At 45.3% G+C, this 72,089-nt stretch overlaps 1 protein-coding gene across 1 annotated transcript; it reads right to left on the reverse strand.

Annotated features, from left to right (window-relative positions):
* Window positions 1-915: 915 nt before the first annotated feature.
* LOC144148044 (cytochrome P450 4V2-like) lies at window positions 916-41,555 on the reverse strand. Its single transcript, XM_077679644.1, has 11 exons — window positions 41,019-41,555; window positions 25,363-25,472; window positions 24,499-24,587; window positions 18,847-19,046; window positions 17,172-17,241; window positions 15,057-15,183; window positions 12,262-12,447; window positions 10,586-10,759; window positions 6,309-6,375; window positions 3,185-3,364; window positions 916-1,620 (listed from the first exon to the last, which is right to left on the reverse strand). The coding sequence occupies exons 1-11, from the start codon at window positions 41,275-41,277 to the stop codon at window positions 1,451-1,453; spliced, it is 1,632 nt and encodes a 543-aa protein (XP_077535770.1). The 5' UTR covers window positions 41,278-41,555; the 3' UTR covers window positions 916-1,450.
* Between the last annotated feature and the right edge of the window lie 30,534 nt (window positions 41,556-72,089).

Raw genomic sequence — 72,089 nt, forward strand, 5'->3', positions numbered from 1 at the left:
ATCACCTGGCCAAACCTCGTACATAGGTAAAATGCTTACATTTGCCTCCAGCGTCCTGTGCAACCTACAACCTTTCCTTTCTAAAAGACCTTGTTTAAGATGATGGCGGGAATGCTGGGTTGATAATCGAAAAAAATGCCGACACGTATCTACAGTTCGCATCACTGGGAAGGGAGGCTGGCGAGCTTCAGCAATTACCAGAGGACTTGACGATGGTCTGGGAACACCCAAACAAACGCGCAAACTCCTAGCCAGCAACCTTTGAAGTCTTTCTTCAGCGGTGTTGGAAAGCCCGTGCAGAATTGGCGCTGAATACGCAATTCTTTGCCTAATTAATGCAGAGCGAACCTGTAGTAGTGATGATGTACGTCCACCCCATGATGTGCCCGTAAGCCTACGAAGAATATTAATAATTGCATTGACATTTCCTTCAAGCATCTTGATGTGTGCAGCCCAGGAAAGTTGCCGATCTAATGTTACACCCAGAAAGCGATGTTCTTTTACGGTTTTAATAGGTTGACCTTCAAGGGAGAGAATGAAAGTTTTTAGTTGCTTCCTCGTGAAAGGCAACACGGCTGTTTTTGTATACGATAACGTCATCCCACACTCTTTTAGGAAGTTTCGCACACTAGTTAAACCTTCCTGTACGATGGACTGAAGGACGATGGATTGGGACCCGACGCCCATATGCAGACATCGTCGGCGTAAATGGAATGCTGCAAGCCTGGTGGCAATCTGCGTGGTAAGTTGACCATGACACAATTAAATAGGAAAGGACTGACGACACTACCCTGTGGTACTCCCTGAGAAGGAACGTGCTCGGAAGTACGACCGTTAGATGTTTCCATGACACAAACGATGCGCACATCTTGTGGAGCAGTGATGCGAAGCGGATATATCTATTTCTCCTCGACCCATATATTTTTCCTCGACCATGTATTTCTCGACCATCCTCGACCATCTATTTCTCCTCGACCCATATATATTTCTCCTCGACAGTATCCATCATTCGCTGGAATGTCGCGGGTGCTGAGCAAAGGCCGAATGGGAGCACTTTAAATTCATACAGTCCGTCAGGTGTAACGAACGCCGTTTTTTCCCGGTATCGCGTAAAATGATTGAGGCAACCGCACAAAACTCCATTAGGTACAGTTATAGCGACACAAAATAGAGCCAACTAAGAAAGAACACGAGATAAGCGCGGAAATGTGTTCCATAGCTATGTACAACTAGACCAACGGGCAATGTCTTCGGACAATCGACGGAATCAGGCACAACATCAGAAACAGTTTTTATGCACTAAATTATGTAAGCTAATCCCAGTAAACAGACTTGTAGTAACCCCGCGGCACCGAAAACAAGCAGCTTTTATGACGGATATTGTTCTTTATCTCCAACCCTCCATTTACTTGTAAAAGAAGGGTCTATCCTCTTGGGATAGGGACGACATTCACTCGGATTCAGCGCGTTTTCTGAACCAAACACTAAGTCCTCCTCTTGCTTTAAGAACAACTTCGAAGGCTTTATCCACCTCTTCAAGTGGCTGCGTGGCCTCCACGGTGTACTTGGACATGAGCTTGCCGAGCAGAATCTTTGCTTCCGCTACCACAAATTTCTGTCCTGTTAAAAAAAGTTTGGAAACCATATTTTAGTCTTGTCCATGGCAGCAGTGAAGCCCTGTTATTCCATGGTAAAGCAAGGCAAGTTCACGGCAGAGGAAAAACAGAGTGATCCTTCCCGAAGTTTAGGAAGATAACTATTCTGCCTGCCCCTTACAGATGAGTGCACGAAAACAATAAAAATAGACAAACATGGTCCCGGTTTTTCAAATACATTCAAGTAATATTTGAAATTCAGTTCAATTTCCGTTCAAATATTTTAGAGCTATGCTCGCTGTTTCTTATATTGCCAAACGCGTGCACTGAAGCTGCAAATACATTAATAGTTTTAGCCGCCTGTTGATATTCTCAGCTATTTTGATTAAAAATACTAAAAAGAAGCATATATATAGTTTTGATTCCTGAGTGTAGGCTTGCCGAGTGTAGGCTTGAAGTACCAGTATTATTATAAGAAGTATAAATATTATACTGGTCATCGGAACAAAAAAATGTACTACACATAGTTGCATTGAAGAGGCGCCTATTATTAGTAAAAGAAATTTTGGTAAGTGAGAAAAAATGACAGAATCGGCACATGGAGATAACCATACGGTGGTACTCCACACGACGACAAGAATTGAAGTACTCAGAAAAAAGGCTCATGTCCGCATCCAACAACAAAAAGGCAAACACTTTCGTAGTCTCACTTTACTGCTGGACTAAGAGTAAGAGAAGATGCAAATATATATATATATATATATATATATATATATATATATATATATATATATATATATATATATATATATATATATATATATATATATATATATATATATATCCGTAAAAGCTCGTTAATTCGGATCTCACGGGACCTGGAAAAATGTCCGAATGCTCAATTAATGAATGCATAGGAAAAACAACATCAAATCACGTTGGATAAGCATACCTTTAGTTGCTGAAGTACTTTGTAATAGTCGTCTGCTTTTTCGCGCAAATTCCGGCTGACATTACAATTTTTCTTAACTCTTCCAAGTGGCCAACAGGACACAAACTGTCGGAACTGCTCAGGAAAACGTCCTCGAATATCAAAAGCGCCTCACTGACTTCTCGTGAGGTGCGATGATGTCGCGGCTGCACCTCCTGGCATGACTCTTCGTCAGAATGGTGGTTGATGATGATAGCGATGCCTCTCAGGTTTCTGTTTCACTCCAGTGGTTCCAGTGCTGCTAATTTACCACACCTTTGTGGAGCGGCAGCCGTCAGTATTTGTCCGAATTAAGCTGTGCGGGGCCGAATTCTGACGAAATAACGAAGGTTTGATCTCATAGAACAACATGCGCTTTAGCCGGGACCAATAGAGCCATCCGAATTACCCGAATTTCCGAATTAACGGGTGTCGAATTAACGAGCTTTTATTTATATATATGTGTGTGTGAACGCTATATACTGCTGTCGAGCAGAGACAGTGTTCGTAAATATATTCACACCATGTTTCTTCCATCGCGCGTTCATTCTAGCACCTTATAATTGTCTGCCAACTGCTTTCAACAATTTATTTCCATTACAGTTCCGAAGTTACTTACCTAAACATACCCTAACTCCAGCAGAAAAGGGAATGAAGCTGAAGGGGTGCATGTTACGGGAATTCTCCGGCAGAAAGCGCTCTGGAATAAACTCTTTAGGATCAGGGTAGTGCTTTTTATTCCTGTGCAGAGCGTATATGTTGATCATGCACGTCGTGCCAGCCGGAACAGTGCAGCCGTCTGGAAAGTAGACAGTTGGTGAATTTGTAATTTCATTGGTACACATGAAGGGAATGAACCCGACACACTTGTTTTCAATTAGAGGCATTTAAGTGCTATGAAAATATTAGAATGAAATGATCTTAAATTTAAACTACCTTTCGCCTGCAGCATCTCCAAGAAGTTATGAATAAATGGTGGGAAATGGGTCGGCACTCACGCGCAACATATAACAATTAGAACGTCACCTAAAACAATAAATACCATGGCAGTTTCTTTATATGGCTAAAAAAAATTTCAGCCTCTTTAAATAATTGATGCTTGTATTTGCACGTTTCCTGATTGTATGCATGAAATGAAATGTTTTACTGGTTTCTGAGCACTGGACGAAACCTTATTTATCAAGGCACATCAAGCAACGACTACACTTCCGGAAACATTCAATTCCAGGCACGATGACGGTAAGGGGGGCGAAGATAGTTCTGCCCAGCAATAATTCTACGTACACTATTTTGCTGCAGTAAGCTCCGAAAAAAAAAAAAACCGAAAGGCACCTTTGATGAAGGAACAAATCCCTATTGCGCTTCAAAACTGCGTGCACATTTACCTCTTTAGCAGGCCCGAGTGGGCGGGATGGAGTCTGGAGAATAGGTTGGAGTGCCTAGGCCGAGACAGCGTCATCAAGGAGCGCAACACCCGGTACTCCGGCTGACTTAAAAAGTTGCCCTGGAACACTTCGTACCACCACTCGAAATTGAACGTGTTACGTTGGGCACGCGCCGCAAAAAGGCAAAACGCAAAGAGAGAGAGAGAGAGAGAGAGAGAGAGAGAGAGAGAGAGAGAGAGAGAGAGAGAGAGAGAGAGAGAGAGAGAGAGAGAGAGAGAGAAATACGTTCTTCATTTGAGACCTAAATACGTTCTTCATTTGAGTTGCAGGCACAAGACACCGCAGAGAGAGGCCTTCAGCGGGGTGATCGCCGTAGAGTTAGTGGCGAAGCGCGTGGGAGGAGGCGGTAATGGTGACAAGATGGTGAACCAATGTCTGTGTGTCCCTCGATAACTTCGCCGTCATGGGAGGAACAGAGCGCTCATGCTGTTCGGTGCGGTCTTCTCTCTCCTTACGAAGGCGAAGGAGTATCTGTCTCCGTCTCAGTTGTGCGAGTGCTTTTCTGACGGTGACATCGGGCGGGCTCGCATTATTGATTGGCAATGCTATCAGTGTGGTTGGTTGTCTAGCCGCAGATCGCGCCTCGCTGTGAGCTCACTCATTGCCCTCAATACCCGAGTGTGGGGGTACCCAAGAGATGGGCGCGGTAATGTTAAGGTGAGAGTGTCAAAAGGCGAAGAAAAGCGCACTCATCAGACATCTCGCCCACAGAATTAGTTTTGGCCTCCGCTTCTGTGAAGGAATCGTGGTAGCAGCAATAATAGTGACTCTACAAGAAGTAGCTGCTGCACAAGCAGCTGCTGGGGGGTAATGCCGACGTTGTGGACTATAGTCAACGTGGGCAGAATATTTGTCGACGAACCCATGTGAAAGAACAGCTTCGTGCGCTCATCTCCTAAGGTTATGCTTAGGGATCCTGTGCCGCTGCTAAGTCTTCGGTGGGGCGGAGAGTAGGGTACGTATTACATGGTTCATGCTCATTAACGGTTCCGCCATCATGCTAACCCGAGATTACCACCAGCACAAAATGCGAGCACACGCTATAGCTCTGGTATGTTGAATCATGAGGATGTTTTTCCCAGGTCGACTTCTGAGGTTGAGCAAAATGGCTCGTCCCAGGAAAAGGAAACATCTGCACCCAGGGAAGGTTCTAAGAAAGGGAGATGGAGCAGAGTCATAGAGTTGATGGATAGAACAACAGCAGCTCTAGGGACGAGGAGAAAAATATAAACTCCCTCCTCTACCAGGAACACAGCGGCACGTGAAGCCTGTCCAACCCTGTGAAATCGTAAACCAATTCCTTGTGAAATCCCTATAAGCCAAATGCCCAACCCCAGCTTGACCATCCCCTTCAGCGGCCCATGGTGGTCGTTTTGCCGGGCATTTCAATTGCCCAATCGGACGATTAGGTCGCCGAGCACGCCCACGTTCACGGGCCCGCTCCCGTTGTCGTCTTTTCGGGGCTGCCTGCCCTGAGGTGGAGAGGAGCAAGTGCAGCCTACCCATGGCGTCGCTTGCTTTGAACTTTTGCGTACGCAACCAAAAGCATCACCGACGGCGACACGAGTCATGCAATAAAAGATTCGATTGCAAATAGAGAGTTTTGGCATAGCGGCTCGCTTACCCTGGGGTAGCGGCACGGGGGGGGGGGGCAGGGTACCGGGACGCAGCAAGGGATGCGCACGCACGCACGGCCAGGCGGGCCGCCCGGCACCGGAACGAATGCCCGGATGCCCAGTCGGGTCCCGGTACCTACCGCCGCTAGCGTATCGTACGCTAGCCACTATGCTAAAATTGTAATATCACCACAAGAGTCGTAGGGCACTTCAGGGAAAGCGCGGTGGCGGCACTGGCGGTGACACCGGTAGGGCGTTCTGGAAACGGCGGCCGTATGCTCACAAAGCGCGTGTGCGTGCTATAGTATGCATCTGGCGCGGGTACACCCTAATTATTTGTTGTAATGGATGATGACGAACCCGGCCGTAGTCGTAGGCGGGGAAGGCAGAGAAAAGACACCACAGTGGACGCTCAACAGCAGATCAACAGATTGTCAAACCAGGTTTTCGACTTCACATTCTAAGAAAGTTCTAAGCATCCCCGGTAATTTTTTCTCGAGCAAGCTTTGAATGAGGTATGTGCATATGTGAGCAACAATGGAACTCCTACCGTGTGTCGCCTATCGTTTAAATTCTCTTGGATGACGATTGCATGCAAAAATGAGCAAGAAAGCCCCTACTCCGCTGAAGGTTTGCGCCTCAAAGCAAGGTGCTCTGGATGGCCGAGTTACTCATGACTCACCAAACACGAGGTCTTCATCAAGCTCCCGGCCAATCAGGGGAAACGGTGGACATAGACGGAAGGACTCCTGCAGATGCCCCGTTGAAAAAAAAATACTTTGTGTTATTATCTTTGCAATGTTAGCGACAAGAATGACGTCTGCGCTCCAATGTAAAGGGACGATAATGCACTCAGATCCGAAGCAGTAAAAATTGGGCATCCAAAATCTCGAAAACTTTTGTCATAATGCATGGTAATCCCTTAGCGGAACTGAAAGCATTTGATACATGCCGTTTCTTAAGTTGTGGAGTTAATGAAAAAGAGGCAATGTATAACATGCGAACGGTCTCTATATTTTTTTTTCTCAGAGTAGTAGCATGGGATCAAAAATGTCGGATGCTGTAGTTCTTTTAAAATGGCCAGAGTTACTTTTGACATCATGGATGCTGAGGACATACGCATAAACTACGACAGGAAGAGTTACGAGAGGAAGAGTTAAACACTGCTGTAAACGTTGGTGTCTGCGCTGTAATCTTTTGTTATGTATAAGCAGCATGGCCAGCTGTTTCTTAGTTACAAGTTATTCATAAAGTAAATTCATAGTCTGCGAGCGGCTGTGCGTCCTTATATATAATGGCAAATGTACACTCTAATGCATGTTGACACTTGTTGGGAGCATGCCAAACAAAAAACGGTATTTTTTTACAAACCTACACCATATAGGGCTCTTCAACTAATCATTGTATCGTGTCAGAAGCTGTTGCGCAAACGCTTGCGATTTTTAAAGAAGGTAACGAGGTAATAAGAAGGATGGTTAGTTTCTTCAGGTGTTATTCAATATTTCGGATCAGATAACAAGAAAGGCTCCGGCGTAGCGCCTGATATGCTTGGGAAGTACTAGTGCCTGCTGCCTGGGAACCGGGATGACGGCGAGATGGGTGTAGGTTTTTTCAGGGTTAGTGTAACTGAGACTGGGGAAAATTAGGCTGTGTTTCTGTGACGGGAACGATATTGACGCAAGTCCCTTGATCTGAGTGGGAGTCATGCACTTGTCGATAACTGGGAGTACAACGTCCATGGTCAATATCTAAGTGCTGATACAGGCTGTGTAAACAAATATTGGGCACGGAGGTAGTCGACCAACATTCCATGATTATTGCTGCACAAAATCTCACTTTACTTCAATTTGCTTTAACCGCCGTTGCAGAACGGCAGATGTTGAAAAAAGTGTGTCATCAAGGGCTTTCACCTTTGTACATTCTTGTTCCGTAACCCACGAATGCATGAAGAAATCCGCGTATGTAAGAGAGGAGACATACCTTTTGCGAGCCCAGAGCGTTAACGAATGGATGGTCATCTGGCTATCTCACTCAACGTGGTTCGGGGGGTCCGACCCTTTCTCTTCCCTAACTCCAGTGGGGGAACATGATTTTTCATACGTGCCCAATGTGCCTGAACACTCCTAGAGAATCTGCCGTTTGAAGAACCGTTTGTGAACGAATGCGTGGGCGAGTGACTGATTTATGAGTGCGCATGATGCGCCAGCATGCTGCTACTTCGCTTTCTAGTTGATCTTAACAGTCATTTTTCTTTGGGCGATATTGGTTTTTGTTCGGGCATTTATAGAGGTTACTAGGGTCTATAGAGAGGCGGCTGGGGCGATTTGTTGCGCTTGTGTGTTTGTCCAATTTTCGCCTTTCGCTCTACCGTCGGAACTTCCAAGGAAAACGACCGGTTAATTCATCTTTCGAAGGACTTGGTAAGAACAGCTAACATGACTGAATGCGATGAATTTTAAATGCAGAGCATTTCAGTAACTCACGATGTCACCCGCGTTGACGTCCGTAGTCCGCACCGTCGTTGTCCCTACTATATAAAAAAAATAGCATCTGGCGCCCAGTTTCGATCCCTCGACCCTGCGGGCGGAACGCAATGTAAATGGTGCTCTACCCACTGCGCCACAAAGCCGACACAGAATGGGACGCTATGAACGCACCTTATATCGTTTACTCATTCAAATTACTGCTGACGAGCGTTCTCTCGTCAGCAGTTCCCACAAGTGCAACAACATTAACGTAACGCAAACTACTTAACGGCGTGCGCCCCCGGAAATGCTCTGCATTTGATCGTGTCCCTCGCGAGGGGGATTTTTCACTGCGTCTTCTCTCGGTCGCGGGACCCATGGCGCCATCTGGCGGAGGCGCGGCACAACTTGTAGCACTTTGAAAAGATGCTGTGCCAGCCAGCTGTGTGTGTGCGTGCCGCACTTGTACAAATGGCGAGTGCATTGGCTGTCCACAGAGCAAAGCATTCGTGCAATTAAGCCGTTGCAGTCAGTCAGTATTGCCTCTCGGCGCACCGCGTGACTGTGGGCCTGTAGGCTTTCCTTCTCCGTGTGTCCGGGGCGCCCACTGATTAGTTGTCTTTGGTTCGCTTGTTTTATCAGTGCCCGCTTGCTTATGTAACCAGCCGCTGTTGATGCTGAAGCAACAATTATGAGCGTGCAGCCGTTTTATCGTGGGGTATGTGGCCTCTTCGCGCAGGAGTTGGACGACTTTGTAGTCAGGAACTAAGCGGCACAAGCGTTCGGCTCTCCCAGCGAAGGAGCCCCGAAGAAGGGGAAGACCCCCACGCGCCTATGCAAAGGCTGATTTTTTGTGCAAATCACGCTATATAAGTGATCGCTGATATCAGTTTCCTCGGCTCCTTTCCACCGGAGTTAGGTTATGTCTTGAAGTAAATACGGCAGCCACTTCGGGGTTGGGGGTCTGAGGGAAACGAGGAATTGAGATATGTTTTTGCTGCACGACGCTGCTCGACGTACAAACAAAGACACCAGCAGGGGTGCCCTGGATGCCGCGGACGGGGAGAGCTAGCGGGTGTGCTTTTCTGCGAATGCGTCCGGTTGGCGGAAGTTTCTCACCGCTGCTGAGATTTGAGAATCTTTTTTAAATACAGCCGGAAATCTGTAGCTCTTGTAAAATTCAGTCCATTTATTAAGTAGCTATCCACACTGCAACGGGGAATAACGGCATTTCCAAAAATGTAACAAAACGACGTAATTATCCTTTTCTAGCTGTCACAGATGCCATTATGTACTAATTGCGCAGTTTTTTGGTAGATTTCATAAGGCTATTTCTCACCCTTCCCTTCGTGTTTTTGGATGCCGCCATCTTCACATGTCTAGACCATCGATTCCGAGATGTTCGTCGTGAGCTAGACATCCTGCTACTGGGCGGCTTTTTCACGCACTTCCGGCCGAGATGAGTCGTCTGCACAGCATCGGCTCGCCGGCTGATCTGCCAGCGGAGTGCCGAAGTGCTTGGACATTTTACGACCAACAAAACAAGTGTAACCAAACACTTAATCGTTTGTATTGAATGCAACACGGCCATACCATGACATGGATATTGTCTTACCTGAGTACGTTCCATAAAGAAAGCGTTGAAGCCCCGTAGCACTGCTTTCGTGCAATCGCAGAGAACGCCCTGAGCCGAATGCCCGGGTATGACGCATACATTTTATTCAACTTCAAAACAATCCAGTGATGCGTTTCGAACGAACACAACGTCACAACATGCGTTGCAAGTCTGAACCGCGATTGACAGACGATGGGTTGCCTCCTCCTGCCCGTCGCAAATTCGACACTCACCTCGCGCGCGGTTTGCGCGGACGAACAGCAAATCACTCAACTCTGGCGCACAAGCCGAGATGGCTTTTAGCCACGCACACTGCACATACCCCATGCGAGGTTGAGTCGTACGTCACTCGAGAAAGATAATCCGGACCATGGGAAGCCCTATCCACCCGCAGAAGCACAACGTCGCATTTCGTCGCGAAACAAAGGCCTCCACAACACACACCATCGCCTCCTGTAATGCCAACGCATCTTGCACTTCCCAATGGGAGTGAGTGGTACGCCTGCAGTGCCCACATGTCGCGAGGTGGGGCGCAAGCTGAACCGGGATCACGCAACCGTAACTGACTCGTGGAGCGCTTTGTGCCTTGTTGCCAAGGCAACCGATGTTTGAAACTGTCAAAAAAGATGGCGCTCGCTCCATTTTTGACACGATTGAAATTACACACACGTATTCCCTTTCTGACGTTAGTGATAAGATGATGCCATTGCGTTCTATGTCCTGCGCCACAGGGCCATGATTCCGAAACTTTAGATAAAACGTGACGTGTTTTATAGCGCAGCTCTCAAGCTCCCCTCCTATGGTTTCGCGGCGTCCGTTAATATCAGTAATCTAACGTTGTGGTTGGGGTGGAAAAAGAAAAAAAGTATAGCTCACTACCTTGATGCAGCAGTCGAGGTACGGCAACTCTTTAAGGTCTCCCACGGTGAAGTTATGTTCAACGCCCCTTCCGAAAACATCGTCGAGCTCTTTCTGCAGCTTGGCTTGCTTGTCCTCGTGGAGCCCAAGCAAGTACAGGGTCCAGCTCATAGCCGCTGATGTGGAGTCCGCAGCCTGCAGCCAGAAGCATAAACCAGTCAATCAATAGAAATAAATTGTCTAACATGTATTTTGCGAGGTTATATCTTGCCCCCTTCCTAAGCTTGGCGAATATTTGAAAACGCCGAACATGATAGAAAATGCTGAGAAGGCTCTAAACACCACCTGAGGCGGGAAATGAAATGAGGCCTTCACTGTTAGCCGTTGCGTTTCTTGGTCTCGATGATCATGCCCTGCTGTTCCTCAATTTTAAATGCATTCATGTGCACCGAGAACAACGCAGAGTGTGTTTCACTCTCAATAAACAATTACTGCGGAATCTGAATTTCTAGAAATAGGCTTTTCTTTACTTTTATAGCCCTTTTATCCGAACCAAAATGACCTGTACAAAGCTCGAAGTCTCACCAACTTGACAAGGAAACGAGTTTCAATGCGTTCGGAGATAAATGCGCTTAATAAGTTCTGATCAGGTTGATTTGTGCTTAATAAGTCACCACTTTGCTTTAGGTGCAACGGTCACCATAACAAAGCCGCTATTTCTACATAACTTGTGAACTTCCCAGCGCGTGCGGCAATGGCATGTGGGAGCATTTGCGTACTATCCAGTATCTTCTTACGGCGTTCTATACCAAGTTGTTCTACCATTGGCTACGTGAACAAAGTGATGAAAAATGTCCCGATGGCATTTAGAAAATGTTGTATTTACTCTCAGTAAAGGAAGCGGTGCATAAGGCATTTTTAATAAGCAGATTTGTGTCTGGTCGCAAAATCAAGACAAACAGTTGACAAAACTTCAGGCAACATAATAGAGTTAGCTTTGAGTGAGGTGTAGGCTTGTGCCCGGGTGTCTTGTCAGAAAATATGTGTTTATCATTTTCAGAGCCTTCATGAAAAGTAAATTTTCGTACGTTGTAGTCCTAATGAAATAAATCTCTTGTTCTAGGCTTTTCAAGGTCTCATTTAATTGTAATAATTTTTTCATAATATTTGAGGCATGCAGAAGATAGCCGGTAGTCCACACCAATGGGTTTAAAATAATCTGCTTAAGCAGCGGGAAGCAAAACTGCGTGAAACACCGTATCACTCAAAATATTGCTCAAATCAAATATATTGCTGGAACTGTTAAAAGAGACCAAAAAGAACTGTTTTGTGCAAAAAAAATCTACGTTTTACAATCATCACAAATAACTGGATTTTCATTCTAAATGAACGTGTGACTTTCCCATAATGGCAGGAGTTTCTCACAACGATGAAAACTTCGCACTACTACGCAAAACTGCTGCATATGCCTACTGCAGGCGCATAAATATTGCTGGACTTGCTACTGAACGTAAAACAATGGACACATATTTTCGCCTACGTTGTACTTCAGATGCACTGCTAGCTCGGAACGCATCACTGGTAGCAGTCGGAAGCTAATTCTGATCTTGTCTATATTAACAAAGTGCACTCGTCTGAGCGTAATCCATAACCCATGACAAAGACGAGTAAATATCAGAGCAACATGTGAAACTGACGGCGAACATGATAGAGGTGCCGTCTGACTCAAGCTCCCTCAACGAGTAAGACGGGCAAGAAATGTGCTTCTCCACTCCAACATCCAGAGGAAGTCGGAATGACGATTCGTCGTTCACTTCGTCGAAATGGCTGTAATCCTGGTCATCGGCCAGATTTAGAAGCTGCGCTTTTTTCCTCTGGATCACCTGGAAAAGGAAGGATTTTCTTCGCTTGAATATCAACTGCTACATGCGGGAAATGTGGCTTTCTTGCTAGCTGAACTATGAAAGGATCAATTCTATCAAAAGCGACGCTCTAAAATTGCTAAATTTGCACGATATTCTTCTACTATTGGAGTGCTATCACTTAAAAACCTACGACGTCAACGACGATGATTTTATTTTTATTTATGAAATACTGCAGGCCATAAAAATGGCCCAAGCAGGAGTGGGAGGTGGTACAACGATAATGATATGACCAATTACACAGTCGTACAGGTGTAGAAAAAAAAACGGGAAAAACAGACAGGTATACAAAATATTCACAAGTAACATTAATCACACTTCAAAGTAATTTTCCAAAGATTTTAGTACATTTCCAGACTCAAAAATATGGTGCGGCAGTTCGTTCCAGTCTGTTGTTGTGCGTGGGAAAAAAGAGTACTTGAAGTTGCTAGTGCGTGCAAAGATAGGTGTGAATTTGTAAGAATGGTATCCTCTAGTAGGGCGTGAAGATAACGTAGTGAGGACGTGCGAAAGTTTCATGATGCTGTTTTTCCTGGATAGTTGAAAAATAAATTTAAGTCTCGCTAGTTTCCTTCGGGATTCTAAAGTTGGAATTTTGTTATTAATCATTAGTTCTGTCGGGGAGTCAGTCTGGCGGAAGCGATTGTAGATAAACCGAACAGCTAATCTTTGGACTCTATCAAGATTGTTAATATCTTTTTTAGTGTGCGGATCCCAGACTTCAGACGCGTACTCTAAACAAGGCCGGACTATTGTGTTAAATGCGAGGAGTTTAGTTTTAGCGGGAGAGCTTTTGAGGGTGTGCCTTAGTAACCCTAATTTTCTACGAGCAGATGAGCAAATCTTTTCAATGTGGCAGGACCAAGTTAAATTGTTGGTGATTGTTGGTGATATTGCAGCAGGCTGTAGTTTTGTCTTCATGAGTGAGTATTTAGTAATGATATGCGCCGCCTTTGTACATGAACTGATAGTTGGCTCTTAAACGTTCTGACATATCACTTGAGTTGTGGCGATACCAGTTGCGTGGAGAGCATCGCCTGGCAGTGAAACTGAAGCTACGGTAGGCCCAAAGCGAAGGACACCTTTGCTCGCGGGGCTGTTTGATTTCCCGCGGAAGCCAGCATATTTTGCCTTAAGTTCCTTTGATTATTTGTGCGAAATATACGGGTTTGTTACCGCAGCTGGACGGCTAGGTCCCACCGCATAAATTGTATATTTTGTATTTATCTGTCGTCGATTTTTGACTCCTTTGGGTAACCAGTGAAACCACCATTTCATCGCAGCACTTTTAATGGATCTGGATGAAATAATTAAATTATGTATTTGCTCATTTTCACCAACGTCTGTACAAAGCAATCAGCAGAAATTACCGAAGGTTGTTTGAAAGCATTTCTTTTTCAAATATCGGACTCAAGGTTATTAATAAACCGCACGGCAATCAGTGCATTTGTAGGTCAACCGTAGCTGAAGAAAATTCGCATATTTACCTAATACTGAGCATTCTAAGGTAGAGTTCAATGCCACCATCATCCGGGCTTATCCAGAATAGCGATTAGTTTTCACTGGCACATATAAACTCTCGGCATACTTATTGCTGATTCCGGGTCTGCTAACTATTCGTATGATCGTCCTGCTCTATTTAGTAAATACCAATGGTAAGCATCAACAGCTATTCGAGATACAGTTTACGTTCCCGCGTGGGTAGCATAGGCCGTGTGGAATTCCCGCGTGTAGATGGCGGGGGGTTTTGTTTCGGGCAAAAGGTTTCAGAAAATATTCATATCCCACAGACCGGCCACTCTCTGAATTACTTGAAATCAGCCCGAAAAGCATAACACAACAGGAGAAAAGTGAAGAAGAATGGACCTAAATAAACAACCGAAGGTTTATTGCTGCATTATTTTATTGCCAATCTACACAAGAACAACTAATGGTCGCCAAAGCTAGCAGCTCTTGTGGAGCCACTAACTGTTGTGTAGACAACAATTTTTTGTGCAGACAATAAAAATAAATGGAGTTTGTTTTTGCCTAGGTTTGTTATTTACCTATTGTTTATTCAGCACCGTGTTTGTGACGCGTCGTTGTCTTGTGTGATTTTTTTGACGGTGTTACAGGCTTAATTCAATAACTCGTCCAATCGTGTGTGCTAGCTTCAAAGTATAATAAGTCCATTACTAAACAGCGCAACAAAAACACGGACTTTAGCTGAGGTACACTGGACGAGCGCTCGTCCTGTATACCTCAGCTAAAGTCCGTGTTTTTGTTGCGCTTGTTAGTAATGATGGATAACCAATTCGCCCAATACTGCACTTTGTATAATAAGACTTTCCACCAGAAATCCAAAAACATCTAATAAACAAATTTTTACACATATAGACTTCAATCTAGAGTATGATACCATCAAGTGAATACAAACTGACTTTTTAACGAAATGTGCACGCGTGAGGAGATAGTTCCGCAATACAGGAGAGACTCATACAAGTCGGTTGACACTGCTAGTTCATACAAGAGTCAGGAGGAAGCGAAATCTGCCCAAACTACGAAACACGACGTTCAAATGGTCTACTCACCGCAAGGTGCAAGTTTCCGATATTCCGAACTGTGTGATTCCACACCTTGCCTTCTTTAGTCATATTGTAAATTCCTTGAATCCACAGCCATGGCCGGAAACACCGTATGGTGATCAGGAGCGTAAGGCTTTAAGTAAAGTGAAAAAAAGAACAATGCGGTAGCATTGACATCTCTATATGCCCCCTTCTTTGTGGTTTCCCCAAAAAGACTTCAAGGTACACGCAGGAATTGACGGATGTTGCCATGCAAGTGAGCGCGAACGAATTACGAACCAACGAATTGGTACAGTAAAACGAAACAGTAAATATTTACTTTGTAATTTCCCGTATCACGCACTTCGTTTCCCTTTAGATGAGCGGGAGTAGGCAAGTCTCACAACAAATTTCTCACCGTTGAAACATACATTTTTTTGTTAGGCTCAAGACTTCATTGGTTAGCCCAAATTACATGACAAACTGACATTTTATTTAACCTCAAAACAACATGAGTTACGGAAATTTGCACTACCTGCTTGCGCTGACAGCTAAGCACAAACGAAGCTTAACAGTAGACTTTAATGGCTTGTTACCCATTTTTTTTTAATGAGAAAAACAGAGATTCTGTGAAAACATTCATAACTTCGACATTGTAACAAGCGCTAAAGGAAGCTGACTCGGAAAAGACGACTGACCCAAGACGGGCGCTACCATCAAGCGGTGAAATATAATACAAAAACTGCAACATATGTATTGCCACGACGCAACCACTGTTCGCAAGAACTGAAAAGAGGCCTTTAATAAGGAGAACTTGTTCCTTGCTCTATAACCTGAGGAATCACCGATGACTAATTCTTAGAGCATGCGCTCACGGAGATCTCCTGTGGCCATTGTCGCAGTTGAGCATTGGTGATGATGGTACGACTTAAGGGACACACCCGCTGTGAGGGATTGCTGCTGCCAACCGGCAGCAATGCTGCTGCGAATGCGGCATCAGCGTTGTTGTTTATGTTGTAGTACGGGTTAAGCACTTGACAACATAATTGCGCAGAAAACGCAAAATAGACGTGTGATACTGCTTTCACAACAACAGTTTGGATTGTTATTGAGGTACGCTTGTTGGAAGCGTTGTTGCATTGATAAGTTAAGCAGCTAATACAAAATGGCTCAGCGCATAAGTGTTCGTACAAAGGTCCAAGTTATTTAGCGCTCGTTACCATTTCAAAGCGCTACCACCAATTAGGGAAAGCTTGTGCATTAATAATTGAGAAGCACGAGGCAGAAAAACAAAATTTTAGAAAAACAGTATTCTTTATTATCGGGATACTGGTTTATGAACTGTCTGCTTATGTCCCCCAGAAGTTGACAATGCAGTCAAGAAGGTAGTAATTGTGTTTTTGTTCACATATTAGGAGACACAAGGAAGCTAAAAAACTAATTTTGTAAATAATGCTTGAGATGACATTACTCGGTAGTTCATTAACTAAAATACTGGCAATATTTTATTGCATTTGCTGAGCGTTTTTCTGCTCATGCTGCGTTATTCTGATTGTTTTAATATCAGCTCGGTTTGCTAGCATTAAAAGCATTCGGTAGCCGGCCTTCACTGAAATCGGTTAGAGAGTTTTGACATAGCGGGTAGCGTCCGCTAAAGCTACGGTGGTGGGTTCCGGGACCCACTAGGAAGGTGTACATTCATTCCGGTAGGGTGGATTAGTTCCGCGGGCCGGCCTTCACCATGCCAGCGCATTCGCTTCTCTGAGGGGCAACCTCGTAGCCTTCCCTGCGCGCGCCTGGGCATTCGGGTCCCGGTAACCCGCCACCGTGCTTAGCTTAGCGCCAGCAATGTATGCAAAACATAATTAACAAAACCCATTCGAAGGCCTAGGTACAAAAATTAAGGCATAGAAGTCTTTTATGTTGTTGTTGAACTTACAACTGCACGAAGTCACTAAAGCCAGGCTTTGCTTTCAATCACTAAGTATGTCAAGCTTTCAGCGGTAGCCTCAAATGGTGTACAGAAAGAAACTGCTATTAGGGAGTGAAGGCGGTTTGATGATAGGCTTTTTTGCTTAAATGTCAAAATATTTTCACCGGTTACAAAAGAAACAAGTACGAAAGTGTTTATAACGGACTCACCAGTTAAACCAGCGGGCGTACTCTGGCCGTTTTCCATCCTGTAATCCGAGGTCAATGCCTAACGTGGCTCCTGAATTAACAAAATAAGGAGAGGCTTGCTCAGAAATATTTCTTGAACGTTTAAAATTGCTCAAAGTACGAGCAGTTCAAAAACAAATCACTAGTGTTTTATATCAGCCATTTTTACGCTGAGAGACAGCAAATAATTTGTAGCATGCATTTTCACTTGTCCATGTGGAAAGCTTTAACGAAAGATGTTATAAAAAGAAGACAACCCCATGTCTTGTAAGCTTTTCCTGTGGTTGTGAGCGCTAACGCATGAATGTCCAGCCCAACTCCAGAGATGACCTGTTTAGCCTAACGTTGTCCAACGACTTCGTAATCTTACCGCTGGACACGCTTTTCTTTGCAGTTCTCTTATACGTTCCACCGTTGATCGTTCATGCTGTCGTCGAATGGGAGAGTTAACGACCTATGATGAATTTCGCTGCCCGTTCTATTCCTTTCTGCGGCATGCTGCAGGGATTACGACCTGTGGCTGCTGCGAAGTTAAAGCTCGCGCAGCTGAAATCCTCGCAAAGTTGAACTGGCCGTTGTTTTATCAGGGACGGCGGCGCTGGATGCCGGATTTCTCCCTTAAGTTGGGGTAGTTATATGCCTTGTGATATACATGTTTTGCGCAAGACAACACAACCGTCCTTCTAGCGCATTGCTCTCAGCTTTGTCAGCGCTGTTCGAAATAAAAGCACCAGATAAGTTCCAACTCTTCCACCGTGCCCGAAGTGCACCGACCTAACAGCTAGCACAGTGACGTCAGTGCAACCTATCCGGAGGAGCTGTTTTACTGTTAGAGATTTCGGACGCCCTTGTTTTCCCTTCAAGGAGCCATTTAAGGCTTTTAACTTAAGAATTTTTCTTGCTTCGGAAAAGTTCTGCTAGACGAACGGATAATTTAACAGCAGACCATTTTGGGTCATTTTTTGGCGTTCTGGTATATACGTTAGTAACATTGTGGGGTCAAAGAAAGAAAAAAAAAAACAGGTTAGCCCTTATTGCTGTTTCCCGTCCAGGCTAGTTCAGCAATAACATCGACTAGGCTCAAAATGTAAAACTTGCCTCGTAGCCCATGTGTTAAAGGTACGGTGTTTTGGGTGACGGGCGTCATTTTACTAAACTTATAATCATAGTGACGAACTGATGTTCAGCAAAAAGGGCTTTCAAACACGCAGACCACCCGACAAGAAACTTTGTGGAGTGCGGTAAATCCCAGTATTTATGAATATCCTGTAGCGCTGAGAATTATGATAGTCCCTGAGTTGCATGCTTCCTGGTTCTTGCTTGCACGGTTGACTAACATGAATCGAATATTACGAAGACAATGCTTTCGAGCTGAATAACCGAACAATTTACGTTCGTGTAGTTTTCGCAACCACACACACACACACACACACGCACACACACACACACACACACACACGCACACACACACACACACACACACACACACACACACACACACACACACACACACACACACGCACACGCACACGCACACGCACACGCACACGCGCACGCGCACGCACACACACACACACGCACACACACACACACGCACACACACACACACACACACGCACACACGCACACACACACACACACACATAAATGTACTCACGGCCAATTATGTCGAGAACGCACTTCTGGATGTTCTTGTAGCAACTGATCGGCTGGTCTGGCAATTCAGCAGCCATAGATGCGATTCGCTTCGCTAAAACAGCGCCATGCTTGTTGAAAAGATCTACGCAGTTTTCCAGGTGCTCCTTGTTGAAGGCGCTCTTGAAGAGCTTTGCCTTTTTCTTCCAGGGGTCTCCCTTGCTGTAAGGGACGACAACTTTCTCGAAGTGGCGACAACACAGGAATCAAAGGAAAATAAACAAATCGAGGAGCACATCAATCGAGAGAACACGATCGTGTGCAATCGCACATATGTATATGGCAACATTTGTTGTATCCACAATGTGATTATAAATATATGTCGAAATGGGTAACAGCTTCATGGTTGTGGGAACGGTTGCTGTAGGGGAGCGGTGCCACGAAATGACGTAGCCCCTACATTTTATCTTGTTGCGTCATGAAGCATCAAAATGTGTAACCTAACTCCAAAGTTTAAAAATGTGAACAGCCGAGTTGTTTAAGCTCTGTGATTCGCCTTCAATAAATAAAAAAATGCCAAGGAAATGCCGAGCGCCCGTGATCGTGCGTTCGTCAGAGCGCTTGGTGGCGCCTACCCACGTGAGGGTGTGGCCAGAAATCGACGTAAGAAGAAATAATGCGCTACACAAAACTGTACATATCAAGGTTAAGCATTCGAATGAAGAAAGACCATATAATCACAAGCGAGAATTGGTAAAAAAATAGGCTGTAGAGGTTGGAACAAAAGAATGAGCTTTTTTGAACAGGAAAAGAACAAACGCCAACAGGCCACGTTATAGTCAGCGCTTCAGCAGACAGTGTCACCGACAAAATGGCTGTCGTCTGCTCCTGTCGTCACTCACTCCGCGTTGCTGGGGGCAACCACATGCGCTGATCAAAATCGGGAGTCACCATGGTGGCGCCGGCAGAACTCTATGTGACTGTGTGCCGTGAACACGGGGGGTAAGGGGACCAGAGAAGATCCGGACACCTGACGACGAAGCAGCTTATAAGGAAGTGTGCCACGCCTCCACGGGAGAATGCAATCGCCCAAAAACCCTCCGTAGTGGCTCATTGGCTAAGGCGTTGTGTGACTGAGCTCGAGGATGCGCGTTCGATTCCCGGCCGCGGCGGCCGCTTTTCTTATGGAAGTAAAAAGCAAAAACGCCCGTGTGTATGAGATTTCGACTCACGTTAAAGATCCCAAGGTGGTCGAAATTAATCCGGAGACCCTCATTACAGTGCGCCTCATCGCCTGCGTTGCGTCGGCGCGTTAAACCCTACAATAAATCAATCAAGGAATTCCCAAAAAGACAATGAAGAAGTAGTGCAGGTCTTCAACGGCGAGGGAGCGCTCGACAAAGTCTTTGCGGCGGCGGAGAATTAACTATACGAATACTGAAGAGGGCGCTGCACATATAGAGTACTTATATACTTTGCGTTTGATCCGGCGTTCTGCTGACGAGCGCCATATAGGTATATACACGATGTAAACGGTTCTGAGGGACCTATATTGCACTCGTTGAGTTTAGCTTAGTGAAACAAAAACGACTCTTCTTGAACATCAGCCTTGCACCACTTGGAAAGCTAGCTTTGATTTTCTTTTGCAGATCAGCATTATAAGGTTCGATTTTCACTACCAAAGCTATTTCAGCCTACCAAAACTGAAGGTTGCCACTTCGGAAAATAATTTTACTTAAAATTTTAAAGGACAAAGGTAAAAGCAGTGGCAAACGATTTGGCATTGAAAGATATACTGGGATGGGGTTTCCAAGCGGTGTGCAATACCCTAACACCATAAATACTCATAGCCATTAGGTCGACATTCGCAGCTACTTGTCTCCGAACACATATATTGCTATTGCTTTGCAGTGGGTTCCCATTTTCTCCACACTCCTCAAACAGGTTAATCTGTGAAAAGGTGTGTCATCTACGGCTGCCCTGAAACGTTGGCCTTGTTGCTTAATTTGTGCCTAGAAACATCAGTATACCGTTATACACACATTTTAAAATACGGCTTCATTGGACCCACGGGGTCTAAACGTATATATCAGAATCACATGACATAATGTCACATCCTGAAAACGATGAACGAAAACAAGGTTGTTTGAAATTTCGCAATACGGCGTGGCTGGCTGACCGAAATGGTTCATCCTTTAGCGCGGCTCGTTTGCCATGCTAGGGCTGTTTATACTACTAGGAACCCTGGTTCTGGTACCTTTCGAATTTATGAGCTTGCAATGATGTACGTGGGCCACCCAGGCGCGGCTTTTAAGGCTCTACGCCATGCAATCCGACTGCAGAATTGTGGTGCCGCGGCCTTTGTGAATCCAAGCTGTTACAGAAGTGACTTGATGAATCGCTTTTTCGTTATCAAGAATACTGTAATTTTCCGGCCGTCTGGGCTCGACTTCTCAGTTTGCGGGGGCAATGCAGATATTATATGTTTACGCCGTCCTTATGCCTCTATAATACTGGAGATGAAAGTGTCCTTGCGGCCGCGCCTGCTGATTACGTTAGGATACCTTTTAAGTACGTCTTCTGTCATGGTTTCTCCCGCAATGACAGCCCCATTGTGCTCTCTAACCGCAGTGTGCTCATTCGGACTGTAAACGACGATGTCCATTCGTACACTGCCTGAAAAGGTTTGAGTGTCGATGTTCTTGTTGGAGAATTTCACATAATCATCACCCCTGTGTGTCGTGTGAGTTTGGGCGTTTTGCCCAACTTACCCTTGCAGTTCGCCAAAATTATTTATTTACTTATTCTTTGACTCATTTATTTAGTACATACTGCAGGCCTAGGTTGCCCCCAAGAAGCATGGGAATTTCAGAGTATGTAACTTGAGCAAAAACAGCCCAAAAATTTAGCCGCAGTTTATGACAGAAATAAAATGTAAAAAATGAAACAAGACATGAAACCAGTTCTGTATACAACCAAGCAACCGGTAATCATAAATACATCTAGTTAATATGTCTATGGTAGAAATAAACTCTAATAAAGATGTCACAAACTCGAGCGTACGACGTCTAGAAGTCGGTTGGCGAAAGGTCAGCGAGAGCCGCACATCAGACGGCCACCCCTTTCGTCCCCTGTGCCCTTTAGATTCGGTGGGGTTGTTTGCTCGCTTGAGTCGACTCCCTACATCTTCTAACAGCGCACCCAATTAAGAAAATGGTGACAGAAGACCAATTTTTCATGTCAGTGCCTTGTTCTGTATGTAGGTACGTGAGTGCCACGTTTTCCTTAAGGCACGCCTCAGTACAGAGCATGCTTTACTGTGCAACCACTTGTTTCGGCTGTTCCATTCGCCCAATTCCCTCTTTTTCATGTAAGGAAACTAAGGTGCTACAGGAAGGTCGATTTAGGGGCGTGTCTTAGCTTATGAAAACTTGTTCGGCGTGAAATTTGCGTGTTGCACTGCTAAGGATATTTTAAAAGAGATTATTATTTTAGCCACATACCCAATGATACTGTAGTTGTGAATTCTAAAATCACTAGGCGAATATATATATTTCGAAGTCTGCATTGGGAGATTTCCTATTCACTCGTGCACAATATTCCGAACTTAGAATAAGAGGCATTAGCGGTCGTTCAAGGGAGGCTGACCGGTTAACATTCCTATTGGGCGTACCACTTCATTGCCCAAAGACCTAAAAACCAACATAAACCACTACGAAAATCCCTAGGAATAAATATCAATATTCACAATAGCCTATTTTGCAAGTATTTCCCTTGTTTACTGAAATAAAAAAAAAGGCAGCATCTCCACTCCGTGGATGATGGCGAAGGTGCGGAGTACAGGGAGTCGAAATGACATCCAAGTGGAGCCCCGAGTGACATACGATTTGCTCCCGACCATCATTCGATTTTAGCTGTGAGTTGCACCTGGATTATTCTCTAAATGAAACTGCAACTCACGGCTCAAATAGAATTTCGCTTGACTTTCCCATCGACGTGGACGGACATTGGGAGGTCCTAAGGAGGGATTCATGGAGGGATTAAATACTGAACTTCGGGGGCAAACTGTGGACTCAAATAGCGCAGGACAGGAGAGGTTTGAGGTCTATGGAACCGGCCTTCTTCTGCAGTGGACCTGAGTAGGCTCATGATGATGATGATATCAGGTGTGGCAGAGTTTATTTTAAGTTAGTGCTTCCGGCGATCACTAAACTCACTGCTTCCCCCTCGAAGTACATTGAAAATAGCCTGCCCGAATGTACCGCTGCAACTGAACGGTGAAAAATGACGTTATTTGAGGGCACTTAGTGAAAGATAAACAACGCATGCGGCCAGACCAGCTCGTGCGGCGTGGTGTGAGAGAGGGCTGATTTTGATTAGATAGCTACCCAGGTTTCTCGCTAATGCCGGCAAAAATTTTTTTTAAAGGCTCCTAAATTTTTGCTGTTAAAGGAATGTGGAGCACTTTCTATAAAAGCTTCCGCTATTTCCTTCGCGTCTGGAAGGACGCTGAATACTATAGTTACCGCCAGCGCGGAGCGAAACTGCGTGATCGCAGTATATAGGTCTTGAATTTGATTTGTTCTCGTGGTTATCTTTTTAACGTGGCTATCGAAGGCGCTCATTGCTGGAACTGAAGGAAAGCCGGCCGATAGCTGCTAAACCGCTGTAACGACGTAATTCCAGCGATCGAAGAACGCCAAGACTGGGAAAGGGAGAAAAATCTGCTGAGCAAGTGTTTAAGTTATCTGATGGGCTAAAGCAGCAATTTCTTGGCTGAAGTAGTTTGCGACCCCCTATTCTATGTACTAGATGTGTTGGTTGACGTCGTTATTCAAGCATTTAGGATTTAGAAAAATATTAGAGAAAGTGTTTCAGGGTCCCTTTAAGGCAAGTTATTCGATGTTTCATTTTGCCAACAGCTCGGAGGATGCTGATGCTGTGTCGTATTGCATAGGAGTGCGAACTGTAGAAAGCAATTGTGCCAACCTGTATTCGCCCAATCGAACTTATGGATAAGGCTTTTCGGAATGCGTCGACTTAGAACGATCAGTAAAATAGACACGTTCGCTAACATAGCTCAGTCTCTACGCAGCGCCACAGCAATATTTCTGCCCGATGTGTTAAAGCAAAGCATTACTAATCTCGTCGAGCAGTTTCCCCTTCATGGAGGAGTTGACCTTCATTTGACCGCAGCTTCACCACCCCGTTGGCAACGCGTCACATGACTCGCAGGGCTGAGCTCTGCCGTCGGCCGCGTTTGCTGGCCGCCCGGCGGCGCCGCCACTGCCGCCTTGGCGCATGCGCTCTCCGCAGCTCGTTTGCGCCTGACCACGCGACTCACCCCATGCAAGCGAGCTTGGCCATAAAAAAGAGCGAGACTGTGCCGTATTCTCTGAGCCTTCCGCGGGAGCTGGAGGCTTTGAGCCATTGACGGCAAGCGGCGTCTGACCACCCCGCAGGTATCGTCCGCGTTCGGCTCAGAAAACGCCGTTAGCGGGACCACAAATGTAGACAAAGGCAGGCTTTGGACGAAGAGTATAATAATGCTAAACCAAAGGTTAACAAAATTAAATCCAGATTTAACGAGGCTAAGCAAAGCTTTCACTTTGCATATCCAGGGTTAGCCGAGCTAAGGCGCAGCCATTTTTACCCTAAAGAGGACATCACTCACCTGGTCAGGAGATTTTTGGGGCCCAGCCATGACTTCAAAAACCTGTACATGTTGGGTTTCCCGGTGTTTTCTTTGGTCGAGAGTAGAACCTGGGATTGACGAAAAAGGAAAAGTTCAAACTCTGAATTGAATTTTGGTGTTCAAAAGGTACACGTGCGCTTTAATTGCCGCCGTAGTGGAATGCTGTTTGGCTTTCAAGGCGTTATGTTTGCGTGCTTTGTGCAGATCTAACAGCATGAAATATGCACATAGCAAGTGAAGGTGAAATCGTTTTACATGTGCTTTCCGATGGCTCAGAATTGTTTAAGTGCGTTATGCCTTCCACGTTCGTTACGCCAACTGTAAATGCCACCCGCTAGAATCATGAACGCGACGGAAAGTGCAGGCATTCATGCTGTTAATCATACATTTTAAGATGTTTCCAACAATTATTGATCTATGAACCCATCACTTCACACTTCATACTTTTCTGGCGTTCACGTGGATCCGAGCATTTGCGGGTGTCCTCTGCGGCAATGTTCTTCGACCACTAGCTATCTACGCGGCTTGTGACGCGTCATTCTAGAGCCACAGCTATGCAGTGGTGATGAAGTATTTATACCAAATATGTCATCCCCAAAGCAACCACTCCACCAAACGTGACGTGCGTGACGTTATGGTTGATTGGAAATCTTTTTAAGAAACGCAAATGTCGGTCATGTTATCCGCGAGTAGAAAGGAATAATGGGGGGGGGAGGGGGGGGGGGGGACAGTGCCGTTCGAAGGAAGCTGGGTCCAGGGGATAGGATATGTGAGATACCTTGCTTACTGCAGGTAATACGACCACGTATAAATAACCACCGAGGTACAGCTCGAGCAACATACCTCGACTGGTTCTGGCGCCTGCAGCACTACAACCGGGGTTATTCCTATGCAGATCTTAAAAGTCTTCCCGTCGTATTTCTTGGAGAGCTTGTTTATAACCTTGTGCACCACTGCAAAACAAGAGAAATGCAACAATATGGCTGTCTATTGGTATAGTAAATTGATGCCCAGACAGCAAGTAGAAATTTCATTGGCCAGAAAACTAAAAACTAGTAAACATTCGCTTTTTGCGAAAGCACTGAAAACAATATTTTCCAAACGTAAATATTTGTTGCTAAGCCATGTCTGCCTGACCAAGAATGGTTTTAGGGTGACTTCTTCATAAACGAAGAATTACCGGGTGACATCCTGAGGCTCATCGGTTTCTTAAAAGGGGTAGCAATGTTACTTACAAGTTTGGATGATTAAAAAGACAATTTCGTCCCGATAACAATCACACCAGTTTTGGCTCAAACTCAAAAAAAGCAATGTTAATGTTGCAGAAAATAGATGAAGCAGACTTTCAGCTACTTCTCGCCGGTACCTCATGACGTCACCAAGACTATTTAGTGGGATTTGCGGCACCCGATTAAATCATAGCCAAAAAATGTGTCTGCGATTTGAGCTGTGCCACTGGTTCCGTTTGATCGTTCCCCTTGAATTCTAACGGGTAGTTAGCAATGATCAGTGCCGTTTTATTTCCCCAAATGACATGAAGGGTGGCCGCGTGCAGCGCAATATCTGAATATTTTCTATCACCCCTGTTTTGTTTTTGCTAAAGAATTAGTATTTCGGGAAGAACTATAGTTGGGTCTTTTTCGCCTCTTGAAATTTCCAGATGAAATTCGAGATAAAATTTTTGCATGGGCCTATTTATTTATTTATTTATTTATTTATTTTCCTGTTATTTAACCTATTTCTTTTTATTTATTCATTTTTATGTATTTATTTATTATTATTTCATTTATTTATTTTTTATTTTTTATTTTATTTGTTCATTTATTATTTATTTGATTATTTATTTATTTATTTATGTATTTATTCTACCTATCGGGCTCTGCGAGATCACTAAGGGCGGTGCAGACATTCATTTACCGACGGGGCAGTCAGCAACAACAACAAAAAACACAGAGAATATTACAGACCATAGCCAAAATTGAAGTTAGATAACAAGTGTAGCGACTTGGACTCACAACAAATGGATTAACGAAAAAGCTTGCTTATATGCCGAAAAAGTATGAAAGAAATAACTACGCGGTACCATGAGGTGCAGAACTGTAAAAAGTAAAAAAAAGGAACTCTAGAGGCGTAGGTGAACAACATAAATACGCATAACCCCAAAATATACATTGGCAGGCTTACAAAGAATGATACCAATAGATAATACGGGATAATGTGAGCACAACAATTTAAAAAAATACCAGGGAGTGTAGGAAAAGCCTTTTAGTGTAATTTAGCAAGAATTTAGCAAGAATGGTCTCGCGAGCTAGAAAGAAGCGACGGTTGCAGCAGCTAGCGGTCACTGCAGTCGCATGTGCTACTGGAGCTTGCACACAGACCCTGCACGGCTGGCACATTGTGTAATTACAATGTCTCAGAATTGGGAGAAAGGATCGAAATCCCACTCATTAAGTGGTATTCACACGGGTTACCCCCAAAAAACGTATGCACGCCAAAATCCAGCCAAGAGGAAGTGTAGGTCTTTCTTGCCCATTGAAATGTCCGCCAAGGCCGGGCTCGTTCGTGCACCCTGAGGAAACCGTCGCGCATCCCGGCATTGTCGCTGCCTGCGACGACCACAAATGCTGGGAGGCGGCCGTCGCGGTAGCGTAATGTCAGGGTCGGTCAGAAAAAGGGTTGGTTTTACCGCTGCTGGGGCACAGTTTAAAAGGACCCTGCCACACTTTTTTTAATCTTTTCTCGAAATCTTCAATGCTCACAGAATTAGGCAACTAACACATCCAGTACTTTGAATAGGGGCTCGCAAAGCACTTCAGACAAAAATTGGTTCTCTATGCCCATCAGACAACTCAGAAACTTGCTCAAGAGATTTTTCACACTTTCCCGGTCTTGGCGTTCTTCAACCACTGGAAAGACTTCATTACAGCGGTGTAGCGGCTATTGGCCGGCTTTTTCTTTAGGAGCAGCAATGAATGAATTCGATCGCCACTTTAAAAAAGAAGCCACAAAAGCAAAGCATAAATGGAAGGCCTAACGGCGGTGACGACAAATCACGCAGTGCCGCTTCGTGCTGGCGATAAGTATACTTTTTCGCAGTGGTTCCAGACGCGAAGGAAAGACTGAAAGAGTTAACCGGTAGTGTTGTAGAGTCCGTTTAGGGTATACGTGGTGGCCATGTTGGTCCTAATTACGCGGAGTAGGAACATTGGGCGAAAATGCGGTCTCTCTTCTTACAATGAAAGTCGTTATCTTGGCGTGCTCTTTTGACATAGATGCCCTTGTGGCAATAAAACACATGTTCAACAGCCACAGACCGTAATGAGGGGACAGTTTTATACAAGGCTGTGCAGTTGACTTTGTTCATCTGGGGGATAGTTATAACTAGAGACCGGAACTTTAGGCATGAAAAATCTCGGTTTTAGGCGCCTGTAATAGGCACTGAGAAGTGCCATTTAGGCATATATAGGCGCTAAATACTCCCGATTAGGCCTTTATAGGCTCAATTCCTATTGGCTTCAGAAGCATATTTTAGCACAATTTTTTTACTTGCAGTGAAACCGGAGACAAATAATGTGCAGCTGGAAAGTAACTTTACTTTCTACGGATAAATGAGCAGCACAAATGTTCATTAGTCCACATTTACGCGAAATTCACAGGTTTTCAACACAAAAAAAAAGATTGAAAGCCATGTAAAACCAGACCAATTTGAATGGTTTGCTGCTTGAAGTTGTATTCCCTTTCAGTCGATAATTGTGTGCGGAAAAACAACGCTCAACGTCAATTAAAGTTCGCGGAGGTATCTTGTACTTCGGGACGCTCCAATATCTAATTCCATCTGGAATATTACAATTTTGGCTGCTCAGAACATTCGGAAGTTGTTTAAGCACGTGGAATCCAGAAATTTTTATGTCAGGCAGATTGAATCAACCGATCCTTTCTGAAGATCTGTCCTGAACCTCTCAAATGAAGTTAGCATTCTTAGAGGGGCGCCACGTCTCCCAGCTGCTGAAATGCTTTCTGCTAGGAGTGCAAAATAAGAAATAAGACACGAATGTGCCCTGCCACGTTGAACTGTAGCGTGGGGCAAATACTTTGGGCTGCGACACTTTTGTCCATTGCAAAGCTATTGATAGAAACCGGAGTGTTTTTGGTGTAGTTTTCTGCACTCAGTCGAGTTCCTGAAGGTGTAACAACGAGCTCTGGTGGAAAAGGCACAATCGGTAACTGCCCCTTGAAGACATAACTGTGCATCTAAGAAAGATCTTTACTGCAATTTATTATTCATTGACGGAGCAGAACGACCTCTTAAGCTCTTCACAACACCGATTAATATCATGGATAGTACAGGAAAGTGCAATAAAACTGTACAAAGCACTGAGCTATTCTGTTCTGCAGAAGCGGATGTCTAGTGAAGATGCCGGAACAACACCATAGATTAACTATGCACTATACACCGTTCATCAATATTAGACAGCGCGCAAGATTCTTCAGAACTAATTCCCGTAATACTAGGATTCCAAATGCCCTTACAGATTATCGGGCCACGGCAGATCACGGATGTCACGACTACACTACTTGTAAAGTGCTGAGATCCCCCTTCCTTAGCTCCGTTTCTCGTTCCTTCTTCGTGGTACGCGTACTGCGTCTTGCCAACCTGGCGGTGCACCCATTATCGGCGGCTCACAGTGCACGTGGTTGTGGCATCACCTTAAAACTTTGGTGTCTAAGATTTTGGCGTGCTTTCCCCCAGTGGGCTTCTTTGAGCTTGAGTGGCATGCACGCGGCTGTGTCGCGCTCATTTTTTGTTTGCTGTCTTTTTATTCTGTAGCTACAGATAGGGCTCTTGGGCAGAGGTCCGTGGACAGAGGTCCCTGGGCAGAGGTCCCTGTTGGTCCGTGGACACAGCACGTCAGAAGGACATAGAACCAAAGAGTTCGCGCGGACCGGGGTGTCGTTGATGAGATTGGCTCCGATGTCGCTGCGCACGGGTTTCTGGCGGCTCGGCCTGAATGGCAAGTGCCAGGTGGTGGTGGCTTGGGCACGGTTTGGGCTTTTTGCGTGTTTGGCAAGGCTCGTGGACTTTTCTCGCGAACGGCGTGAAGCAAACACCCCGTTTCGGGCTACTGAAGCGATAACAGTCTCTGCAGAATATCGACTCAAAAAATGAAAAAAAAAGGCATGTATAAAACAAAAAAAGGCATTTTGGGACTCTGAAAAGCCCATATAGTCAAAATAGCAACGAAAAAGCCCATATAAACAAAATAGGCACTATAGGCACAATAAAATATGGCTTAAAATGCTCCCCTTCCTTTAGTTCGTGCTTATATGTTACATAGGCTTGGTACGCAACGAAGGAAAAAGGGCCCATCTCCCCGCGAGGGGGACTCGAGTAAATGCGTCTTGCGTTAAAGTTTAGTGTTTGGGGAGTTGGTGGTAGTGAATGCGTTGTATCAGCAGCTTCTTGACGTAGTTTGAATGAGTCAAGGATATAAGGCGCGTTCGTAGCCTTCCATTCTGTGTCGGCTTTGTGGCGCAGTGGGTAGAGCACCATGTACCTTGCGTTCCGCCCGCAGGGTCGTGGGATCGAAACCGGGCGCCGGTAAGTATTATTTTTTATATAATGTAGGGGGAGGGGTGCGGACCTGTTGTTGAGAACGATGAGGGTAGCGTGATGCAGGAGAGGAGGAGTGGGGGAGAGGGCGCACCTGGAACGGCTGTTCCGGACGCCGAGGCATGCCAACGCCGACAGCGCCGGGTGACATCGCGAGTTAAAGAAATGCTCTGCATTTAAAAATAGGCTTTTTGCCTAAAGTTCCGGTCTCTAGTTAAAACTGTTCCTCTTGGAAGACAGTGAAGTTTAACCGAGCTGAATGAAAGCGGAATAACGGTAATTAAGTGGGACAATGTGTGAAATCTTTTCCTCACTGACGTAAGCACTCAAATGTGGAGAAAACTTTGTGTTGGTGGCTTTAAGTGTGTGCGGGCGTGTGGATACGCATGTTGTGACATTGCCCGTTCCTACCCGTCTTTTCCTAAAAAGATTTGATTGAATATAGGGTTTAACGCGCCGACGCAACGCAGGCGATGAGGCTGGCCGTAGTGGAGGGCTCCGGGTTAATTTCGACCCCCCAGGGATCTTTAACGTGCGGTTTTTGTTTTTCGCCTGCATCGAAAAGCGGCCGCCATGACCAGGAATCGAACCTGCGTCTTCGTGCTCAGTAGCCCAAAGCCTTAGCCACTGAACCACCGTGTCGGGGGCTAAAAATATTTGAATTGGTTGAGGAAGTGAGAGAAAAATGACAATCTACACTCAAGGTTGAAGATAGCATAGGAGTACCAAAGGAATCTCGGGCATAATACAAGCCACACGCGGTAATTTAAAAAAAAGTGATTAGCTGTGTTTTAAAAATTATTATATCAAAACAGGGGTCTTCATTAGTATGTTTGCTAAATGTAGTTCCCGAATGTTTCCATAAAGATTATTTCTGTTTGCAAACTTCGCCTTCTCCACCTAAAACTCGTATTTCCCAGCTGCACCCACCTTTACCGCCCCCTTTCAGTATCAACCCACGGAGCGTAGTGTACTGCGTGCTAGGAAGATCCTTGCAAAGTACGAAAGCCCCGAAGCTGGGACTTCGTCCTCGTTTCTGTCACTGTGAATATTCAGACGCCTTTCTAGAGTGCGCAGCAGAAAGATGGTGCACCTCTTCACTCCTTTCAACGTCTTGATTAGTTCTGGAGACATTAGTAACGCACCAGCTTCCTCTTTCTAATGCCGTGGGCTAGTGACATCACGAAGACAAAAGTCAATAAGAGGAGTAAAAAAATTTTTATTACCACCTTCGGTGCAGTGCGCGATTTAAAACTTCTGGGTATTTTCAAATAGAATAGCTTCTTTTAAGAAATGGAAAAATATGCGCGCAGCTGGCCATGGAATGGCCCTTAAGCGTCACGAGGAAGTAATAAAACTCTCCTAACAGATTGTGACCGGCCTTAACTGGTTCAGGTCTTTTTGCCACGGCGTAACTTAAAGGGACACTGAAGTGAATTTGTCAAGCTTGTGTTTGTGTTTGCATTGTAGAGATTGGCTCAAAAAAACAAACACTCGTTTTATCTTTTATTCGGTCGTCAAAGTAGTATTTCACTTAAAAAGACTGAAAGAAGAAGTAACACCACGCGACATTTGCGGCGGCCGAAGCAATTACAGACTACGCGAATTATTCTTGCGATGTGATTGGACGATGCCAAATTTCTTTAAAGTTTATGCTTACGGACTTCCATGCCTATCAGTGGAACTTTTTCTTTACGAGAAACTTCAGTACTATTGGCGACAAGCACATGTGCCGGAATGTAGCTGTGGTTTATTTTTAGAGAGTTGTTGAAACTAGTTTTGGTTTTGGTACTGGGCAACAACATGCTTTGCGTCTGACGTTGTCGTTTGTTGGGCATTCGCGATACCTCAGGAGTCGGCATACCGCACTACGGCCATGTTGCCTCTATAATGCGTCACATAAGCCCGCCAGTACCGCTTAGAATCGTAACGTTCACTAGCCGAGGCGTACGCAGTGGATGAACGACTTCCGCGTTATCGGAGACGCTTAACCGCGAGGCGCTTCGCCCCCACATTTAAAGCTTGCCTGGCTTTAAGGTAAGGAGTCGCGTTCGCACCTGGCTGACAGTCGGCAGATTCAGCACTGTATCTGCAAGCTGTCGGCGCTTATGTCAACACCACGCCAACGAGAACTCGCGACTGCTTTACATGTCCGCACGCAGTCTGGCAAACCACTTGTGGAGCAATGAGGGTGGCAGAGCAAAATGTTGCATGCATGCAGTATAGACAACATTACCTAATAAAAAAGAAATCAACCAAAAAAATTTGAACTCGGGATTCGAACCCGCTAATTGCGATGCACTGCGTCGAGTGCTTCGACCACTCGTTCATACTTTTTTGTCTTTACTGACTTTCAAGATAAGAACCTGCAACAAATGAAGGCTGAGCCTAGTGGTTAACGTCAGCAAAAACCTCTGCCCCCCTTTCTGCCAGCAGTTGAAATTTGCGGACTGTAATCATATTTAAATCACTCCTCATTTTCAGTACATCATCGTCACACTCTTGTGAGAGGTACACTTCTTTCAGCTCGCAAATATTTTCAGGAACGTATTTTAAGCGTTATCGTCATTATTTCTTACGGCCATTCCACAACTCCGTATGGCGTAAATGCAAAGGAAAAAAAGACGTCGTACGAAATGTCATAACAATGAACTTCATTGAAACGCATGCCGTTTTGTGCCAGGGGCATACTTTTCGATGAGTTCGCTGGAGGATGTCCCGTAAAGAAATCTTCTTGGTGTCCACTGCACATCGAGAAGGAAAATGCCTGCAAGAAATAATGACGTGAACGCAAGGCCCATAGTTTATGGTTCATATCACCATGGTTGCCGGGGGGAAACCTGGAAGTAAAGTTCCTATATGGTGTTTATTTTCGGAGTTTCCGTATTCCGAGCAGCTTAGGTGAGTATTTCTTGATTAGATCTTCAGCCGTAAGCGTCCCTCGAATCCCCACATGTATTCTATCACTCGAGATTGCGTTCCTTGTTCCCGAGAAACGATGGCAAATGTGTGGTCTTGCCACTGACCGCTGTGCTAGTTCACCCTGCAAAAAAAGTGCTTCCCGCACCTCAGTTCTCCGCATTACAATAGAGGTTCGGTTGATTTTATTCAGTAATGCTCGTATTAATTCGGCTTACTCTTCCCCCACCTTAGCTGGCCTTAAATTTTGTACCAGCGTACCAGTCGCAGAGACAGATGCAGCCTACAGCTCCGTTGAAGCGTAGTGAACAAAGCGCCGTAAGCCAATTTACGTATTGCATGTGTTGTTGTGTGGCAATACTCTCAGTTGATCAACTTTACTGAGCTTGATGCACTCTACAAAAACTAACAAAAAAATTCCCCCGCATTTCCACGAGGGGGAGAATGTGAAAGTGCGAATGCACGGTTGTCGGCCCGCTTGCGGCGCTTGCGCTCGGCCCCCGCAGCCCACCGCCTCGCCGCCTTCTCTTCCATCTCTTCCATCGGGTTTGTAGTATCACGTGTACACCACGCAGTTATCAAGCCGCTATAACGCCGCTGAGTCGCCAACGCACGCCGCTGACGACGTAGTTTGAATGCGTTAAAGATATAAAGCGCGTCACTAACACTGATATCAGCGTGGCGTCCGTGGCTTGGTAGGTAGAGCGTCGCGCTGCGGCCGCAAAGTCCTCGGATCGAAACCTGGCGCCGGATGCTGTTTCATTTTTAAATATAGAGGAGCACTGCGGACGCCGCCGCCGCCGCCGGCGGTGGATGGTTTGGGGTCGCTTATAAAGTGCATTCGCACTTAAAAGAGCCACATTCCTCCGAGCACAAATCTTGTCATGGCTTAATTTTAGCAGAGCGAACGATTTGCGACGACCCGCCGGTGGCAGGCCGACTGGCTTGGTCGGATTGTGGGGGAGCCGCTCAGTCGACGCAACCAAGCCAAGCCTGCTAGAGTAAGCGTCGTACGAAACGTCATAGAAAATCGGCAAGAAGAATCGGAATAGGAGGACAGCACTTTCAAATTGATTTTTACAATAACGTATTTCTCGTAAATGCGCCCAGAGTGGTCTAACCTTGACCTCGGGGGGAGGGGGTGTAACCCCCGACTTCAACGCGCCCAAGTAATGCCACAATGTTTACAAATCACTTCAGTGTCCCCTTGAGCTCAATGCATCCCTGACCTGAAAGCAACGCTGCTCTGTCAGGATCACTGCGGGACGCGTATGTTTCCTGCAACCATCAACCACCACCAAACACTCTCGCTCCCAGACCGCACTACTTTTGGAAGCCTCTTACAACGAACGAGTGGCGGCTGTAACTACAAAATTAGTGACTGTAGCAGACGATGTCGTGTGATTTCAATTCAACATTAAAACATCCCGGCTGAGCCGTGGATGTGACCAGGAGTTACGGTGTGTACGGGACATGGGCTCTGCCGAGTGCGCAACCAAGTGCACGACCCCGTCTATAGCTCTAGCTGTACACGAACTCGCGCAGGTTTCCTCTGGATTAAGCCGGCAGCGGTCAGTTTCAGAGCACTCGTAGGTGAAATGTACGTTCGAATGCGGCCGTCTCTCAAGGCTCCCTGACTCAGTAGGGGGTATTTGATCACTGGTCCCCATTTCAATGGCTCACCTCTTCAAAATCAAATTTTATGTACAGAGCACTTTAGGGGCTCACCTTGTCGTCGTAGCGCGCTGTAACGCGTAACGCATAACGCTCTAAGATGCCAAGCGACTGACGGAATCAGGCGGCGCAGCGAGGTGACGGACCCAAGTAGAGCCAGGCGTACCGTCGTAGCGGAGTCCGACCGAGGCTTCGAAAACCAAGTGGTTTATATAGTCATTACCGGTCGAAACTCGTGAACTGCTGACGCTTGTCATTCATTTCCCACAGCGAATCATTTCCCCTGGACCCACTTATCGACGCAGAGAAGAGAGGAGGGGATTCCTTCGCAGCGTGCATCACGCATGGGCTAGAGCGCCAGTCTCGAATGTGCGCCAATGGCCCGCAGTTGAAGAGCTGGTCATCTTGTGCCAGCTGGGACACTCTCGTGGAACACATTGTATGCCATTGGCCAGTCGGGAATGTTGCCGGAGGCGTACATCCTGGTGGGCGACGCTACCTCTTGGACTCCGCTGTTCACCGAGGTCGTTCTTTCCATTGTTTAGCGAAAAAAAACTGGAGGTACATTTGAGGCAAAATATACGTAATTAAGCGGCAGCGCCTGCGTTAATTTAGTTAGGAACGCTCGTTGGGTTGGTTTTTGCGATAGTAAGCGGGAAAAAGGGGCAGTGCAAGAAAACATTAACCGCGTATCTTCTCCTTTCGTTGCAAATGTCGACGCGAAACGATTGTCGACTGGCGCTCCTGGCAAGTGAATGCATTCCTTCTCTTTACAGCTCAACTCTCATGCTGTTCGTCTTTCATATCGTTCTTTCCAAGATAGCATGATAGAGGTTTACTCAAGGCAATTTAAATTTGCCGCGTTCCACTGCTCCAAGTGGGGTGCGTCGATTTCAAGCGTTGCCGTACGGCGGATACGCGCGTGAAACTAAGCGCCCTACTATAACATTTATAGAACCACGTTGGCCTACTCCACGACCGTTCAAACCGCAACGTGAAAAATATCTCGTGGAACCTTTCGTTACCGTTGCTGTTTGATTTTTTTTTAATTCCGCATGGCAGCGCGGGCAACAGCAGGCGACGGTTTTCTGCAGCTGATGTAGTATTTTATATGCTATCGCAACAAGCAAGCATCCGTGAATTTTGAATAAAGGAGCCCTCCGAATACCACTCATGTTATGATTTTCTACCTTATATTTGCGTAATCTCCGGTTCTTGTTCAACAATGTTGACAAGTATAGACATTAACACCAGACGTAGACGTTTACATTTTGCTGTGAGTATATAAGACTATAGAGCAGCATCTCTTTCACTTCGGCCGGCTGGCTGAATCGAGTTACAGACACACAGACATACGGTCAGACAGACCAAAATTTTCCAGTTATAGTAGCCCGAGATAGACTATCGTCTTTAAAAATGCGGCATTCCAATCAGCGCAGTTAGTGTAGGCGGCGCAGGCACGTGCAGGCTGAGAAGCAAGGCCAAACAATTCGCCGCGTATCTGCCTCTTTAGTTTGCAAATGTCGACAAAAGACAATAGTCTTTTCCGACATTCGCCAAATAAATGCCTCCCTTTGCTTTCCCACTAACCTCTCATGCTGTTCCTCTTCCATCGCGCTGGTGCCTCTATGGTTGGCGCCTCTATGGTTGCATGTTGGTGATTTTCGTCCGCGGAAACCCAGCCGAATTTAATTAGGTTATTTGGAGGGTTGCAGGAAGAAATAATCTGCCGCTGCCATGAGGATGACTGTGCATGACCGCGAAAAAAAGAGGCTCGTAAAAGGAAGACAACCAGAAGATTGCCTAGAGTGAAAGTAGGTAGTTAGGCGGTTGTGTACCCGAAACAATGCCGGTAGTAATCACTGTAGTAACGTAAATTTGAAGGTTTCGTGTCAAAAGCACCAGGTCCCCGCGTATGGTTATAAAACAGCGCCAATGTAAAGTATGCATGGGTAAAGGCGCATGTCCCAAGGTGAAGTTCCGTTGAAACAGAACCAGCGACTCGGACTACGCGATCATTTGTGGGAGATAAAAATATTTCCATTTAAGCGACCCCACATAGGTGAACCCCTACATTTCTGACAAACGGGAGAGAGATTCTGTTGCCGAAAGGCTACTGGACCACGTTCATGTAATCGCGCAAGTAAAAATGCATGGCGTAAAATATTTTTTAAAATGCTTGTGTGCTATATGAAAAAAAAATTGATTTTGTAGGTCCCGCCACTGCAGAAATGGAAGCTTTGAGCTACAACAGAGTAGCGGAGACTTGCATGTTGCTGTTGAAGGACATACGCAAAAGGGCCCATCTCCCCGCGAGGGGGACATCAGTAAATGCGTCGCATAGGGGGTGGGTGTGTTGCGGTAATGTTAAGTGTTTGTGGAGTTGCTGGTAGTGAATGCGTTGTATCAGGAGCTTCTTGACATAGTTTGAATGAGTCAAGGATATAAGGCGCGTTCGTATCCTTTCATTCTGTGTCGGTTTTGTGGCGCAGTGGGAAGAGCACCATGTACCTCGCGTTCCGCCCACAGGTAGTGAATGCGTTGTATCAGCAGCTTCTTGACGTAGTTTGAATGAGTCAAGGATATAAGGCGCGTTCGTTGCCTCCCATTCTGTGTCGGCTTTGTGGCGCAGTGGGTAGAGCGCCATGTACCTTGCGTTCCGCCCGCAGGGTCGTGGGATCGAAACCAGGCGCCGGTAAGTATTACTTTTTATATAGTGTAGGGGGAGGGGTGCGGACCTGTTGTTGATAGCGAGGAGGGTAGCGTGATGCGGGAGAGGAGGAGTGGGGAAGAGGGCGCACCTGGAACGGCTGTTGCGGACACCAAGGCACGCCAGCGCCGGGTGATATCGTGAGTTAAAGAATTGCTCTGCATTTAATAAAAGGACAATCCAGGTAATTCTTAATAAGAGTAGGAAGTTACGCATTGTGGACGTAGTTAGATAAGGAGACACCGTCTCATCGAAATTATTAACAACCTGGATACTTGTGAGTCTTGACTGGGAAACGTAAGGGGCAAGATAGATGTAGAATAGTTGGCAACTTAAAATTTGCGATGTAATCTTGCTCAGTTAGCCGAGAAAAGACAGGCAAACAATGCATCAGGAACTATTATGAGAAATGTCAGTCTCAGAGTTCAGTAAACGCAAAGAAACAGAAAACTATACTAAATAGGCACATTGAATTTATCCTTTGAAGCTAAGAAATAATATACAAATGAATTGAATCAATATATCTACCGCGACAAGGAGATCAGACCTGCACGCTGAATACAACCGGTACATTTTATATGTGAACGTCTTGACCATCGTCACAAAGTTCATATCCCGTGCCAAAACACTGTCACCTACTCTCATTCTTTTTGGCCGAAAACGTGCCCTGAGTGGGACCCCGTGCCTGCTTCATCAGCTTGCATTACTAACCCTCACCATTTCTGTGGAGCATTGTCAAATTCAAATTTGTTGTAAGTTATTTTTTGGTTTGTTTTTGTTTTTCTCCTATACTCTCTAGTAAGAAGTGCTTTTCGTTGTGTTTATTTCTTTTTCAGTGTGTTGTATGCTTGTATCGATCGGCCGTTTCTGTGTCATCTTACGGCGAATGATGTGCGTTTACCGTTTGCTTTTTTTTTTCGCTCCGAGTATGATTACGTTTATGGCTGCGCTCATTGCATTTGCTTTACAACGTTTTTATAAAAACATTATTATATAGTTTTGCGTGTGCAATCGTTAAACACTTGTCGCGTGCTTTTGGCATATTTGTTGCTTTCTTATGTAAGCCGCTCCCTTCTACAATGATTGTATGCCCTGAGGGTAAGATAAATAATTAAATCAATATCAGCTAAAGCATTAAAGCGTGTATATAATTCCTCGTGTTTGTTACGGGTTTCCTTTTCCAAACTCGTCCTCCAACCGAGCTATTTGTTTATGCTCGGCATTGAGTAGAATTTCATCGCCTAAAGAATATAGGCAGGAAACTATTAATCATGAAAGACATGAGCTATCTGCATGCATCCGATCACATTTGCCATGCACACATACGTGCATGGCAAATATACAAACAACAATGGCATCGGAACCGCAACTGGGCATCTTATTTGCCCATTCCATGTTGATTGAACATCCGGCTCGAAGCGAAAGTACGATTTCTCAAAACTCCACCGTGGAAAATAAAGGAACGTCAAGCCAGTGCTACCCTGCGAATCCATGCCACGGCTTGCCCCCTGGTTAAATAGATTCGTTTGTGACTGTCGACAAGAAACGCCCTAAAAATCTTGATCCAAGAAGCAGCCCATAAAATTTCGCACTTGAGTATTCAGGAAGATCTAAGGGTGATAAAAGTTAAGTCGAGAGGACTTTTTTAAATTAGGCGCTTAGGTGTAGGTCACGTCTACCTCTACAGTGAAGTTATGCACCGAGGGGGACACAGAATTAGGTGGTAAATTTTGATTTCACCGGCTTAATTAACAAAAATTGAATAATTAACTTTTTAGTGGCCGCAGTAAAGGTATGTTTGTATTGGAAAAGTAGACGCAGTCGTGTTTCGACGCAGTTTCATTTGGCAGTATTCTTCTTGTTCATCTGTGCTCCGAGATATCGAACTGGGAAGCTTAATTGCCGATCGCATGATTACGCAAGCTAGACCGCCAAGACCGGAAAAAAGCTCTGCCCCTTTGTTCTGTGTATCGATAGCGGTTCCAAGTACTGCAGATTGCGATAACGCCTGCCGAGACTGAATGGGTGTCAGTTGCCATTTTTGCCTATGCCTCCACCCCGTTGTCATACTAAACACCGTACACAGCAGGCAAGTCACAAAAGGGAGGACCTTTACGCCGGACCTCACTCTCTCGCATGCGTATTCAAGCGGGCGGCCATTAAACTTCACAGTTCTATATCTCGGAGCACCGATGCGCTAGAAGAATTCTGCCAAATGAAGCTGCGTAGAAACACGATCGCGTCTAACTTTCCAATACAAACATGCCTGCTTACTGCCGCCCCTAAAAAGTTATTTATTCAAATTTTGTTAATTAAGCCACTGGAAGCAATGATTACCACCTCATTCTGTGTCCCCCTCGGCGCATAATTTCACTGTAGGGGTAGTCATGACATGAATCTAAGCGCCTAATTTAAGAAAAAAAAACCTCTCGTCTTAACTTTGATCACCCTGTATATGCTGTAGGTTTCTTCTTTCGCCGCAAGCATTCCAGTCAATGAAATCAAGCTTCCTTTGTAAAGAGGCGGCTGAAAGTCTTTAATTTCCTTAAATACACCATAGAGGACCCCTATGACGTTACGCCCCCATTCCTTACATTTTATAACCTTCCAGTTGGAAAATGTGGTCAAGACATTTTCAAGATTGTTTTGCCCAGACAAGAGGTTAATATTTGTGGGAATTTAACCTGTCTACCTCATTCATAGTACACTAGATAGAAATGTACATCTTTCCTGGAATGTGTTATTTTAATGTATATCGCTGAGGACAACGTACATAACTATACTTTAAAAAGCCATTACACACATTATGAATATGTCTCATTCCCTAATACACCAGATACAAATATACGTCTTTCTTTAACGCTATCAATTTTCTGTTGATCACTGAGTCCAACCCAGGCACCTAAATATTCTAAAAACCATAACACGCAACCACCTCGTTCCCCGCAGTTCATAAAAGGTGGGGCCGATGATCTATGAGTTTAACCGACAGAAGAAATCCAAGGATTCTCGCTACACATTTTTTGCAGTAGCGGACGCATTTACAGTGGTTTGCCTAATTTTCAAAGGAAAGAACTCTGTAAGAGCGAATGCACGAGCTTGACCAGTTGCTGAATGTAGCAATTACCAATAAGGTCACGAACGAAGGGTTACAGCTAAACGACACCAAAGATCGCTGTAACTGGAAGAACTTTAACCTACAATGGCCAAATATATCAAATTCTAGGTATTTGAAACCTTTTGTTTGATAACATATTTTTCGGCAATCATCAACGAACCCAATTTTTGGCACATAAACGGCTTTACAGGGCGACTTGTATAATCTATGGGCAAGTTGTTTTTTCTTGACAGACGACATTTTATCACCAGAACGTTATTATATTAGCGGAAACACCACGTTCTACATCCAATAAATACACATCTACCGGCTGCTTTGAATAGCTCGTTGTGCACATGGCCTGCGCCAAATATTTTGCGAGCTGGAAAAACCAGGTTACTTATAAACTACTCATGAAACGACAAGCAGTCAAGAAATTATTGCTGTTGGGCCCACCTGTCCTAAAGCGCGCGCTTTTCACTTACCCGACGTCGCATTGTGCGGAAGATCCTTCCGGTACTTCCAGTACACTGATGGCAGGAACCACGGGGGCAACCAATCCGGACCTGGTCCTGGCATCGGACGAAGTAGGCTCCAAGTTTGGAACCATCGGCGGCAGTGCATCGCTATTAGGGCGCACAAGAGTATCACGCTGACCCATGGTAAGGAGGGCAGGAGTGCGGTGTCGAACCTCGACGGTGTGAAGAAGTTCAAGTTGATAGCTGGCCCGGCACTGGCAGTCATGATCTGCCAGCAGAGGTGGTTGAGAACGGCGAGCTGTCAGCGAGAGCGGTGGACTGAACTTGACACTCTCAGCGGCAGCCTTAACGCCCTGTTCTTACGCTCACCTCGGAGACGTCAAGAATCCACGTGGCGCCTTGCGCAATGCCCACGAAGTGCATTTAAATACACAAGGCCAAAACGTGCTCCGAACTTTGTTGTTGGGATCTCTGTGGCCGAAAGCAAGCGCGGTATGTTTAAACGCACAAGAAAATACACTTTCGCAGCATTAAAATTGTGGGTTTTACGCTTTTAATTTAGTTTCGATGCGGTCAACAAGTAGCTGCCTCCGAAGACTGACTGCGCGAGAAGAGGTGGAGGGGAAGACCACAAGTCGGGGATTTCTTAAATCTTTATCGTCTCCGTTACTATCGTAGGAGAGACCGCCCTAGCGGCTTGTAACATGTTCTTCGGAACGCTCCTTCTCTTTCTCAGTTCCCCGCTAATAATCACACCGTGGAGTAAAACAGCTGAGGGAGAGAAGGAAAAAAGTGAGACACAGAGTTATGCGTTGAAGAAAAAGAAGGGTTGAGTGAAGTAAGGTGAGCGAGGCAGGCCGTAGGACTAGCGAGGATAGGTGGAGAGGAAGACGATGTTAATTGCACACCACCGACAGAGGCTCTTACAAACGAACTCAATGCCTGAGAACTACTCCGGAATGTTTAGAGTACTTTGTAGAGCAGGTTTCATTAAGGAAGCCATGGGTATCCTTGACGGCACTTATCTCTGGGCATGGCAACACACGTGGGAAAGAAAGGGTTTTTTCTCTCTCTGCTACACCCGAATCAAGGTAAAAAATACACAAACAAGTCTTCGCTCGGACCGTGGTGAGAGCCGGTGACTATAATGGCTGGGAAACCTCTTTTGAAAGGAGACAAACAGAAGCCTCACTATAAACGTTGCTCGGGTACCTCGAGGAAAGCCGCGCTGAACGAGCGTTTTAGTGCAGCCGACAACGAGGCAATTATGTAGCATGCCAACTTTGGAATTTGAGATACAGTGAGGCAGACAGATATTGTCGCTCTCTCCCCTGCTTTCTGTTTCCACTGATGTCATCGTTTGAGGCAGAAAAAAGTATGCAGAAATTATGAGAATTGCATAGAAATGGGCAATCGCTGTTACCGTGCTCGTCATCATTTTCGTTCTTTTTGTAGCTAGATTGGGCTATGACTGATTAAATACGTTTGGGTATTTTATTGTGTTAGTTTTCTACTGTTGCTTCTTAACGAGAATGCAGAGCCTCCCAAATTTTTAATAATATAGCGGGAGCGACGACCGGTGGGCATGTCAGCGCCTTATCACGGTGTTCACCCGCGAAATAGGGGAGAGTACGCGCATGCGCATGGAACTATCTGCTCTGCAGAGCGTCGTCTGCTCTTCTGTTCTCCTCAGGGCATCATACTCCCCATGTTTCTTCTCTTGCAAGGCCGTTTCGCTATCGCCAAAAGTAGCTAAGCAGCCTGGTTCACAGGATTTTATTTTTATCACATTTTTAAAGCAAAGCTTTTTACCTCTACCCCCCAAGGGTTCTTTCGCGACCGTTGGTGTCACCAGAAAACTCCAGCGAACAAATAAAAGAATTTACAGGCACCGCCGGGAATCGAACCAGGAACTAATAGACCAACAAAGCGAGAGCCCGTTGTCTTACCGATTTAGCTACGAGCCCACGAGAAGACTGGGAAGACAGGTGGTGTATTCACCAAGCACAACTACGGGTTTACGCCCCGTGTTCTCGCTGAATGCCACGTGAAAGCGTCACGCGACCACTCACGCCCGTCTAGCGGCCCTGTGCGCACCTTGCTCATGTGCTGAGAGTTACAAAAATTAAAGTAAGCTCACACCAATGCATGGCATCTCACTTGTAGTACGCCAATGTGCTAAAGCCTGTGGCCTCCAATGCTCACGTAAACAATCACAGCTCCTTGTCGTCCGCCCTCACGCCAAACTAAGGAATATTTAAATACTCCTTGATGGCCAGGCCATCACTCCAAGCCCCAGCATCAAGATCCTGGGCCTACATCTCAAGGCTAACACCAAGAGTGACGTTTCCTTGCAGCGCCTCGAAAACAGCATTAATCAAATGATACACATCATCAGGCGGGTTGCCACCAAGAAGCGAGGCCTAAAGGAATCCGGTACCTTTTGATTAATTGAAGCTTTTGTCCTCTCGAGAGTTACGTCAACCCCCTGTCTTCTCGACAAGGAAGACATAGAGATGCTTTATATAATGATTAGAAAGGCGGTCGAGCAGGCCATTGGTCTTCTCATGAGTGCGTCCACAGAGAGGCTGCTTAGCACGGGGCTCCACAACACGGTGGAAGAGCTGATAGAAGGCCATCTTTGTAACCAGAAGGTCCGACTCAGAACTGCGGTGGGTAACCACATGCTTCACCAGATTGGCTGGGCAGCCCAGAATGTCACTACGCTTGACGTACTCCCAGACTCTTGGCGACTAAACTAAAACTAAAGATGCTGCCTTTGCTTAGAAATATAACCCCTCGCATGACGAGGGTCACCGAAAAGCCCGGGCTCAAGCGGTAAACACCACCCTCGGCGGGGATCATGCAGTTATCTATACAGACGCCGCCAAAAATCGAGGTCAGCAATACACCATCATCGTGGCTACCTTTAGAACCAGCCTCCTGGCGTGTACCTCGCTTGGGACCCAAGATATGACGGCAGCAGAAGAGGCAGCCATCACCTTGGCTCTCGCTCAACCAGGGGTTCGGAGGGTAGTCATCGATTCCCAGCAAGCCTACCGGAATTGCTAGTAGGGTTCGGTGTTCTGACCTGCACAGCGCGTGCTAAAAAACCACTCCCCAAACGGTTCCATTCAGCTCATTTGGACACCCCCTCACGCTTCAATGGAGGGCAACAAATACGTCCACCCAACAAGCCTCCGCTTTTACCTCCCGTGCTATGGAGCTGCACGAGGACAGTCACCCGCTTGTCACGTTCGTGGAGATAACCCAGCCTTATCGCCTTCTGAGACAGACCGTACCTTAGCCTTACCCTGGCCTTTCCATAGAACTACAAACTACCCTAAGGCTCATACAATCCGGGCTCCTTCCCACGGCCTACGCGTCTTCACATAATGTATCCGAATAGCTACGACGCTGAATCTAAATTTTGCTCGGAAGTGGGAACATTCCGCCCCGTAATCGGGGTGTGCGACTTTAGCCCTGAGCACACTCCTCTCTTTCCGTCAACTACCCAACAAGAGCAATGGGAGATGCTGCTGTCCAGGCCCTCTCCACCTACCCAGCTTCAGCGGGTGGACAGAACACAGGCCGCGCGGACTGCGTATGGGCCCCACAGAAGAAGGAATCAATCCCCAGGGCTGCACTCTGGGCCGTTCAGAAATCTGAAAATAAGTATTTCTTCCTCCTCCTCCTTCTCTGCCACAAATCTCGTCGATTGTCCGCGGCGCAGAGCCGGAGAAGACAGATCGTCTAACACCGGGTTGGAGCTTACTTTAATTTTATAAAAAAAGTTTCCACTCTTGTGCTACACCAATACAACTCAACCAAGCACCGTTCATGCTTCATGCATTGATTTAACCTTAACAAGAATATCTCTTTGAAGTAATAAATGGTGTGGTTAAGTGCATTTCACTTCTCTCTAATTTTGCTATATGTACAGCGATGTGAGTGAATATAAGTGACGTCGCATGGGTAATCGTTATGGGTGCCGTTTACAGCTTTGCTTTCCAACCACATTCACGGGGTGGATTGGCGCGATTTCTTTTTTTATTTATCGCGTTATATGGCGCAGCGGCCTGATGCCGTTCCGGCAAAAAAAAAAAACCGTCCTGTTCTACTTTTTTTTATATTTCCAGTTGCATTCCTTACGCTGTGCGGGGCAAGTGATCCGAAAGACAAATCGAACGCGAATTTGATATGCGCGTGCGCTTCAAATAACCACGGTTTCTCGTAACCAAACTCATTCAGATGCAGTGGCTGGGTGTGTAACGCTCTCAAGGAAACAGCGTAGCAGACGACACTCATACAGCAGATAGCCCTATGCGCGTGCGCGTACTCTCGTCTATTTCGCTGCTAAACACCGTGATAAGGCGCTGACATGCCGATCGGTCGTCGCTCCGGCTATGTTATTAAAAACTTGGGAGGCTGTACGTTTGCATTACTATAGTCATTAGCTGCATAAACTTCCCAAATTATGCATCTTTGAGAGGTACAAGCCATAGTACAGGGTGGGTGCTTCGTTCATGATTTTGATTCACATTTCAGCTGTTTTGAGGGGCTTCTGCATTCTTTTATTTTTTGTGTGGGGCCGGCAATTAGCCATACAAACTGGTGTGAAACTACTTTCCATTTCAGGTAAGCTTAACAGTTTTTATACTTCAGATTACACTTGTATTAATCACACTATACCGAAAAGTACATACCACGGTCTGTACAATTCTGACTCTACTTTTTTAGCAGTGTGTCGTTAGGACAGCCAAGGTAGCACCAATATTTAAAGTGGCCGTGCAGGCAAAATGCAAGTTTGTTTATTGGAAAGTTTTCGTTTTTTATAGTGCCCCCAGGGCTTGTCCGGAAGTAAACGATGCTTTATTCACTGCGAAATTGTTCAATTTAAGCTAAAATTTTATTTCTCGCACCAAAACATGTGTTTGAACGACGTTTGCAATGAAATCATAACAACAGGTCTTCCAGTTAAACTTGGGGTGGCACGGAGACTTGCTTACTGTTAGTCAACCTAGATGGTGCCACCACACCTCGGAGAGCCGTTTTCTGCCTTTGGTTTCTTTGTGACCGTATTGAAACCTGGCTTGTCTTTTTTCGCGGAGAAAATATTCGTTTAGTGCAACATGGTGCTCGCTCGACCAATATGGTCACGTAAAACAGCGTCGCTTGCGTCAATCGGCCAATGTCGTCTGAGACAACCGCAAAGTCCCACAGGGCATTTCATCTAAGCTAAGCATAGTGCAAGCAGTACTAACGGCGGTACGCATTGGTACTTCTTTGTTCACGTGTGCTTTCGTAACTTCCGCTGTTTGTCCCACCACCCTTACTTAAAAGAATGCGGCCTAAATTTAAGCGCAAATAGCACTTTATGCAAGCTTATAAGTTCTGCATAAATTGCGTTTGCTTTTTCCGGCCTCCGCCAATCGCAGAGCTGGCTGGTATGACATCGTAAGTTCTGTTGCGGGAAATGAGCTAGTGGGCCGCATTGCCATTTTCTTTTTCTTAAGTATACATCTTATTTGAGCAAAGATTATGTTAAAAGTGGTATCAGCATGGTTTTAATGAGGCAACCTTGTGAATGAACCGAAGTTGCATTTTGTCTTCACGGCCCCTTTAATTAAATCGAGAGGGGACCTCACCACTAAATTTTCCTAACAAGCATCATATGCAAGGTTAGGGAACAGTTCATCCATTCTCAAGTGACTAATTATGTATAAAATCACAGTATCACATTCGAATATCAGCATGGTTTTCGCAAGAGTTACTTGAGAGACACAGCTTTGAGGATTTATTCCCAATCTACATTGATCCATTGACGCAAGCGTACAAACTGCTGCAGATTTGTTAATTTTTTTGAAGCATTAAATCGCATTACACACCACAGACTAGTCAAACTTCACCTTAGTTTCCTCACTGCAGTGAAAGACTTTCATTCTTCTCGAATGTAGTTTACTTCTCCTAATAACTATATACTTCGTTTGCTCGTGCTACTTTCGTTGTCCCTCCAGGCAGTTTGCTTGGTCCTGTACTTTTTTAATCTATATTATTCCTGTTCCATGTTGCATACCCTCCCATGCCCGTTTCAATGTACACTATGTAATTTATCACACAATTTCTTTCAATGACCATCGATGCTGTCAATCTTATCCTAACACAATTACCTAATGGTGCTGCAAATGGCTAACGTTCCTTATCTCTAAAACAAAGTGGAGGGCTATAACGGCAGCAGGTCTCGAATTGTGAATAGTTATTTCCTTAACAACAGCCTAATTACCTCTCGAGACGAAGGTGTCTTGGTAGGCCGGTAGGCTAGGGGGATTGTATGGTAGATTTCAAACGGTATATAGATCGTGAAAATAAGATTTGTCATTAATATTTTCATTTGTACTCCAGAACTCGCTCTCTTTTATATGTTTAACCTGCTGCAGTGGCTCCGTGGCTAGGGTGGTGTGCTGTGGAGGCGAATGTCGGTTAGATACTGCCTGGGGAGGCCGATTTTCAGGAGGTAAGACGTGAAGACGCTTATGCGTCGAGATTTCGGTGCGCACAAAGAATACCCAGGTGGTAAAAATTAATCCAAAGCCTTCCCCTAAAGCGCTCCCCGCAGCCCAGGTGTAGCTTCGGCGTGGTAAACCACTTTTATTTTTTTCATGTTTTTGGAATGTTACCTGCTGCTGTAGCAGGGGCTTTTTGTAGCAACAAAAAGGGGAAATTGTACGTAACAGCCATACAATATGTTTCCAAGAGCTAACTATAAAGGCCATATTGAAGAGTGTGTTGGTCTATTTAATATCAGTAGTGAAAGGTTCTATACTCGAGTACATGGTAAGAACGGCAATGACTCATGTATAGTCCAGTGTTTCACGGAATAGCGTCTTGTTAGGTAAAAGCATTATTGCAACGATGAAACGTTGGTCACTGACTTAGTCAAAAAACCCTTTTAAAGTTTTGGTGCTGCTTCACAATGAGCATGTGCCGTGGGAAACCAAGCTATATATTGGGCACTAGCGGTAGAACCCGGCGGTGCCCGGGTGGGCCATTATATTAAGGACAGCAATTGGTATTTGTTAGTGGCCATATTAGGCTACTTCATTGGGAAGTGGTACACACTCGGAAGCACCTGCCTGCTGTCAGTACATAGGCTCCTACTTCAGGCGCGTCATGGTAATGTGAAACGACTGGTACTCATGTTTTACTCCAACTCTCGCTAAACAAATTGCACCAAGATGGCGCGTTTGAGCGAATGAGTCAGTGAGTGAAAAAGGTTTTATTGAGCCGGCGAAGTGGGAGTGGTTCCCTATTTCAGAAAGTCATGTGATGAGTGGGCAGCCTTCACACTGGAGGAAGTATTGTCAGGACATCCAGATCGCTGATTGTCACCAGGTTCTCCCACAGCTCAAGGTTTGGAAAAGTGGATGAAAGGAGGAGGAGCTTGGTTTGCTTTCGCTCTTAATATATGAGGAAGAGTGCCAGGTTGCAGCCACAACTTGAATTCGGCAGGAGATCGCGCTGGGAACACATGATGGAGGCCGGCTGGGTGAGGGGTATTCTTCATCGTAGGAAGTGCTATCTCAGAAGATATGAACGATGCTCATCGGGACAGTTTTATCATAAGTAACATGGGCTTCCTGTGGGAGGCGCGAGGTTGCAGTAAGTCCCAGCAGATGCCGAGGGCTAACCTTTGCGCTCATTACTGGTACATCTTCTCTTTTACATTTATGATATATGACACCTGCTCCTACTGGAGACGCGTAGTTGCCGAATGTGTCAACAGATGGCGACCGCTAAGCGAACGCGGGAAAACTCAACTGAATTTTACCTCCAAAAGAATGCAGATTAAAAAATCTCGCTGGCCTTCTTATCCGCATGTTAGGACAAAATCCTGAAAGTGTTTTGTGGACAATTAAATGGGAAGCATTTTAAAGAAACAACGAATGGGAGATATCATCTGGCTGGGTGGTTATTTACGAAAGTGTAAAAACACAGTGTTTTCCCGAAATCCCGCTGGCCTCTATTGGGAGGGTATCATTGAAAAATCTTGTATAACAGTGTTGAGATACGTGAGTAAGTTGCCTATCCCAACGAAAATCAGTTCGATATCTCAGATGGCGGGCGGTAAAAAAATTAATATCTGAAAAACTATTTTACCGCTTTTCACTCTCTCCATGGTGGAATTTTTAAAATTTTAAGAAATTTTGACCTCCAACACCGTAATCAGAATGTGCCCTTGCCATCTGTAGCCGTTTGAAAGAGCAGTTTTGCTAGACGTGTACATAACCTGTCAGGCCTTTTTGGCTCATCAGCCGTGTCATTTGTAAAAAACAATTTGATCCTTTTAGCGGCGTCGCAGAGCGACATCCTTAACAACGGTTCTGTGCATTTGTATGAGTAACATGTTCTAGCAAAAATCAGTAGGATTACTGAATCTGTGAAAGATTTATTTGAGAATCTTTAGGAACACCGTTTTAGTTCCGGAATGCGGAATCACCTCGCTGGTGTAGGTTAGGGCGAAATCCAAAAACTACTTTTTAGGTATTCTTAAGGGCTACTTATATCAGCAAAAAGCGCTTTGATATGTGAATGCGTGACCGAGAAAATCGCGAATTCGCGAAACCACAATTCCGCCCTTTTCTTCGGTTAGGAAGGCAATTTCCGAAAAACCCGCCTTAGTGAGCACCTATTCAATGACGCAAATAAACTCGTGAAATTTCAAGTCTCTAGGTCTAACAGTTTTGGCTGGGCGTTGATGAGTCAGTCAGTCAGTCAGTCGGGCACTTCTCTTTATAGGTATAGATTACGCGGCGCAAGGAGTGCGCATAGTGCGGATTGCCGTCCATCATGTTAAAGGGACACTGAAGTGAATTTGTCAAGCTCCCGTTTTTGCTTGCACTGCGTAGACTGGCTCAAATTAGCACACTTTTCATCGTTTATCCGGTTGACAAATTGGTAATTATTTTACAAAGCGCGAAAGAAGAAAAACTACCATGCGCGGTTTGCGGCGGCCGCACCAACTAAGGCTGTGACGTTGAGAGGAGGGGCGCCGTGATTGGACGATGCCCAAGGTTAGCAATCACACAAGTTTCGGTTTCGGTTTCGGTTTCGGTTCTGTAAAACATAACCAATGGCTTTGCTGGATGGGCATTCTCAATATCTCAGTAATCATCGTACCGCGCTTCTGCCATGTTGTCGGCTGTAAAATGCACAAGATAAGCCTCCCAGGACGGCTTGTAGTCGTAGCATTCACTAGCCGAGACCTACGCAGTGCATGAACGCCCTCCGCGTACCCGCAGACGCCCAAATGTCATGCGCTTTTCCCCCATATTTGGAGCTTGCATCCCTCATGTCTGTATCGTAAAAAGCGTGTTCGCACCAGGCCAAGGGTCTGTTCATTCTGGCCTGTGCCCACTGCCTGCAAGCAGTCGGTGCTTATGGCAACAGCACGCCAACGAGAACTCGCTAGCGCGCCAGTGCCAGCCTGCGCGCGTTTTGTGAACTAGTTCGTGTAGCCATGAACGTTGCGGCCCCGAAAAAGGTGAACTCAATATAGAAAACATCGGCGGAAAACAAAAAAGTTAACTTCAAAAAAAAAAAGTACGTACCCGCGGGGATTCGAACTCGTGACTCGCAAAACATTTGTGGTGCATTCCTAGCGCCCCAGACTGCTAGGCCACAGAGCGGGACGCGAATGCCTTGCTAATATAGGGTATATATTGTACAACCGGTTTACACTTTTATTTAGTTTTGGCATTTCAAGCAGCTTAGGTGACTATTTGTTGTACTGCGATCGTGCAGTAAGCGTCGCCCGAGTTTCCACAGTAGCTCACGTCTAGCAATTGCATTTCGTAGACGGAAAAGCGTTCGCAGATGCGTAGGCGTGCTGCTGACCGCTGTGCTTGTTCGCCCAGCGCAAAAAAGTGCTTCCCGCGCCCTAGTTTTACGCTGTACGGTAAAAATATCAGTTGATTTTATTTGCTTAGTACCTATATTGACTTCGCTGACTCTTCTCCTGCCGTCAAGAGGCCTTATATTTTCCTACTGGCGTACCAGTCAGCAAAGCGTCGCATGTGCAGCGCTTGTGTGAAGCCACCTTGACTTGGAGCTAGATACAGTGTACAAACAAACCAAGTAAAGAAAGGCACATTCTTCCATTCACAAACGTGTCCTGGCTTCGTTTCAACTAAGCGAACGAATTGCGACCAAGCAATTTTTTTTTAACCTCCTTGATTGCGACGATCCGCCGGCGGCCGGCGGACGAAACGCTGGGCCGACTGACTCTGTCGGCCGGGGAGCCGTGCAGTAGCGCAGCCGTGGCGCAGCCAATTGCCAGCTCATCCCCTCCTGACGTCACACGAAAACGCCACAGAAAATGGGCGAGCGTAAAGAGAGGAGGATAGCGTTTTCGAATTAGTTTTTCTACTAAATAAAATCGCGTAAACGCACCTAGAGTGGTCGAAACACGGCCTGGGGACTCCGGACTACAATTTGCGCTAGTAATCCCGCAATGTTTACATATCACTTCAGTGTCCCTTTAATACTGTCGGGCGTCGTCTGGATGATGAGGGGCTCGAACAGAAATCAAGAAGATAGCTTGCTCTCGGTTTTCAATGCCTTCGCGTCGTCCCAGTCGACCACATGTCCCATCGTCTCACGGTGCGCTGCCAGTGCGCATGTTCTTGCCCGTTTCGCCAATGTACACTGATTTGCATTCGGCACACGGAATCTATTAGAGGAACTTGAAGCGTGAGAAGGGGTCTTTCACGTTGACAAGGTCAGAATGCGGCTTGCTAGTGGGAACGTGCGCGATGTGCACACCGCATGTCTTTAAAATGCGTGCGAAAGCTTCACTGATGTGTAGGACGTTGTGAATTGCAGCGCGTTTTATTGCAATCCTTGTGGCTACCTAAACCATTTTATAGTCGAAAAAAGTGAAGATGTCGAAAAGCAGGAATCCGCATTCAGATGAGCAGGCAGAAACGCCCACAAGACCTGCGTCAAAACGTGCTGCAATTCCCTACGTCCCACGAACCAGTGCAGCTTTTGCACGCATTTTCAAGACACGCGGTGTGCACATCGCACACGGGCCCACTAGCAAGCGGCGTTCTGATCTTGTCAACCTGAAAGACCCCCTCTCACGCTCCAAGTTCCACGTGTTGTTTAAACGATTCCGTGAGCCGAATGCAAATCAGTGTACATTGGCGAAACGGGTAATCTGCACAGAAGAGTAATGCAGCACCGGAAAGACATAAACAAGGCCATTGAAAAACAAGCGCACTGGCAGAGCACTGTGAGAGGATGGGATTGCTGGGGCAACTGGGACGAGGCGAAAGTACTGGAATCCGAGGGCAATCTATCTTCTCGATTGCTGCTCGAGTCTCTCGTCATTGAGACGATACCTGACACAATCAACAGTACGGGTGGCTATCCGCACCATATATATGCGAACTTCTTGCGGCGCCTAATGGCCAATATATAGATTTATTTTCCTGGGCCCATGCTCATTGCGAGAAAGGTACCCGTAGGGGTACAGAAACGTCAAACGGCTTTTTTGACTTGGTCAGTGACATACGTTTCATTGTGGCAATAGCTCATGTAGTGTATCACTGCCTCGAAGTGACATACACGGTTTTCAACCGGCGTGCGTTTTGAAAGGAGATTGCACTTATGCGTGACATCGTCTTCTTTTTGTCATGTCGTGCTCAGGTGAGCACGCACTCGTAAGGCCCATTTCATGAAAACAAGCTCACGTAACCGCAGACTAAAGCCATGGTGAGGGCACGCTAATGGGTTCAATTCGCCCATTAGCATTGATGGTTTAGCCCATGGCATTTTTTGGGGCTTCACCTTCATTAAATGCTCGACAAGCACCACCCTTGCGACGTTGCACTTTAAGGGTAAACCAGGGTGCAGAGCTTTCTATCATTGCGTACATTGCACAACAGAACCGCAGATTTGGTCGTTTTTCTAAAATCTTTTCTGTGGGACTGGATGCTAAATATCAAGTAGCCACCTCAATTTTTTGCTGCAGTATTTGCGGATAGCTACATTTCATTGTTGCCCTTTTTTTATTCGTGTTAGGTGCCTCTTGGAACTTTGCTACCGAGAGGGACAGGGGACGTGCCTGTAAAAAAGTTGTTTATGCGTAATTGGTAAATAGCAATTACCAACCTACTGCGCTACGTCAAATAATAAATTGGAAGTGTTTGTAGTGACAGGTGTGTTATGTACAAGTGCTTAAAGGTGCCTGTACCTAGGCCCTGGAGGACTACACCTTTGCACTTGACATTTGCATGGGAATATGAGATTGGCCAGGAAAATGCTGCGGTGGTGCGTTCATGACGTGGTGGTTACATTGTTTCATTGCAGGAAGTGTTGCGTGTTATAAATATGTACCTGTAAATGCCAAATGCGTATAGCTCCAAAGCACCGCTTCGGTTTGTCTCGTGACGTTTTTTTTTTCATTTTTTGTGCCACTACACGATTTTTCAGAGAAAGGATAATGGACATTCAATTGAGCTCCGGTGTTGATAGCCACCGGACCGGCCACTTTTGATAGCCTGGTCTGCGAACCGTAGGCTTTTTCATTAAACTAGCGCTTTCACCGCAACAAAAACCAAGAACAGAAGCTTTTCAAATAAACATCAACAAAAACACAGCGAGCCGTGGTAAAAACCTCCACAAAATATCAATACGACATTCAGTTGAATCTCTGCCAATCAATAGAAAATCAACAAAACCACAGCGAGCACTCGTAAAAACCTCCACAAAATATCAATACGACATTCAGTTGAATCTCTGACAATCAATGGAAAATCAACAAAACCACAGCGAGCACTCGTAAAAACCTCCATAAAATATCATACGAAATTCAGTTGAATATCAACTAGAACTACAACAGAAATTGTTCGGGTACTCAACTTTTGTTGAGTCAATTCAGCAAAGTTTCGGATGAAACTCAACAAACTATTTTGTGGCGGTGGGTACCAGGTAGATAATTTCGACTACATTAGTGTTTCTTCCTTTTTTTATTGTTGAGTTTTATGCATTTTAGTGGTGTTTATATGTGCTTCGACGAATTGTTTTTTTACGCTACTACAGAACGATTACAGGTGTTCATTCCGCACATCATAGATAGTTGTGCGAATGGTGTGTGTGTGACGGTTGCTTCTTGAAGAATTTTTGTGTTTCAGTTGCCGTTTCATGGGTTTTCAATATTTTGTCTGCGCCCTCTCAGGGCTGTATAAAGGGTGAAAATTTTATTATTTGTAGTTCGCTTTGATTTTTGAAATTTTCAAACATTTTTCTCAAAGACATAGTTTGAACAGGTTCAAATATTCCTACTATATCGATTACTTATGTTATCTTTCCCAATTATGAATGTTTATGCTAGTTCAGAGCGTCACAGATCTGGGGAACAATTTCTTGTTTTAGTTTTTTTTTCTTCATCTTGTGAGGGGGTGCATAAAATGGATATTTTGATCAGGGTGTGGAACAAGAACTGAAACGAACCGAAAACCGGAACCGAACCGTGTTTTTTTTTTTCGGAACTGCATCCAAGCCCGAACCGTTATTTTTTGGGCGTGTTGAACCCCAACTGGAAAAAAAAAACCGAAAAAAGAAATAAAGGTTACCGGTTCACGACGAAACGGTTCGGCCATCCGCTGTTGATAACGCGTGGTCAACGCCATTCGGCGCTTTTCTCTTTCGCACCATTGATTTCGTTACTTTTCCGGCATTTTCCCCTTCACACCTGTCAACACTATCAACTCTCCCTTCGCTGTCACATGAGGAGCGGTATGCGCACCAACAGTTCAATGCTGCTGCAAGTAGCGCGAGCAGAGTGCAAGGCTGAGCAAACGAAATGTTGCACTCTTGGCAGCCTGCAGGCGATATGAAACATCGAGTTGGCCTTTTATGCAGAAATGCACTATAGTCGGGGGTTATCGTGCGTCCCTTGTCCGGTGTTCGCAGCGCGTCTGATGATGATTGTGGCATGATGCCCCTATGGATTGGCCAACCAAACAATCCATCACGAGATAGCTTCGCGTTCAACCACCGTCGTCATCTTCCCGTAGGGGAACCGCTGAAGAAGAAGAAGGAGAAGAAGACAAAGCTGCGAAGAGGAGGGCTGCGTGAGTTTTGGCTACCGTTATCCTCCTCGGCCGGCGCATCTTCCCGATCTGAACCCGGTCGAAGAGCGGCTCATCGCGCCTCGACTCCCCTTCATGAGCATCAGGCGGCTGACTCGAGGCAACGGGCAGTTTTGAATCAAGGGACAGGCGGTGAACGTGCCCATCGACGTATAGAAGGTTGTGCGGTGCCTTCCTCGCATGGTACCCGAGGACGTTGCGTTCGACGTTCGCAGTTCTGCATCCTCACAATCCCCCTCGGGGAGGTGCGGGGGAATTTTTTTGCGCAGCGAGTGTAAGGGCAACCGGGCCCCAAGGTTGCTGCGCTGTGCAACGGTGAACGAAGACCAACAGCCCAAATGTGCAGGCTTGTTTTATTTTATAACTTTCTTAAAGAAGGCCTCGCATCTGGAAAGCGTAAATACTTGACAAGATTGCCCTCAAGAACTGCTCAGGGGCTGATCCGTTGGCCGCTGACCACAAAAATGCAGGTTTCATCCCCTTACCCGGCTGCCCTTTTTCTGGTGTATAAGATGAAAGAAAACTTCCATGTTTGGAGATTTCGAAGCACGTAAAGACCCTTAGGTGGTCTATATTGCGCTGCTATGTGCCTCGTAGCACAGTCCTGAGTTGCTTTAGGACATTAAACGCACTAATATTTATTGGTAAGTGGCTCTTTGCGGGAAAACAAGAAAGTGAGGGCCCACCACATGGTTTTAAATTATTCCGCGCTGACTTTTACCATCAATACTTTCTGCTCGGTTTTATTGTTTTGTGCCATCGAATAACAAAAGACCAAAGAGTAAAGTTTGCTCTAGACGTGCATTTCTTTGCTGACCTTTCAAAACCAAATGTGTCATCTCTAAAAAGGCAGCGAGCGCTGTGGTGCCTGGTGTAATCGTCAGTGTTTCAGGACCCGAATGGCTGACAAGTTCTTGTGTTTAACGTATCCAAATAAGTATAATTGATATATCAGAGAAAACTCTTCGCTTATCGTAGACACTACACCGTTCTTCAAGAAACTGCATCCCCCAATTTTGATTGATTCTAGGGTTTCACGCGTCGACACAACGCAGGTGATGAGGCCCGCCGTAGTGGTGGGCTGCGAATAAATCTTGACCACCTGGGGATCTTGAACGTGCGGCGAAATCTCGTACACACAGGCGTTTTTGCTTACGCCTCTATCCGAAAAGCGGCCACCACGGCCAGGAATCGAGCCCGCGACCTCGTGCTCAGGAGCGCAACGCCTTAGCCACTGAGCCACCACAGCGGGTATACCCCAATTTTCAGGAACTGCCTATTTTGTCTTGAAAGAAAATAAAACAGCACTAAAGTAGACGGCCCATGCGGAAAGCAGGGCCCATCCTACGCTGTCACATTTGCCCTGCGATCCTCCTTTCTGCTTATTCCTCTGTTTCGCCTCTTTCAGCGCTGCTTTGTTTTTTGGCTGACACACTTTCACTGACTAGTCTAAGTTGGTAATCAGCTGATCCTTATACTCATTACTAACGAATAAGGGGAAGGGAGAGGCTTAAAGAGAGCGTCTTCCTAAAAGGGTTCTTTGTTGTCATTCACGGGTCCAACCAGAATTCCAGTTTGCAATAGCATAACCTGCTATAAGGTTCCGTGACTTAGCGGACGGAACGACGACGGTGGTAAGGCTGAGTGGAGACGTATTCATGGTGTTGCACACATCCACAGTAGCAGCTATTTCAAAATGCATTCCAGTGATCAGCGCAATATACAGTGAGTGAACTTTACCTCCAGCTCACTTTTAACAAAATTTTGGGTCACTCCCTCGAGAAGATGACCGCAAACAAATTATACTATGTGGCCAAATAATCGAGTACACAGGTACCATTTACGTGGCCACTGTAGGATTTTTTTGTATGGTGCAACTAATAGAAAAAGTATACCTCTGGTGTTTATACGCGTACTCCGAGGAGACGGAGGTGACTCGCCAGTACGTAGGCTTTCTCTGGGGATTTTAAGTTTAGGGTGATGGGCGATTCCAGAAAGACGATTGCGATTTTAACAAAAAAAAAAGGAAGCGGGAGAAAGTATATTCCACCCTGGTAAACTGTCGCTACTTTATCTGTTATCCTTAACATCTGCCGTGATTGATTACTGGTGTGTTTAAAATTGCGCAACTTTTAGTAGAAGAAGCAGTATTTTGGATGCACCAGCATTGTATTTAGTTTTTGTCGTCTCCTTAAACTGCAAAATGTTTTTTCGTATTTCGGTAATAATCTAACTCGCCGAGCCGGTTCACCAACCAGTTTTCCGAACCGAACCGGTTCGCCATAGGTTTTTGGGGTAGACACACCAATTTTGGTCGCATTTGTTCCTTTCTCTTATAATTCTTTTTCTTTTTTGTTGTTTAACAAGTGCCTCCCACCGGTTATCTGTTTTTAAGTTATGCATTGATTAGATTACATATAATAATTCTGCCAAGCATACATTGTTTCAGAAATGCAGGGAGTGACAAGGTTGGTAAATATACAAGGTTTTCGGGCTATAAATCTTGTGTTCAGTGCTTCTAAATTTTTGTTATTTTCTTGTGAGCACACTCTTTTAATTAGACCGTAATTTTAAAATTTTTTACTTTTGGCTTTAGAAGTTACTTAGACAAGTTACTCCCATTTAAGCTCTTATAAGTATGACATGCTTTCACTTCGTCTATTATGTATTTGCACGCAAAGACAGGGTTTTACATTGTTGGGCCATGGATTATTGGTCAAAGAGCGCTTGAGACTTAAATGGACCCTGCAACACTTTTTCAACTTTTTTGAAATCTTAAATGCTTGCAGAACGTAGTCAACCAAAACACTCAGTCCTTATATTAGGGGGTCACTAAGTACATCAGCCAAATAATTACTGCTCTATGCCCATCAGATAACAGGGAAACTCTCTCAAAAGAGTTTACTCTCTTTCCCTGTCTTGACGTTCTTTGACGGCCCAAATTACGTCACTGAGGTGATATAGCAACTGCTGGCCGGTTTTTCTACAGTTGCATCAATGAACGCTTTTCGAGAGCAACTTTAAAAGTAAAGCCTCAAAAACAAAGCAGGAAAGGTAGGCGTATCAGGTGCGACGGGCGAATCACGCAGTTCCGCTGTGTGTTGGCGATAATTGTAGCTTTCGCAGTGTTTTCAGACGCGAAGGAAAGAGAGAAAGTGTTTATCAAAAGTGTTGCAGGGTCCTTTTAAAGGGACCGAAATACGTCGTGATATAAAGCACGCTATCGCTAGAAAAGCGATCTTTTTTTTCCTTCTTCACATGTCAAATTGTGCCAGCAATCAACAAAAAGCTTTACGTGTTTTTTTTGCCTCTGACGTAGCCTCTACGACCCAGCTGGCGCTCATGACTACGACGCGCGTTTGGCGGCTTCCATTTAAATGCTACATCAATCAGCATTTACGGCTCGGGGGGAGCTCTCACGGTGTTCTCCGCGGCTCGAATGGCGTCTAGAAGAGCGACAGTTTGGCATGGCGTATCATTGTAGGCACAAATGAAAGAGTGCCACGCAGCCAGTAGTAGGCGAAGCATGTGGGCCGGCTGCCAAAACTAAAAAGCCGGGGGGAACCGCTAATCGGAGCCAATGTCTGCCCGTACCTCGGAGCGCAAGCGCCCTGACAAGTGTCTCTAAGTTGTTTTGCTCGAGCTTATCAGCTCGTAGGATCCACAGCGCTTTCAGACGCGAAGATTCTTACGAAATTCACCACCCAACTTAGAGCGCCTTTAAAACCTATTTGCTTAGGACACTTTGCATAATCTATTCGGGTGATGTGCCTTCAAACTTGCTTTCCCCTTGTGAATTCTTGACAATAAATTACAGGAAGTAAGCTATATATGCGAGGGATTTTGTTCGGGTTAGCTAATGTACCCTGGTCAAGTTCTACGAACCCATGGAGAAACACGTCGACAGCTGATGACGGGGACAAGCGCTGAAACATAGTGTATTATATCTTGCGCAGCATGTTACTCGTGTCAAACCCTCCCCTTTTGTGCTGCGTAGCACGAGAACGTGGGTTCAATTCGCGGCAGCTTTTCCGATGTAGGCGATAAGCAAAAACGCCCGCGTGTTCGAGATTTTGGCACACATTAAAGATCCCCATGTGGTAAAAATTAATCCGGAGCCCTCCACTACGGCCCGCCTCATGGCCTGCGTTCCGTCGGCGCGTTAAACCCTTCAATCAATCAATCAATCAATCAATCAATCAATCAATCAATCAATCAATCAATCAATCAATCAATCAATCAATCAATCAATCAACCAATCAATCAATCAATCAATCAAAAACCCGCCCCTTTTTGATACGATAGTCCGGCGAGGGTACGCGCCGTTTTTTGCATCGCGCCGTATATAAACACCGCTAAGTGTATTAGGGTGGGAAGACATTTAGCGTTGTTTATATACGGCGCGATGCAAGCAACGGCGCGTACATTCGCCGGACTTTATCATCTTTTTCCATGTACAAACTCATACACATTCGCACAGATAGTCGGGAAGCTTTCCTGGAATGTCACCATCAACTATCATACAGCCTACGAGTTAAGAAGATCCAAGAACGCAACAGCATCCTTCATCAACAGAAACTCGACGTCATCATCACGTGGGTGACACGTGCATCGTTCCCAACCGTGCCCCAAGCCATCTGGACGCCTTCGGACTGCGATCATGACCCTGACGAGCACCGGACCGCCATCAAACAGCAACAGAAAGACTTTCTCGCCTCCCTGGTCAACCACACTCCCATTCCCGTCCCATTCCCATTCCCGTCGCACCCATGCATCATGTCTGGTTCGATGTACACATACTAATTTTATTGTACAGCTGGTCAAATGTTGAGTAAATAACACTCCACACGAAGGGAAGATTGCAAATAAAGGGACCCGCCGATATTAATACGAGCAGGCTACGATGGCCAATTGTCCTTCATGAACACTTTCGCCAACTCTGAAAGGCGAATCGTCACATAATTCTTTAAGCCCATGTGCTTATAATTTTCTACACACCGAGACCATTCACAGTCGACTTACTAATGCACACAAATGAATTGTCCACATGATATTCAGGACAACATAAGTTTGCTATGAACATTTTATAGTCCAAGTGCATTTTAATAAATGCCTCCATCAGACCACATGCGCCAGGATGGGGCAATGCGCACCCAGCCCCTTTGGTGTAAGCTTCACTACTATACAAAATCATCGCTGGGAAGATAACTTTTGAGGGGCAATACAGATAGTTTGATAGTAAAGTATGAACGCCTGGACAATTTTATTCAAATCAATTTCGTACGCGGCGCACGGGCGACACAAGTAGCGCTACAGGCGGACAAGCAGGTTCACTTGTGTACTTCGCTTGGATATGCGTCAGCATCTAAAACGCACCCTTTTTTTGTCACAGCTTTTGAAGTCACGTTTACACAAGGACAAACACCTATTTGCAACTCCGCCGCTTCTGGTCTCTCCCGCGCGCGTTAATGGCGGAAAAGTATAGCAGTGCTGTCTAAATAGGGCGAGCACCCACACACACCCCAAGGGCGGTAAAGTATGCGTCATTGCTTTTTGGCCATTTCATGATGCTTTTGGTGCCTAAAATTAGTGCACCTCGCCCCCTGTATTATTCAAGGCCTTCTCACAGGTCAAAAAGACAAAGCCTGGGCATGCACTGCCCCACTTGCGCCCCCAACGTAGCTGCCGCGGTGGCCCGCGCTACAGCCAGTATTTTTTTATTTTGTTGTGAACACGTGTCGCTTAAAAGCAGCTTAATTTTAAGTGGCGGCGGCATAAAAAACCGCAATCCTGTCTCCACGTTTGGCAACAACACGTGCCCGGCAGAAAAAGAAACCACTGGCTGTAGCGTCGGGAGCCACACAACTGACGAAGAGTCTTCTTGCGGATTGTGAACCATGTTTTCTTGGCCTGAAGAGCATATATGGGAATATTGTGAAAAAAATGTTCACTATGTACCTTTAATAAGTTGGAGATAGGTGTTTACACCGATTTCCTTTGGTTCAAACACCTTTATTCCTGCACGTGCGACATCCTTCAATTGCGGATAAAGTAATCTTTATGCCATTACAGTTGTTAGGCCATAATCGTGCAGCAGAAAAATTAGTTTTCATGCCGTGAACATGGAGTTTTTGTTAGCAAACAGGCTGAAACATTTGGTTGGGTATCAAAGTGGAATAATAACGCGATACTTGCGATATCTTAAAAAAAATTCGGGTGTCCCTATCAGTACAATTTTTAAAAACGTGTAGAAAAGGCCGACAATGAATGCACACGTTAACTCTTGATACGTTAATTCTCTGCGAAACCTGCGAGAAACGTTTCGAAGTGTTTACACCCATTTCTAACAGCAGAGCCATTTAAGCTTTTAGTTCCGCCGTCTACATGGGAGTGCTCGGCGTCGTCCAGGATTGCGCGTGGGTCTGCGCCAGATGAGCAGCTCGCAAAAAAATGCCAAGAAAAATACCGAGCGCACGTGAGAGCGAGCCACATGAGAAGCGCCCAGCGTCGGCCATCTCGACCTTCGAGAACACTCTGCTCAGCGTTCGTGGCGCGACCCCTCGCGCATAGGTTCAAAACGATCCGAGCCTGCCAGTCATGGAGAACTTCAAGCGGCAAATTGAAATTCCATGTGAGTTGCAACAGCCGGATCTCAGACGGAGGAAGAGGTATCGACAGGGACTCTACTGTTTCTCCAGCCATGCGCCTTTAGAGCAAGCTGGGCCAATTCTTTCTGGTCTCGAAAGCACTTAATCGGACATTGGGTAGAGAAAAGACTGGTAAACCTCTTTGAACGCGACCAGCTTTTTGGAGGGCTTGGTATTGGTGTTTATTAAGCAACAATTTGTCCATGGGTTATTGAAAACTAGCGCAGCGTTGTAACCATGCATCAGGATTAAAGAGGTTTTGTAAATCTGCACGGGGTTCTGTATGCGCTGATTTCTAAATGACTAGTTGTCAAGTCTGCGTTAAAATGTGAATTTGCGACGAGCCCATTAACTTTGTCAAAGTACTATTCGCTGCTGGCTATGAAGGGAAAGGGAGAAGATATACTCAAGAGGTCCCGCATGTAAGCTATGTTTCCCCGTGTGTCTTGTTCTTTTCTGTGCTTTCTTCCTACATGTTGCAGGTGGGACAAGTGTGCCTGTTGATTGTACCAGTACGTATGTAGTATACTGCGCTCCTTACTTAACTGTGCGTGCGGGTGTGCACCTCAGATCTTCCTGCGCACACCCCAGGGTGCCATTTGCTCTCCATATTTATTTATTTATTTATTTATTCTCACGCACTGCCAACCCCATATGGAATTTTAGCAGGAAAGACGTGAAAATAAATTTCGAATGAGTTCGCAATAGAGACACACGAAATGGGAAGGACAGAATAAAAGTAACAGAATCGGATCATTTTAAATTTTCGGATCGAGGAAACGATAAAACATAAGAGCAAACAAAAGTTGGTGGTAGAAAATGTATGCAGCCAATTGGATTGTAGTTGACACATTGGCATATGCATCAAGTAACACAACAATGATAAGAAACTACAATACGGCTAAGTAATACAAGTGAGGGCAAATTTATACACACACGAAGAAAACATGATGAAGGATCACCATGGTATTTTACCTTCTCTTGAATTCAGTAATAAATATTGCTTAAGTGCAACTATATACAAAAGTATGGATGTGATAGCAACATACTTCGCGCGGCGCAATATGCGCACAAAAACACAAATGAAAATGAACTAAATGACTCCTTTTGCATTATACAAAGTTCATTTTTGATTAGTGGTAGAAATTTGGCTAATTCGGTAGTGCTTGTAATATTCGGGTTCACTTTATTCCATTTATTCGTGGTCAACGGATGAAAGGTGTACTTAAAGCAGTTTGTGTTGAATGAGAATTCTTAAAGTCTTATTGCATGTTTTTAGCGTGTTTTTGGTTTGCTCAAACGTGAGATGGGTGGTTTGAACACACTTAAAAGGTGTTTGCTGCGGAAGGAGATATTTGCATCCTCACTAGCTAACCCGGGCACAAAAACGTTTTGCGCGTGGGCGCCCACTATAACCCGTTGCGACCGCCTCCCGTTTCTAAGTTTATAAACTTTTATTTTGTGACTCACTTGTGACATCAGTGTTTAGATGTGTTTGGTGCAATGTGCATTTAAAAAATTGCGCCCACCTCTCCACGAGGGGAACCCTGTGTAGATGCAACGCATCGTGGGGTTCCCTTGATGTTTCCGTTGGATTGATTCTGAAATCGCGTGAAACGTGTCGAGAACGCGTATGATTATTATGTTTTATGATTAATATGATGTTTTATTGGACAATCTTGGTCAATCTCTCTAAGTGGTATGCTTGGGGCTTCGCTGTCGCAACGACCTTTACTCCATCATTGTTGCTTTAAGTGGGAGCTTCTTTTTTATTGCAAGTGTTAATCATTGCCCCATCATGCGTTGTATCAGTGGCATCTTGACGTAGTTTGAATGAGTCAGGGACATAAGGCGCTTTCGTAGCATTTGATTCTGTCTCGGTTTTGTGGCGCAGTGGGAAGAGCACCATGTACCTCACGTTCCGCCCACAGGGTCGTGAGATCGAAACCGGGGGCCGCTAGCTATTATTTTTTTTATAGTGTAGAGGGAGGGGTGTGGGCGAACAACGCCGTATGGAGGGACAAGGCGAGTGAATGAGATGCAGTCGCATCTAAAATGTGTTTGCTGAGGGATGAGATATTTGCATCCTCATTAGCTAATGAAGGTGCAAATACGTTTTGCGCATGGGCGCCCACTATAAACAATACCCGTTGCGACCGCCGCCCGTTTCTAAGCTTATAAGCTTTTATTTTGCGACTGGCTTTTACAAAAAATTCTTGAGTGTGTGGACGCCTCACATTATAAACATCCAGGCTGCCCAGAAAGCTCTCTACAAACACGTGCACCGGATCCGCAAGGACATTCTGGAGTACTACGTGGATCCGGTGAATTGAACTTTGAAATTAGGACCTGGACTTAGGTCCTGCGGAAAATAAAGTTTGTTCTCTCTCTCTCTCACGTTATAAAAGGGACATCCGCGACATCCCAAACACATGTTTTGGGCATAGATATACACTGACAAGAACACCGCGCACTGCAGTGCAGATCCAACCGAAAAGGGGCCCTTAAGATATTTTACATTTTTTTTCTGACCGCTAGTACCCTGTGTGCCTCTGTTATACGCATAGGCTCTGCCTAACACGCGAGAAACGTTTTCTGCGCGAAAGCACAGTGGAACGTCGACACCTTGTTCAGACAACTCCATTCATGTTCGTGATTGAATAATTTTGGATTTGCACAGTCGTAGCCAAATGATGTGAGGAAATAAAATTATGAAACAGAACACGCGAAATTAAAAAGCAATGCGGCTAGTGGGAAATGAATAATGGCATGCTATTTGTATATTTGGGAAGCCACATTTTATGACTTTGCTTCTGTAATGGGGCCACACGTCAATTGGACAAGCACGGAAAGAAATCGTGCTGTTTGGGTGTTCTGGTTTTGATTTTGGTGTTCGAAGTTTACTGTCCATTCCTGTATACGCGCCTTCTGTTAAACGCCAGGATTGTTACTCGGGTTTACACTATTTAAATTAAAATCTTGGTGTCTCATGCTCCTAACATACACCTGGGCTGTGAGGCGTGCTCAAACAGATTAATATACGGACAGTACACTTACTTAGGTAGCTGTTCGGGAGTTCTTATCAACAGTGCCGGCTCGTAAGCCAAAAATTAAAAAAATTATGGGCAGCAAAAACAAAACCTGCCGTACTTCTCAAGGACACATGCTTCTATCATAATAAAAAAAGTGGTGCAAACCCCAATATGCGGGTGGAAATTTCAGTGCTCCTCTTCACCCTCTGTTGTTGTGGACGGAACTTATGCGCTATTAGGGCAGGTAGATTGATTGAATGATTGATTGATTGGTTGATGGGTACATTTAAATTGACTGCTCGAGCGCTATGTCATTGCACGTCATTTTTGAACCAAAGATCTACCAGGCGCATTGGGAGTTCCAAAGGAATTATCCTGCATGTTGTCCTTGAACACCTTGCCGGCTCATGACTAAACATTCCTCCAGGTTTTGTATTTAGAATTCTTATTGCCAAAACGTACAACGAACAATCTTGTCGGCAAAAACCTACAACGGACAATGTCAAAGGCGTCTGGGCGAAGCCATCTCTGAGCGCCTTTCCAGCACTTTCCTACGGCAACAGGCAGGCGCAATGTTTTGACGAATACTGTCAAGGGCTGTCTAATCCCTCTAAAAAACAATAAAAATATTTCTAGACATTGTTTACCACCTGATCCAGAAAAGGCTACAATGATTGGGCAATGCTCAATTTCTTTTTTCTAAAATATTCACGTAAATTTTAATGAGAAAAATGTTCGAAGGTAACGTTTTTATGCTGTCACCGAGAAGCTGTTCAAAAATCTAAGTTCCGGCAATTCCGCGGCAGCATCGAGACCAGATGTGAATAGGGAGAAAGTAAAGTGGTGACGCACCTGCATTAGGTGTCACAAAATTAGGTGCCACGCATTAGGTGTCACACATTAGGTGTTGCACGTACACCCTTCTCACAAGCTACCCTACGGCTTGTGGTCCCGCGTTGCGCGGAGCAGTAAACACAAAGCCGTGTGTCCAACCTGTCACGTCACTCAGTATGTTACGTCCATCACTGGTGTGCTATACGAGATAACGATGTCATGAGGCAAGGTGTACGTCGACCGAAAAAGACAAGGGAGCTCTGCGCTTCTCTTGACTCTTCGGAGTGGCCATAGGCCAACCAATTGCCGTAAGTGCGGGTGCACACCACTGATCAAAACCAGCGCAATGATAGGACATCGTCGCACCAAGTTGGAGGACTAAATTTTAGAGGCTGTTTATATTAGGACCGCCTGGTGACAGGGGTGTATCAGCTTGGAATATTTTCTCTTAACAGGCAGTATTTTTTTTTGTGCACGTAATGTGCGCATCTATTGTTTGTTTCATTACAGAAGGGTTTGCTGATGGGCTAGGTGGAACATGTGTGAACTTGAAGAAAAACAGCGCTAAAAAGGAAACACGCGTGAAGACAAACACATAACACATGCGCTGATGAAAATCTGAGGGCACTTTACTGCCACATGAGAACATATGGGAAAGGGAAGGAAGGAACATAACCTAGTATCAAAAGATTTGGTCAGATCGTGGCAAGAGGTCTTCGTGTTCAACCACGTCAAATATTAAGACAAATACGCAATCTCCTTTTCAAGGATAAATTTACCCTGATGCCAGGGTGTTCAACCTGTTAAACGTTCTTGCAAAAAAAAAGCGTATTTTATTGCGAAAGCAACAAAAGTTAGAAATAGGCCTATGTGGTAGAAAAACGACATTGTGGTAGTTTGAGGGGTTGTCAATGGGAGACGACTTATACCCTACAGAGCACTTCAAAAACCTGCTAAGCCACTTTTTGAATGTATGAAAATTTTTTAAAATATTGCAAATAACAGCATCAGATGTTAAGAATATATGGCCGCTGTGCAAGCGACTTAACTGCGGAAGCTAATACGTGTGGGTGAAACTCAAAACTTTCGCGACTTCGGATAACTGTTGTGAAACTGTTTCAGGCGCTATCTATCAACTCACTTCTTCCAACTCATCGGCTTTTTTAGCGCATTTTCACATGTTCTTGATGAGCTCTCACTACACACGCGACTGGTACAGTCGTGGCCGACATGAATAATAACCATCTCGACAGTTCCAAATCTGTTAACGTAATTACGTGATTTGTTTTGTAATAGTGGTTTTTAATTTACGATTTCTGTTCAAACCTGGTGCAGCGATCGGGACTAGGAACGGCTACTGTATAACATTGCGCCATTTTTTTTGCTCCCCTTATTTTTGGTGTTCGAGATTTAAATTGCAGAACATTTTGTTCTATTTTTATATTTTGGTACCAAACACACAAAAAAACAGGAAACAAACGTGCAGATCTTTTGTTGATGGCGACGAATACCTCAATTTGATTTAGCGCTCTCCGTGAACCGGTATATCGAGTTGTGTGGGTGCTGATCTTGTTTTGCACCGACTTCCTACTGTCACTGCTTATGCCGTGATAACTGCACTACTGCACAACATTCTAATACAAAACACTCCATTATACGCTAGCTATCGCCTAAAAGTTTTTTGTTCTATTCCGCGCGCAGTAAGGATAGGAAGCATTTCTTTAACGACAAACTCTAAACACTTCTCAATGTTTATGGTAGAATAATGTCCTCGCACTCCGACAAGCCAAAGGCGACTACAAAAAAGACGCTTTCAAAACTGCGTCAATGCGTAAAAAATGTAAATTACTTCACGAATATCTAAATAATACCCGGCACCCCGACGGAGAGAACGATGTTGAATCGTTATGCCTAACTGAATATCTTACGACAAGTAATTCTGGTAAGAATTGAGTAGCATTGTATTTTTCGTGAATGTTCCCGTGTACGCATCTTCTTGTCTTACTTTTATAGGATCATCCATTCTTTACTTTTTGGCGTCATTTCCCCGTCACTGAGTACATAATACTTAGGCCACAATATGGTTACGGAGTGTTATTCTAAACCCATACGTTATTTTGTCCAACGCTTGCTATGCACTGCGTTGTAGCATAAGAGGTCCCGTTCGCAATTTCCAACCTTAAACTTTTCTTTGTATGATTACACTGTACACCAAATTGGAATAAAATGTCTGAAACAAACTTTGAAACTGCGAAACTTCTTAACGTTGATAATAATAATGCTCTGTGCACCTACGATAACTTAAAAACACCATGAAAAATTTTTAAAGCGAAACTTAAGTGTCCTCGTTGATGTCGTTTTACGCCAATACGCCCTGCAGGAACCCAACGTTCTCTGACGATGATGACGAATGATCGTAAGTAAAGTGAAAGAAAAAACTTCCCGCTGACGGAATCGAACCAGGGCCTTCGCATTATGAAGCCGGCGGCTATCCAATTGCTCCGTTTCGTAACGGTCAAAGCCGTTTGGAAAACTCAGACGACAACCAAAGCATCCATCAAAAGAACACTAACGTTCCTCTGAGTGCAGTAAGGCTGTTAGCCACATGACGTTAGGCTTAACTTCCTATTTTAAAGTTAAGGACGTTAAGCTTAAAGACATATCTTCGGTTTTGAAACCTCAAACCGGCACTCACTCAGAAAATTGCTCATTGATGGTCAAGCAGGAGGGGCAGATTCGCGCCGCACACCCCAAACCCGAACATTAGGCCTGCGGAGTGAACACTCGGAAGTTGCTGTGGGTATTCTAGAACAGTGGTTGTACCTCCAGAGTAGCACATACTCGCAGTGTGGGGTTGCGCAACCAAAGAACCCATCACGAGAAAGCTTCGTGTTCAACCATGGTCATCGTTAGACGGAGTGGTGCGTGGTTTTTTTAGCTTGTAAGAGCTTTCCACGAAATTCAGGGATTTGTTGTGTGGATACATACCTCCACACAAGCACTCTCAGATATATTTACTGACCTGCTTCCAAATGCAACAACAAAAGCATTCAAATGCCGCTTTTAAAATAACCTTTACGAAGCAAAGCGACGTTTCAAACTGGTATCTTCTGCGTTCAGAAAATCCCAGTGTGTCTTTTTGTGTTACCGAGGAATAAAGCTTACGGAGTGGGCCGCCAGAAACGACTGAAATAGAGAACATGTTTATCAGCCGATCTGCAGGAACCCTTATACGCAAGTTCGCTTTCACCTTGAGCGGCGTGCGTAGGCTCGTGCTCCGTAGCTCGGCGTGCGTTTTCTTCTTTTTCCCTCCAGGCGCCTTCCACCTCCGGCGCTCGCCTCCCTCTCCCAGCCTTGCGGCCCTATCTTATCTCGCAGATTTTATAAACAGAGCAGTTATGCTTTGCCGTCAGATGTTTCCTGGTCATTTGGATTTAGGTGCGAAGTAATGAATCTAATATTGTGGGAAAGTTTATTTATTTATTTATTTTCAAATACTCTCAAGGTCACTGAGGACATTACAGAGGAGAGTGGGGAAAAATGTACGATGCACAAGTCACGCAACATTTGATACAGACATAAAACAATGTCCAAAAACAATCAAGAAAATATTCACCGTTTTAAACATGAATACCAGACCTATGAAAAATCAGAAAAATGCGCAAGTAGGGCAGCTTTGATTAACTTATTATAATGTATTGTCACCGGCTGTATAGAAAAAAGTTTCTGAAAAAAGTCTAGAAAAAAATGTCTGGAAAAATTTAGAATACATACGTTTCAAACCCAGAAAGTGAATTTTCTAAGATAGCCGTTACAAACATCAGGTTCGGGGACTTTGGGCAGACTGTTTGGCCAGGGGCAGTGTGCACGCCCAAACTCTAATGATTAATGAATAACTGTACCAGAGATTCAAAGCACTTGTGAGAGATCGGGATTCTATATCCGAGTGTCTGATCACTCCGTGTATACGATTCACGCAGGTTCGTCGTCTTGCACACTTTGGTGTAGAGCCTAAAATTTCAGTGCAAATTGTAAATATGGCAATGAATGTGAAAAGCAAAGTTACCTGGGTACACCGACAATGTATCTGCCTTCAGCGATTGGGGCAGACGGAGTACGTTTCGCGAGATGGGTGAAGTCCAAAGGGAATATGTGGCTCCGTGTACTGTTAGAATACGTCGTACCGATGCAAAAACCTGATACTCAACATGTCTGCATTCAATGATATCCATGAATCCTGCCCATGATTGTCGTTTAGCTGTGCTGGGATTCATTTGGTGGGAATGTAATGAATCAGCTAGTTTCACTCATTCGTGCTTGTGATTACATTGCTCTCCAACCCACATGAGTTGAATTTGCGCTGCGATATGCTTATTAAAGCCAAGGGTGGGCTTTCGATGGCGAAGAAAGCGAATTTCCCGCCATGATTAGTATGTGCGGTGGGTGCGCTTTGACTGCGAATACTGTACTCTTAAAGGATTGGAAGTAGTTACCTGCCCAAAAAATAAGGTTTTTATGTATGTTGTATCAAAATGACGAGGCTAACTATAAGGTACACACGAAGGTTCATGACAAACGTTTTGGAAACTTGCACGAATCGCAGAAAAAATAACGTAGTAGCGGTGTACTGCATTTGTAGCTTGACAAGGCGTCAAGACCTGATAAAGCTCTTGCCCAGCCAGAATTAGAATATGTTGCAGTCAGAAAACTACCCACAAAAAGAGTGATTAGAGCAACAAACTAGGACTGCTAAAGAGGAAGCATTGACCGTTGTTACGACAGCGATTGGTTGTATTCCTAGAACCTATCGCTGTTGTACCTACGTCCTCCATTAGCGCGCCGTAACTGGCAATAGTTAGATCGTTCGTTAACCTAAATACTTCCTGTGTGCAAGCCGCTCTTAGTGATTACCTCAGGGCAACATCCTCAAAATTATCTAGCAGTAATCACATATGGTATCCGACGCAGTTGTTTTCAATTGTCTAGACAGGCAACTTATGTCAGTCATGCCTGATAAACAGATCACTTATGAAGACATCGTGTCGGTGTTGGTTAATGTTAACGTAAAGAAGTATATCGGACCAGATGGCATACCGAACGATTTTCTGCGAAAGTATGCGGAATGGGTTGCCCACCATATATACATAATATTTAATGCCTCAATTAGGCATAAGCGTGTTTCAGACGACTGAATTGTGGCGAAGGTTGTCGCAACGCATAAATATGAGACATGCAAAAGGCCGCAAACAACCGTCCGATTTCACTCACTTGGGTATGCTGCAAGCTGCTAGGGCATATTATACCCAAATCTATAGACGCATGTCTTGAGCGAGAAAAAGCAGTTTTCCCAAACCAGCACGGCTTCCGGCAAAATCTGTATAGAGTAACCAAACTAGTCAAACTCCGCTACAACGAAATTCACGGGGATCGCGAAAAATTTCGTTGTTGCGAGAATTTCGTTGTCGCGGAAAAATCAGTAAATAAAGAAAACAGGGCAGGCGTCTAACTGGCGTCGTGAAATCTCCCACCTACCTTGTCGCCTCAATGTTGCCAACTTGCTTGGAGCTCGCTCCGCCAAAAATAGCACCCTTGTTATACCACGGAGTTTATATCGTAATTTGCGGTCACAACGCGTCTCGCGGCGCTTAGACCAGCGTTGTAATATGCGCGTCGTACTCGTGGAGATCCGCGCAAAAGCAGGCGTCGTGAAATCACAGCGCGGAGTTTATATTTTAATTTGCGGTCACGGATATGCACAGGATATGCACGACACTCTGGGAGCATTTTATTTCCAAAACTTGAAAAAATCGCTGATTTTTTACTGTTTGCGCTTTCGCACGAGCAACGGGAGAATGCGCTGCTCACAGTCTGCGAGGAGCTGCATGGCGACATCATCGTCATGGGCGCCAAGGAAACTACGTAAAACGTCCAAGGAGTCCATGACCTGCGACGCGGTCACTGACGTCGGGACCGTCGGAACACCATGCCCGACTTCTTCGTCGCCGGATGAATCGGCGGCGGCGGTGGAGGCGGCGCGAGCACTCTTGAGGATCTCGGCATCACTCAGCTCCTCGTAGACGATCACGTCCGCGTCGGTATTTACGCAGTCGCCCAATGCTACGTTCTCAGAAACAATGCCGGCTTCCTCGAGAGCTGCCCATGCTTCGGCCGTTGTCGCGTCTTGCCCCGGTCCAACGTCGTCGGCAGCTTGTGCATCGTCACTTGAACTGCACATCTCTTCGGGTCGAAACCCCGCGTGCGCGAAACAGTTCTTCACAACTTCAACCCGCGTCGACATCCATGCGGCGGCCAACATTTGTACAGCCATGTACAAGTCAACTTTGGTGTCGCGGCCATGCTCGGTGTTTAGGAGGATTTGCTGAAGGAGCCTTGACGGGTATGCGTACT

Source organism: Haemaphysalis longicornis, unplaced genomic scaffold (assembly GCF_048455015.1).
Source record: "Haemaphysalis longicornis isolate Haplotype H1 unplaced genomic scaffold, Haemaphysalis longicornis Haplotype H1 scaffold_74, whole genome shotgun sequence".
In the NCBI taxonomy this organism is placed as follows: Eukaryota; Metazoa; Arthropoda; class Arachnida; order Ixodida; family Ixodidae; genus Haemaphysalis; species Haemaphysalis longicornis.

Bases quoted from the DNA above. Each gene is read 5' to 3' on its own strand.
- LOC144148044 (XM_077679644.1), bottom strand. From the start codon at position 41,277: ATGACTGCCAGTGCCGGGCCAGCTATCAACTTGAACTTCTTCACACCG. The intron at 17,242-18,846 runs GTGAGTACATTT...TTGTTAATTCAG, and splicing joins CGTTCTCGACATAATTGGCC to GAGCCACGTTAGGCATTGAC. The intron at 1,621-3,184 runs GTAAGTAACTTC...TTTTTTTAACAG, and splicing joins TGGAGTTAGGGTATGTTTAG to GACAGAAATTTGTGGTAGCG.